This window comes from Gossypium raimondii, chromosome 6, assembly GCF_025698545.1.
Source record: "Gossypium raimondii isolate GPD5lz chromosome 6, ASM2569854v1, whole genome shotgun sequence".
In the NCBI taxonomy this organism is placed as follows: domain Eukaryota; kingdom Viridiplantae; phylum Streptophyta; class Magnoliopsida; order Malvales; family Malvaceae; genus Gossypium; species Gossypium raimondii.
The window spans coordinates 6,643,051-6,715,139 of record NC_068570.1 but is presented as its reverse complement, the minus strand read 5'-3'; the positions used below and the strand labels follow the sequence as shown (position 1 = coordinate 6,715,139).

Sequence of the window (72,089 nt, the reverse complement as noted above, 5' to 3'; positions counted from 1 at the left end):
ATCTGGTAAAAGTTGCTATTAATATGTCCATGTGAGGAAGCTAATCTAAGGTTAGGATGCCTCAATAATTTGCATATTCTAGTAGTGTTGGACAGTTTTCCTACCATCAATATGCATGCCAAATCTTTTTGAGTCCATGTAATTTAAATTTTCAAGTATTATCTATACTTTTTAAGATTTATGGTTTGCTTGAGATGTAATATTTCAAATCGGCAACTTTCAGTCTCTATTGGGTTGTAATGAAAAAAAAATGAGGAAAAAGAATCAATAGACTGTGTGCTGCGAGCTTACCATGTACTTTTTGCCTTGTTGGGTGTATGCGTATTTGTGTCGAATGAATAAGACAGAGTGGAAGAGAAAAGACATAATTTATGTCTCAACTGGACATGGCTCCATAATCACCCCATATATATTGACAACTTGCAAAATCATTAATTAACAATAATTAAGAACACTCAAGGATTGTAAAATGTAGAGAGCTTGGATATGTGTGTTGAGCTAAGAGACAGTCATCCAAACATGAACTGCACTTGCTATGGTTTGTGAACCACCTACTTAAAATAAAATACAATCTCAGTGATTTGAAAACTGGGCTCTTAGGTCGAATGATGCTTGCAAGTGCCCACAGCCCCACACCACAGAAATCAGCAAGAACCAAGAAAGTGGGCCTAAAGCATAAAGGATAGAAAATTCTACTTACTATATTTAAGAAACTTAATTGCATAATAACACCCGAACTACATAAAACAGTTTAATATAGTACGCAAACTTTTTATTAAAAAACATGTGCAATGAAAGTGCACTTTCACTATGTCACAATATTGCAGAGTACATAACAGTAAGCTTGCATCAACGTCAAATACAATATGTGCTTTAAAATTTTAATTTTATTATAACTACTGCCGATATATAGATAACCATCAATTTAATTCTAAAAACTTTAATTGTAACTACGTTTTATTTAATAACAAGTTCAATTTAGTGTTGTTGAGCTAGATTTTAAATGCAATAGAAAGCCCATTAAAGCATATATGATTGAAAATCTAACAGATATGAGAGTACCCCTAAAAATTTACTTAAAACAACACATGAAACAACCAACCAGTTTGTTCATAGCTTTTGGGATAAGCTAAAATGGGAAGGTCACCTAAAGCTTCCTTAAGGAAAAAGAAGTGTAGCATTGCAAGCTTTGAAATTTCCTTTGAGCCAAGCTTCCTGTGATGTTTAGCAGTTCAAACCTTTTGCAAATGCCCTTAATTTCCTTTGATTCTTATATGGTTTGGTCAAGAAGAGTCGTTGCCACTTGAATCCTTTCTTTTGGCTATCAAGTGGACATCAATTTAAGAAGAAGATTTTTGGGATTGCTTGAGCTTTCCATTTTTGCAATAGGAATGAAGGCATGAAGGGGGTCTACGTATCAAGGTGGTCTCTCTATTCTAATGATTGAACACCAAACGTATTTCGCCCTTGCTTTCTGTTTATCAACAATGATGACTTGATTCAAGCGGATAATACTCCCTTCTTAAAATGGGATTCCAAACCTTTGTATAGAAATAAATTATTTGTGAAATTCTTGATTGATTGTATTGCTGTGAAAAGGTTACAATTTATACAAGTGTTACAGCCCGTGTAAGCTGCTGAAAATCTGTTGCAGAGCAGTATATCAAGCCTAGACAAAAGGAGAATAAGCTGACTGAGTAACCATCTAACTAATTACAGAATTATTGACAAAATTAAAATAAGCAACGCTATTAGCCCCCCTCAAGCTGGAGCATGTAGCGAAGCCATTCCAAGCTTGGAACGATTAAGCTGAAATGGAACAGCAGCAAAGGCCTTGGTAAAAATATCAGCCAGCTGATCTTTGGAGGTGCAAGGGAGTAGCTTGACAACACCTAATTTGACCTTCTCACAAACAAGATGGCAATCAATTTCAATGTGCTTGGTGCGTTCATGGAAAATCGGATTGGCTGCAAGCTGAAGAGCAGATTTATTGTCACAAAAGAGAGCAGTTGGACCCGAGGGTGGTACATGCAAGCCGCGCGGTAGGAAATAGAGCCATTGAATCTCGTAAGAAGTTGAGGTAAGGGCACGATATTCAGCTTTAGAAGAAGAACGCGAGACTGTGCATTGCTTTTTGGCTTTCCAACTGATAAAGGAATCACCAAGAAAAACACAAAACCCCGTAACACATCACCGAGTATCCGGACAACCAGCCCAGTCAGAATCATTGAAAGCTTTTAACACGGGAGAAGTAGCAGAAGGAAAGAAAAGACCAAGGTCGGGAGTGCCCTTGATATAGCGAAGCACGCAATGAGCAGCCTGCAAATGCAAAATTGTCGGACAAGCAAGAAATTGACTCAGTTTCTGTACAGCAAAAGAAATGTCTGGAAGAGTCGATGTCAAATAGAGAAGACGACCAACAAGTCGATGATAGCTAGAACCACCCGATAAGAAAGCAGGAGAAGCATCACGAGAAACTTGGGTGACCAGTGGCGTTTGGACAGGTTTGCATTCGAAAAAACCAACATCGAAAAGAATATCCAAAAACATACTTCCGCTGACAAGGTGGATACCAGTAGAATTTCGCACAACCTCCAACCCTAAAAAATATCTCAAAACACTGAGATCCTTGATTGGAAAAGCATGATCCAAAAACTGCTTGACATGAGCAAATTCAGATAGATCATTGCCGGCAAGGATAACATCGTCAACATAGACAAGCAACACTGTAAAAGAACCAGTAGAAGCACGCACAAACAAGGAAAAATCACATGAAGATTGCATATAACCAAGCGATAGAAGTGCAGAAGTGAGCTTTGAAAACCATTGTCGACTTGCTTGTTTCAAGCCATAAATAGATTTGAGCAACTTGCAAACTTTACCATTTGCACCATCTTCAAAACCCGGAGGCATACGCATATAAACTTCTTCATGCAAGTCACCATGTAAAAACGCATTATTAACATCTAACTGATGCAAATGCCATTGGTGAGAAGAAGCCAAGGCAATCAATAAACGTAACGTAGTCACTTTAGCAACAGGCAAGAAGGTATTAAAATAATCCACGCCTTTAGTTTGAGTGTATCCTTTGGCAACTAAACGTGCCTTGTAACGTTCAACCGTGCCATCAGCTTTATATTTAATCCGATACACCCATTTGCAACCAATGACAGGCTTCCTAAGAGGTAAATCCACAAGAGTCCAAGTGTTGTTTTGCCTAAGTGCAGATATCTCAGCTTACATGGCTTCCCTCCAATAAAGGTGTTTATTGGCTTGGTGAAAATTCTTAGGCTCTTGAGAAGTGAGAAGAGATAAAGTAAAATGTGAATGAGAGGATGATAAATTTGATAAAGGAAGCATGGGTTTACCTAGATGTGGAGGCACAAGATGATTGGTAGCAGCTTTGGTGCAGAAACAGTGATAGTCACCAAGACGCGAAGGAGGTTTCCTAACTCTTGGAGGTCAAGCAAGAGGAGGATCAGGCGGAAGAGGAAGAGGAGGTGTAGGACCCGAAGCGGAAGCATCATATTGAATGGGGTTTTCACGAATTATGACAGGAGAGGAGTCATGTGCAGAAGAAGAAATATGAGAATAAGGAAAAGAATTCTCATGAAAAACGACATGTTGAGATACAAAAATGGCATGAGTGTGAAGATCAAACAAGACATACCCTTTGACGTTAGGTTTAAAACCAAGAAAAATACATTCATGGGCACAGGGAGCAAACTTTGTACGATGAGCTTGTAAGGTCGAACCAAAAGAAAGGCAACCAAAGACCTTTAACAAATCATACTCTGGTTTGTGTTGTGTAATTTTTCAAAAGAAGTGGAATTGGATAGAAGCAGTGTTGGAGTACGATTGATAAGGAAGACCGAGTGTAAAATAGCGAAGCTCTAAAAAATTTTCGACAAATGAGCATGAAATAACAAAGCACGAGAAACATTAAGAATATGCTGGTGTTTACGTTCGACGAGACCATTTTGTTGAGGGGTTTCGACACAAGAAGTCTGATGCAAAATTCCGTTGGAAGCATAGAACGAAGGAATTGTAAATTCAGGACCATTATCAGTTCGAATGACCTTAATTTTGAAGGAAAATTGGGTTTCAACAAGAGAACCAAAAGATGCAGGTGAGAGTGTGCTTCGAATTTCGATTTCAAAAGAACGATCCATGTAAAATGGCTAAAATCATCGATAATAGTCAAGAAATAACGATGGCCGGTAATTGAAACAATACCATTCGGTCCCCAAATATCAACATGAATCGAATCAAAAAGAGCTTTAGAAATAGATTGACTAAGAGGAAAAACAAGCTTCTTTTGTTTAGCTGAGTGACAAGTCTTACAAGGCAAATTATCAACAAAGGGAGAAGAGGAAAGATTCGAATATAACGATTTTAATCTGGAGTCGGACAAATGCCCAAGGCGATGATGCCAGAGGGACGCGGGAGAAACAGACGTGACTGCAAACACCTTGGTGGAAGGAGATGGAGTGGGAAGGACAGGCAACTCAAGGACATAGAGGCCATTGTACACCTTAGCTGTACCAATCATCTTCATAGAGGAAAGGGCCTATATACAACATGAATGATTAGAAAAGCGAAAAGAACATGGCAACCGGGAGGTAGCTTGGGTAACGGACAAGAGATTAAAAGAAAATTATGGCACATATAAAACATGAGTAAGATGAAAATCAGTTGAAAATATAACAGTGCCAGAGAAATTAGAAACAACATGTGTACCATTCGGTAAAGTAATAGAGATCGGTCTAATTTTGGTATAAAAGGCAAAGAGAGACAAGTTATGACAAATGTGGTCTGTGGCTCCAGTATTGACAATCCAGGAAGAAGAAAAAAGGGAAGAAATACCTTCAATCGATTCAGGAGTTTTAAGGAAAACCTAATTGGTAATATGGGAAGACTGGGACGAAGAGGGGAGCAAAACCAGAAGCTGTTGAATTTGCATAGAAGTCAAAGCAACATTGGAGTCGGTGGAAACACTCGAGGAAGATTCAAAAGCCGATGTAACCTTCTCATCAACTGCAAGGTTAACACGTGAGGTTGGACGCTTGCTCTTGTAGCCGAGAAGATAATCGTGCTTCTTGTAACAGGTGTCAATCGTGTGGCGAGAGCCACCATAATAAATACACTGGCGGCTATCAACAGATGATTTATTTTGTGGCTTGCGGGTGAAGAAGGGCTGACGAACAATGTTGCTGGTAAAAACCTGAGAAGAAACTGGCGTTAGCTGCCTCTCTTGTTGCATCACCACAGAGAAAGCCTTATTCAAATAAGGCAAGGGATCGATCAGCATAATTTGAGAGCGAACACCAGCAAAACAATCATTTAGACCCTTCAAGAACCGAATCACGCAGTCATTTTCGTGATAACGGAGAAGGATAGTGAGAGCGCCGCAAGAACAATGATGATGGCAAGAGTAGGAAGGAACAGGCCGGAATTGAAGTAATTCATCCCAAAGAATCTTTAAATCAGTGAAGTAATCGGTGACAGTACGATCACCTTGTTTTAAAATGAAGATTTCTTCCTGCAAATTTGAAATGCGAAACACATCGCCTTGAGAGAATCTTTCACGAAGATCTCGCCAAATCTCATAAGCGAAATCAATCCACAAGATGCTCGTAACAATTGCAGGGGAAATGGAATGATGCAGCCAAGAAATAACCATGGTATTGCAACGTTCCCAAGCAGGAAAAATGGGGTCAGTAGTAGCAGGAGCTTGAATCGTACCATCAACGAATTTAAGCTTATTCTTGGAAAGAAGCGCCATACGCATAGCACGAGCCCAAGAGTGATAGTTGAGACTCGTGGGCAAGGGAGAAACAAGAACGAGGGCAGGATTCTCATTGGGATGAAGAAAATATGGGCTGGAAATGTTAGCCGGATCGTCGAGACTCATAGCTTCAAAGAGGAAGAAGAAAAAAAAGAAAAAAAAAACAAAAAACATTTGATACCATGTAGAGAAATGAATTATTTGTGAAATTCTTGATTGATTGTATTGCTGTGAAAAGGTTACAATTTATACAAGTATTACAACCGTGTAAGTCGCTAAAAATCATTGCAGAGCAAAGATATCAAGCCTAGAAAAAAGGAGAATAAGCTGGATGAGTAATCATCTAACTAATTACAGAATTATTGACAAAATTAAAATAAGCAACGCTATTAACCTTGATTATATTTGGGTTTTTACAGTTTGGTGGGATCGGAACAAATCCAACCCATTCATTGGATTCAAATCGGTAGAAAGAAAGGAAAATAGACATTTTTTTAATTAATTCACAATATTAAATAATATATTTAAATGAGTATTTGCATTTTTCTTATAGTTATACGCGTTTAGTCCTATTTTTCATTAAAAATTTATAAATATGAAAAATAAAATTCTTTAGCAATATTAAGAAAATGTTTAAGATTGTAAAAAGCCCTCAATTTAAAAAAAAAATAATTAAGTTCTTATTTTTTTCTTTGCACTCAATTAAGTATTTAAACTTTCAAAATGCATCAAAAAAGCCCTTAAAAGTTTTCAAAAAAAGCAATTAAACCCTGTTTTTTTTTTTGCACTCAATTGGGTACTTGAATTGTCAAAATGCATTAAAAAAGCCCTTTGATTGTTAAATTTAATTGTCCCTAATTTTTTCAGTTAAAGTCACCCCGTTTCATAATCACGACGTGACATGTGACAAAAAATTATTAAAAATAAAAATAAATAAAATTTATAAAAAATATTGAATTTTAATAAAAAATATTAAAATTTTATTAGAAATTATAAAAATAGTAAAAAATAAAAAAAATTGTAAAATTTTATAAAATGCATCAAAAAGGTCTATTAACCATTAACTTTAACCGTTGGCCATTAAAGTTAATGATCCCTAGTTCTTTTTTCAGTTAAAGCCATCACGTGTAGCAACACAGCATAACATGTGGCAAAAAATTTATTAAAAATAAAAATAAATAAAATTTATAAAAATATTGAATTTTAATAAAAAATATTAAAATTTTATTAGAAATTATAAAAATTGTAAAAAAATAAAAAATTTGTAAAATTTTATAAAATGCATCAAAAAGGTCCTTTAACCGTTAACTTTAACGGCCAACCGTTAAAGTTAATGATCCCTAGTTCTTTTTTCAGTTAAAGCCATCACGTGTAGCAACACAGCATGACATGTGGTGAAAAATGACAAAACAAAAATCAATAAAAGTTATAGAAAAATTATAAAATGGTTCTTTTGGTATGATAATTTTTATAATTCTTTTACGAATTTTATATTTCTTTACATTTTTTAATTTTCTTACGACTTTATAAAATTTTATACATTTTTCTATTTTCTATATATTTTATAATTTTTTACAATTTTATATTTCTTTATATTTTTATAATTTTCTTACGACTTTATAAAATTTTATACATTTTATATTTCTATATATTTTATAAATTTTTTCTAATTTTTAATAAAATTTAAATATTTTTACTAAAATTTTATAATTTTATAACTTTTATTAATATTTATTTATTTTTATCATTTTTTACCATATGTCATGTCGTGGTTGTGACACCTGGTGGATTTAACTTAAAAAAATTAGAGGCAGTTAATTTTAACTGTCAACTGTTAAAGTTAACGACCAAAGAGCCTTTTTAATACATTTTAACAATTCAAATACCTAATTGAGTGCAAAAAAAAAAATAGTGGCTTAATTGCTTTCTTTTAAAAATGTTTGAAAATTTTTTATACATTTTAAAATTTTAAATACTCAATTGAGTGAAAGAAAAAACCGAAACTTAATTATTTTTTTAATTAAGAGTTTTAAACTCTTAAACTTATAGACTATTTAAATTATACATCATTAAAAAAAACTTTCTTAGAGTTAGAAAAATTAATACAAAATTTAAATAAAGTATTTATCCTATGTATCTTAATTTGAGAATCTAAATATATATTAATTTAAATTTAAATGTTTATTCTTAAGTTAAATTAGATATATAAATATTTCAATTTAGATATTTATTCTTATACATTTCAGGACTATTTTTATTATCTTATCATTTACATTTTTTAAGGAAATTATCTTACCATTTATTATCCTTTGTGTTTCAAAAATCATAAATATCATATAATATAAACTACTTTTAACATAATTATTATTATCTATTAAAATCACACTTTAATATTTTATCTAATAATTAATTTTAAATTTTTATTTTTAGTGAATTATAAGAAGAGGGCAAAGCCCTAATAGCAACACTCTAACCGTCATACCAACACACAGGGTTCAATTAGTTTTAATTTTTTAATTCCCAGCAATAATTCTTTATATATTATCTAGGCTAAATTAGCCATATATGCCAAAAGAAAAAAAAAGTTTATTGGCCAAATAGGTTGACTTTTTAAAAATTTAAAGAAATAAGTCGTTTTTGGAGAGAGTGTGTGAAAGCACATTCAGTTGGGCGCGTTTTCTACACAGTTGTAATTTTAGGCTTTTTTAATACAATTAGTTTCCTTAGTTAGATAGTGTAACACTCTAAACCCGACCTAGATGTTATTATCGTATGTGGCATACGGCCGTGTGACGTCAACAGTGTCCAATTTCAGCTTTCGCCGTTCATTGTTTTTCGAATTTCTCGTTACACATTTGAGTAGATTCTAATGCAAAAACATTCATGAGAATTCCAGAGCCTAAACACAACAATTAGAACCGAAAACAAACCCATTCCTAGAACACCATCCTCGATTCATCCAAAATCTACTAAACGCACCCACAAACGAAGCTACGCAGCCCCAAAACAGAACCAAACGCTTACCGAAGCACGCAACAACAACCCCCTTAAATCACTGAAGAAACGCCACTTCCCTCTTCATCCTCTCCTAAAAACTTAACAGACTAATAAGATTCTGCAAAAATACGAATTTTGCACTACACTACCATAATTCCAAAATTTCCAGTTACTCACATCAATTCCACAAAAGACCATAGTAACAGATGATGGAATCTTACCTCTACAATTTAAGCCCACAACCGAAACAAAGGAACTCAACCAGTATTGACAAGAATGCAAGAGAACAATACTTGCAACCAAGAAAAATAAAAGAGAACCAAAGAGTGGAGAAAGAAGAACAGACGTACAAATAGAGGAGGGAAAATAGAAAAAATATAAAAATAAAAAATAAAAACTACCCCACAATTGAACGTGGGAAAAATTGAGGGAGAGAGAAAAACAAAAGAAAAATAAAGGATAAAATAACTATTTTATTTCCAAAAAGATACAAATCCTATCCCCAACTAACAATATTTATTTCTTAGGCCTGGTTTGTTTCACTGAAAATGATTTTTGAAAAATAATTTACTTTTCTAGAAAAGTTAAGTTAATATTTCCTAGTGTTTAGATGATTCTATGTAAAATATTTTCTGTTATCTGGTATATTTCTTAAAAATATTTCATAAAAGTTGTCGAAACCGTTTTTTGAAAACAAAAATTTTGGTTGTCGACTTTAAAAACAAAACTGGAGTCGCCACCGATCCTTTATTAAGGTGTGATCGGCCCACCTTAAAAATGATTTTGGTCTGCGAAATTTGAGAAAACAGGTTCGGGAGTCAGTTACGCACGAGGAAGGATTAACACCCTCGTAACACCCAAAATTGGTACCAAATTGATTTTTTGAATGCCTTGGTGTCGAAAATTTGAAAAGATTTTAAAAGGAAACTTTTTATTTCATGAATGAATTAAAATGATAAGACATTTTTATTTCAAAGAAATAAAACACCACACCTAGTGAGTTAGGGCACAATGTTTTTAAATCTTCAAAATATCCGAATATTGCCTTTTGCTTTTGAAAATTCTTATTTCGAGAAGAAAATGTCATGACCAGTAAGTTAGGACCCAACATTTTTGAATTCCCGAGAATAAGCTTTTATTTAAAATTTGTGAATTTATTGCAAAACAAATACTTGGCTTTCTAAATTCATCGAAAAATAACCGCAATCCAGTAAGTTAGGACACGATCTTTCTCAAGAATCATGAATGCCAAATATCACGAAAATTTATGAAATATCATGATTTTAATACTTTAATGAAACCAAAATATATTTCCCAAAAGATAAGTTAAAAGTTAATGTATAATATGAAACAAAAACCTAAATTTAAAGCACATATGAATATACATTTACAAAATATACACATGAGTAAAATATACAAGTAAATTTGCAAACATGAGTATGTGTCATGGGTTGCGCGTCGGAGCTCGCAACCATGACAAACTGGTGCGATCCATCGTGTTCGAGGGAGGTCATTTAGCCCAACCAAACTGGCCCAACCAAACTGGCCCGGTAATTGGAAAGATTAAAAGCCCATCTCAAGAGCCTGATAGAAATGGGAAGTGTTCTAGAAGATATAATTATGGAATCTTAGAGTTCTAATTGTATATAGCTGGTTACGTAAGCTTAGAGTTCTAATTGTATTCAGCTTTTAATTATAGCTATTGATATACTGTGAGGCTCAACTATAAATAGAGACCTCTTTGCTCATTGTATATTCATTCAGTTATTAATAAGAATTTTGAGAAGTATTCACTCAAACTTTTCTCTCAAGTGTTCTTGCTTTTGTTCATCTTTCAAGGCTCGTTCTTACTTCGTTCTTCTGCTGTTCTTCGTGAAAATCTTAAGGGAATTCTATTGAATCCTTTATTGTTACGAGTTAAACTAACTTGGGTGTTTTTGCTGTTGAATCCTTTTTTTTTTTCAAGTTAGGCTGACTTAGGCGTTTTAAGCAGAAAAACTGCCTAAGGCCGCACAGATCGCGTGGGAAAACTCTAAGTCCGTGACAGTTGGTATCCGAGCTAAGGTTCGTAGCTACCATTGAAAGATGTCGAAAGAAGTTGAGGGAATGGAGACCCGTGGGAGGGCAAGGAAAGCTAGTCGCTCGAGGGACATATTGTCAGCTTTAGAGGATCGTGTCGTCACTCTCGAAAATTCCGCAGGGGATATCAAGGAGAGGATTGATGATGTCGACGATAGGCTCCATGATGGATTGCAGTCCATGCGGAGCAGCTCAAAGTGTATGTGACTGATAATGTGGAACAGTTGACTGGTAGAGATGATGCCATTGAGGCTATGGTGGCAGCCTTGAAGGGAGAGATTGCGGAGCTCAAGGGTGAACTCACAATCTACAAGGTTACTTTGGGCAATGGTGGGTTAGCGGCTGTCGCACCCAAGCCCAATATTGATGTTCCCAAGCCCAAGGAGTTCAAGGGAACAAGGTCCGCAAGAGATGTGGACAACTTTTTGTGGGGAATCGAGCAATACTTCTGTGCCAAAGGCATCATGGAGGATGTCACTAAGGTAACTACTGCTGCAATGTATTTATCTGACGTTGCTTTGTTGTGGTGGCGTCGTAGGTCCACCGATGTAAGACGTGGTGGGACCGAAATCGAAACATGGGAGGAGTTTCGATGTGAGTTCAAAGCACAGTTTTACCCAGAGTATGCCGAGGATGAGGCTCGAGCAAAGTTGCGTCGGCTTGCTCAACAAGGCACTGTGAGGGAGTATGTGCAGGAGTTTAGCGAGCTTATGCTCCAAATCTCAGATATGGGGGAGAAAGAGGCATTCTTTTCCTTCATGGATGGATTAAAACCGTGGGTGAAGCAAGAGTTGCAACGCCGAGGAGTTCAAGAACTCACCAAGGCTATGTCAGTAGCCGAATCACTTGCTGAATTTGGTGGAAAGAAAGATAGTCCCAATCCTTCTAAGTCCAGATTCAACCAAAAGAGTAATAGTGGGGGAGATAAAGAAAGGCCCACTAGGAACGACAATGGTAAGAAGCCCTGGGACAAGAGAAAGAGTGGGCCTATACGTTGCTTTCACTGTGATGGTCCACATATGATCAAGGACTGCCCAAAGAAGGCCGCTCTTACGGCTATGGAAGCAAAAGGGGAGTCCGACGTGGAGGATAACAATCTTGGTTCGATACTAGGGGGTGTCGAAGATAAAATGAGCCATGGTTTGATGTTTGTAGACATCATTGTGGCTAACAGAAAATTGAATGCTCTTGTTGACACAGGCGCTTCTGATTTGTTCATGTCCGAGGAGGCTGCTTCTAAACTGGGCCTCAAGATAGATAATGAAGTGGGTCGGATCAAAACAGTTAACTCAGAAAGTGTTCCAATCAAGGGGGTTGCAAAGGGAGTGAATCTTCAGCTCGGCAATTGGTCAGGGAAGGTATCCATTAAGGTAATACCACTGGATGACTATGACTTTGTGGTTGGACTAAGCTTCCTTGATCAGGTTAATGCTCTTATTGCCCCTTCGAGCAATTACATGGTGATTTCAGACGCGAAACATCAATGCATGGTGAAAGTGACAAGGAAGAGAAGCTTTGAGGGAAAATCACTGTCAGCAATTCAGTTTGCTAAAGTTGTACGAAGAAATGAAGTCTCATATTTAGCCACCTTGAAGATCGAAGAGACCGCTGAGTCTGTTAGTGAGACCCCGAAAGAAGTGGGACAATTGTTGCAATCATTTCGAGATGTAATGCCTGCTCAGTTGCCTAAAAGCTTGCCACCCAAGAGGGAGGTGGACCACAAAATCGAGTTAGCGTCCAATGTGGTGCCGCCAGCAAGGGCCCCCTATCGTATGTCTCCGCCAGAACTAGAAGAGCTGCGGAAACAATTGAAGGAACTTTTGGATGCGGGATTCATTAGACCATCTAAATCCCCATATGGTGCGCCAGTGTTGTTCCAAAAGAAACACGATGGGTCCTTAAGAATGTGCATCGATTATCGAGCTCTAAACAAGATCACTGTGAAGAATAGGTACCCTATTCCTCTTATTGCAGATTTGTTTGATCAGCTTGGTAGTGCAAGATGGTTTACCAAGTTAGATTTGAGATCAGGGTATCATCAAGTTCGGATAGCCGAGGGGGACGAACCAAAGACAGCTTGTGTGACACTGCACGTTCAGATGAGTTCCTTGTGATACCTTTCGGACTCACGAATGCTCCAGCTACATTCTGCACCCTAATGAATAAGGTACTTCAACCCTTTTTTGATCGTTTTGTGGTTGTTTACCTTGACGATATTGTGGTGTATAGCAAGTCGCTTGAAGAGCACATAAGACATTTGAGGGAGGTGTTCCAGACTTTGAGGGAAAATGAGCTGTTCGTCAATGAGGAAAAATGCTCATTTGCCCAACAAGAGGTGTCATTCTTAGGCCACATTGTGGGAGGCGGTAAGATCCGAATGGATAAGAATAAGATTCGAGCCATTTCAGAGTGGGAGCCTCCAACCAAGGTAACAGAGTTGAGATCTTTCCTTGGATTGGCAAATTACTATCGCCGCTTTGTCGAAGGCTACTCCAAAATTACCACTCCCTTGACGGACATGTTGAAGAAGGGGAAGATATGGGATTGGAATCCAGAATGTGAGAAGGCCTTCAACCAATTGAAGCAAGAAATGACGAGGGAGCCCGTACTTGTCTTGCCAGATTTTACGAAGCCTTACGAGGTACGTACAGATGCATCAGATTATGCTATTGGGGGAGTACTGATGCAAGTGGACACCCAATTGCTTTCGAGAGTCGAAAGCTTAACGGGACGGAACGTAGATATACGGTCCAAGAGAAAGAGATGACTGCGGTAGTACACTACTTGCGCACATGGAGACATTATTTATTGGGTTCCAGGTTCGTGGTCCTTACCGACAATGTTGCCAATAGTTACTTTCTAACCCAGAAAAAGTTGTCTCCCAAGCAGGCTCGTTGGCAGGTTTTACTAGCAGAGTTTGATTTCACAATGGAATATAAACCAGGAAGTGCCAACAATGTTGCTGATGCACTTAGTCGAAAGATGGAATTCGCAGCAATCAGTCAACCTGATGGCTCTTTGTTGGAACGCATTCGAGAGGGATTGTTCCATGATCCTACGGCCAAAAATTTGATTGAGCTTACCAAGGAGAGAAAAACAAGAAGATTTTGGCTTGATGGGGAGCTAGTATACACTCATGGACACCGCTTCTATGTGCCCCATTATGGGAAACTCCGTAAGGAAGTCATGAAGGAATGCCATGACTCGAAATGGGCAGGCCATCCAGGGATGCATCGCACTTTGGCCCTTTTGGAGGATCGCTATTATTGGCCTCACATGGGTGCTGATGTGGAAACCTATGTGAAAACTTGTCTAGTGTGCCAACAAGACAAGGTTAAGTTAAAGACTCCAGCCGGCTTGCTTCAACCCCTGCCAGTCCCAGAAAGGCCATGGGAGAGTTTATCCATGGATTTTATTATTGGTTTGCCTAAGTTTGACGGGTTTGCTAGTATTCTTGTTGTGGTGGACAGGTTTTCAAAGTATGCGACTTTTATTCCGGCAACCAAAGAGTGCCCTGCTGAGGAAGCAGCTCGGTTATTCCTTAGACACGTAGTGAAATATTGAGGAGTGCCACTGTCTATTATCAACGATCGGGATGGTCGATTTACTGGTCGGTTCTGGACGGAGTTGTTCAAGTCAATGGGCTCAGATTTGAACTTCTCCACGAGCATGCATCCACAAACCGATGGGCAAACTGAACGAGTAAATGCACTGTTAGAGACGTATCTTCGACACTATGTGAGTGCCACACAAAGGGATTGGCCAAAGTTGCTGGATGTGGCCCAATTTTCATACAACTTGCAGCGAAGTGGGGCCACGAATCAAAGTCCATTTGAAATAGTGACGGGTCAACAGCCACTCACACCCAACGCTGTTGTGACCCATTATACAGGACCAAATCCGACAGCCTATAGATTCGCAAAAGATTGGCAAGAGAAGAATGACTTGGCTAGAGCTTGTTTACACAAGGCAAGTAAGCGTAGCAAGAAGTGGGCCGATCAGAACCGAAGGGATGTACAATTTCAAGTGGGTGACTCAGTCCTTGCTAAACTACACTTGATTTTACGATATACTGGTTTGCACAAGGGTCTTGTGCGAAGGTATGAAGGGCCGCTTAAAGTTGTGAAGAGAGGGCAAGGTGGCCTACAAGTCGGAGTTGCCACCAAAACTTAAAGTACACCAGTCTTCCATGTAAGCATGCTTAAGCCGTTTCATGAGGATCAAGAAGATCCGAATCGAGGCAAGTCCGAACGAGCACCGATGGGGGTAAAAGTCTCGTATGATCATGAATTAGAAAACATTGAGGCAGATCGGGTAATTAGACAAAAGTACCACCGACCACAGCATGAGTACTTAGTTCGATGGAAGGGACTTCCTGATAGCGAAGCAAGTTGGGAACCTGCCGAGGCATTGTGGCAGTTCTAAGGGAAGATTGACCAGTTCCATAAGGAGGATGCGACGAGGGCGTCGCTAGAACAAGTGGGGGAAAATGTCATGGGTTGCGCGTCGGAGCTCGCAACCATGACAAACTGGTGCGATCCATCGTGTTCGAGGGAGGTCATTTAGCCCAACCAAACTGGCCCAACCAAACTGGCCCGGTAATTGGAAAGATTAAAAGCTCATCTCAAGAGCCTGATAGAAATGGGAAGTGTTCTAGAAGATATAATTATGGAATCTTAGAGTTCTAATTGTATATAGCTGGTTACGTAAGCTTAGAGTTCTAATTGTATTCAGCTTTTAATTATAGCTATTGATATACTATGAGGCTCAACTATAAATAGAGACCTCTTTGCTCATTGTATATTCATTCAGTTATTAATAAGAATTTTGAGAAGTATTCACTCAAACTTTTCTCTCAAGTGTTCTTGCTTTTGTTCATCTTTCAAGGCTCGTTCTTACTTTGTTCTTCTGCTGTTCTTCGTGAAAATCTTAAGGGAATTCTATTGAATCCTTTATTGTTGCGAGTTAAACTAACTTGGGCGTTTTTGCTGTTGAATCCTTTTTTTTTTTTCAAGTTAGGCTAACTTAGGCGTTTTAAGCAGAAAAACTGCTTAAGGCTGCACGAATCGCGTGGGAAAACTCTAAGTCCGTGACATATGCGTATGCTTAATACATAAATACAAGTGTATATATAAAAAGGAAAGCAAGGAAACATATAAAAACCAACTTGCAATAATTTCTAAAAATATGCATGGGAGTATATATAAAAATGTTTAAAAGGACTCAAAAATATGTATGTTTTAAAAAAAAATAATATAAAGATCTCATGTATATACATATTTATGAAATAAAAAAAATTGAATATATAAAATATATATATGTATTTAAAAAAGTTAAAAAAAATACAAAACTATGTACAATATACGTACAAGTATACATGTCTATATATAAAACAACATATATATACATATATAGACGATGCATGCATATATATAAAAATAATGACAATAATAATAAGAAAAATAATGATAAAAAAGACTAAATTGAATTAAAACGGAAAAAAGGGGGCGAATTCGCAATAAAACAAAAAAGGACCAAATTAAACGCGCGAGCAACAATGGGGAGCTAAAAGGGAAAATAATCTCACCCTCCAAAACGCTGTGTATTGAAGGACCAAATCAAAACACAAAAAGAATATGCGGCCGAATTTAAAAAAGGTAAAACGGGTCTAATTGGAGTGCGCTGCGAAAGCGAGGGACCTATTGCGCAAATTCCCCATTTGGTAAGAATGCGCGGATCCTCCCCTCTGGGTCGGGTCACCGCGCGGGTCAAGAGCCAGGGGGATCGAAACGTCGCCGTTTTAAGACCGCAGAGACCCCCCCCAAACGACGTCGTTTCATTTACTTATAAAACACCAAAATTTTCACCAAAATTCAGTTTTTCCCTTTTTTTTTTTAAGAGATAGTAGAGAAGCCCTCTGCTAGGGTTTCTTTTCCACGCCGCCGCCGCCGCCTCTCAAGCCACTCCACGACCTCCGACGACGCCCCGGCCTCCGATCGCGAAGGAGGGGGGACTGATTCGACGGTTTCGACTAAAAAGGTAGGCCCTTTCCTCCTTTCTTTTTATTTTAAATGAAAAATGAAATAAAAAAACTAAAAAAAGAAAAAATACAAAACAAAACTAAGAATAATGAAAAATGGAAAAACACCTTTTTTATTTGGAAAATTTCTGTATCTATTTTCTTTTTTCTCTTTCCCCTATTTTCGTATGCTTTTTTACACTGTAAAATTCTTTTTACAGATTCCCCCCTTTATCTTTTTTACAATCGGTTTATATAACCGAAATAAAACATCAAAATATCAAAAAAAAAATCAAAAGAATCCTTATTTTCTCGTTATTGTTGCAATGAATACTTGATGTTGGATCCGCTTTTCTCACAGTGCACGACGATCGTGGAGGCGCGATTTGTCTTGAGAGGGTGAGTCATGACTCTTGGCAAATCTTGCTAGGGTTCTCTTTTTGGGGGTTAAGGCTAGGGTTTAATTTGGGCTTTGTAAAAATTGGGCCGTGTCCCATTATTTATTCCACACGGGCCTGGGCCAATTTGGGCCTACTACAAAAGTTATTTTCAATAAAACAAACATACATTGGAGATTTTCTTATTTTTTCATTGTTTAATTGAATTTATTTTATCTATAATTTTATATTTTACATTGTTTTTGCATATATTAAAAATATTATGTTAAATTCAGGTTCATTGCAATGTCATTTTTAATTACATGACTACCAAGTGAATATTTTTATTTTAAAATGTGACATCAATAAAATTGACAAAAAATTTAGCGATATCAACAATTGGACTTAATTTTCAAAATTGAAAAGTAAAAGAATTAAATTCTTGAAAATAAAAATACAAAGACTAAATTACAAATCATGAAGTGTACATAGACTTATGACATATTTTAATATTTATACTAAAAATATTTATTATTAATATATTTATAATTGTAATAAATATTTATTATTAAAATAAAATTGAAATATTAATAATTTATTAAAATAATAAATTATATTTATTATTTTAACAATTTATTATATGACTAAATATAAATAATTAAATGTGTATGTTTAATAATATTGAAAAACATAATATTTTAATATTTTTAAAAATAAAATTAATATTTATTATCAATATAAAATATTAAGTTTGATTTAAGTTAATTTTATATAAAATAAAATTATCTATAGATGAGCTCTTTTCCAAAAATGACTTACACTTGTCAAAAGGGTAAGTCATTTTATAAGAAAAATGACTTATTTTACGTTGACTTGTAACAGGAAAAAGAAAAATACAGAAATTATTTTTCGTAAAATCTTTTACACGTAAACAAATGAGCCATTAGAATTTAAACTTAATCTAAACTCCTCCGCTAGCTTGTTAGAGATTGAAAAAGAAATAAAGTAAAATATTTCTTACATATATAAAGACTTAAACACCAAACCTTAAGTAGATACACTAAGCACTTAACCACTCAACCAAACCAAATCACACAACAACAACTTGAGAATCAAAAACTCATATTTTTGGGGAGTTTCAGATAGTTAAATGCTAATAGTTTTATCCTTGAGTACCAAGTTCGATTTCTGTCTCACTCACGTTAGTATTTTTTATTTCATGTTGTTTAAAGTTTTATTATTTTAAATTAGTATTTTTAATATATCAACTTCCTTAGTTAAATGGTTAAATATAATAATTTCATTCTTGAGACCTAAGTTCAATTCCCTTTTCTAAATATATTTGTAACTTTATTTTATGTTGTTTCAAGCTTTTTATTTTTAATTAATAAATACATTGTTTACAAAGAAATATATATTTTAATTTTTATATGTGTCATATTTATTTCTCAATCCATATTATGAGTGTAGTAAATTTTAGTATTATATATTTTTGTATGTGTATTTAAAATATTTCACATATAAACATAATGATATTTGAAATAACTAATTTAAATATTTCACTTATAAAAATATTTGAAATATCATACCCATAATGTGATAAAAACAATGGCATTTTAAATATTTTACATATAAAAATAATAATTATATTTAAAATAATTGTTTCATTTTATAATATTAGAAATCACCATACCCACAATATACATGCAGAAAATAAATATTTGATATATAAATATTATATAAAAAATTAGTTAATGTTCATATTATATATAAAGGAGTTATTAATTTCAAATATTTTTAACATAATGATATATGTAATATATATTTTATTATATATTTATTATTTGATTTTATGAATAAAAGAGTTATAATTAAAAGATGAATTAAAATAAAAAATTAAAAAATATATTTATTAATTAAAAAATCTTGAAACAACATGAAATAAAAATTACAAATATATTTAGAAAAGAGAATTGAACTTGGATCTCAAGAATGAAATTATTATATTTAACCATTTAACTAAGGAAATTGATATGTTAAAAGTATTAATTAATTTTTTTTAAAACAACATGAAATAAAAAAAATATTAATATGAGTGGAAGAGGAATTGAACCTGAGATTCAAGGACAAAACTATTAATATTTAACAATTTGACCAGAGAAACTAATTATGTTAAAAAAAATCAAAAATTACAACTTAAAGAGAAAACGTCAATTGGGCTTGTTTTCCTATCAACTGTGCAAAAAGCGTGCTCAACTAGACGCGCTTTCACACACACTCTTCAAAAACGACCTATTTCTCTAAATTTTCAAAAAGTCAGCGTATTTGTTTGGGCATATATGGAATGTTTGGCCTATTATCTATCATAATTTTTTTTTCAACTTACAACTTTCATTTCGAAAAAAGTCTTTTTTTTTTTTTTACGTATAGCTTTTATCTTGAAAAGTACGATTCTTTTTTATAATATTTTTATTAGTAATGTGTTTGTTTCTTTAAGAATTTTGCTTGTATGTTGTAACTACCATGATTTTTTGAAAAATCTTGTACTTAAAAAGATTGTTTGTTTGACGGAAAATAATTTCTGAAAAGTGATTTATTTTTTTAAGAAAATTAATATTTTTTGATGTTTGATATCGAAACCATTTTTTTGAAAAAAATAAAAATTTTAGGTTGTCGACTTTAAAAAATGAAAATTGGGAGTTGCCACCAATCTTTTATTAAGGTGTGATTGGGTCACCTAAAAATGACTTTGGTCTACAAATTTTAGAAAAACGGGTCCGGGAGTCGGTTACGTATGAGGAAGGATTAGCACCCTCATTACGCCCAAAAATTGGTACCTAGTTAATTAATTAATGTCTTAATGTCGAAAATTTGAAAATCGTAATCCTTAGCAAAAACTTAAAACGTTACGTATTAAGACCCTTATCATTTCAAAGAAAGAAAATACCACACCCAATACGTTAGGGCACGACATTCTAATTTTCCCCAAAAATGAATTAGGGCAAAATACTAGTGCAATAAAAATTTAAAAGAATATCCATTTATTCAAGATTTAAGAAATCGCGGCCCAATACGTTAGGGCACAATTCCTTTAGAATCCCAAACTCGGAATATTTCCTTTATTATTTTTTTAAAAATATTCATTTCGAGAAATCAATGCGTCACATCCAATACGTTAGGACACAATGTGTTGAATTCCCAATAATGAGTTCTTATTTTTTGATTAAAGAGAAATGCTCGATTGTTAGATTTAACGAAGAAAATCGGAACCCAATACGTTAGGGCTCAATTTCCTTGAAAATCCTAAATACAAACACTATCTCAATTTTGAAAAGTTTGAAATCGAGTAAAAAAATGATGTGATGCTACATTAAATATACCATGTAATAATAAATATTACAGCGTCGTAGAAATAATATAAATAAATGAATAAATAGAATCAATATACATAATAAAAAATAATCACATACAAAATATCAAATGAATGATCAAAATAAAAAAAATGAATTTTAACATATAAACGAAAACATGAATTAATAATCGAATGAAGAAAATAAACAAAATATAAAGAATAAAAGGCACATAGTATATATGCATTGAAATTAAAAGTCATTCACATAATTTACATATGAAATCTTGGGCTATGAAACTTATACATACATGATGCATTTATGAAAATAAAGGAAAAAAATTATAAAGTATATAAAAAATATATTTGCATTTTTAAAAATAAATATGTTCATATATATAAAATTAGTTAAAAATATTAATATGTGTACATACATATGTATACTAAAATAAATATATACATATGATATAGATAAAAAATAAATGCATATAAAAAATAATTATATTATACTACAAAAATATATATACATATATTTTTAAAAAATAATTAAATATATAAAAAAAGAATAAAAAACTAATTGATAAAAAATAAAGAAAATGAAAAAGACTAATTTGAACTGTAAATAAAAACTCTAAGGCAAATCTATACATAAATGGAAATCAAGGACCAAATTGAACGCAAGATATTATATAGAGGGACCGAAGGAAATTTTCCCTATTTCCCTAAACGGCGTCGTCCAATCAGGATCGAATTGAAATTGAAAATAAATAAAGGGGTAAATTTAAAAAAAAACTTAATTACAAAAACATTAAAAGGCGGAGGGGCTAAATAAAAAAATAAAATAAAATTCGCAGTGGTATCACCTTCTCCCTTTTTTAAAATCGTAAATAAGTAAAAAATAATCGAAAGAAAAAAAATAGTAAGTCACATTTAAAAAACTGTCAATCGTTCTTTTTTTTTATTCCTCCTTCTTTCTCTCCTTTTTCTTCTTCTTTTTTTTTACAATGAAGGGAGAGGCCTCTATTTATAGTTGAGTCTCCCCAAATCCAACGGTACAGATCAATTACATCAACGACTGAGATTAAAGGGTATCTACAAATTAAATCTCTAAGATTACAAAATCATATCATCTAAGATTGCATATCATATCTAAGATTATATATCATATCTAAGATTACATATCATATCTAAGATTGCATATCATATCTAAGATTATATAACATATCTAAGATTGCATATCCCTGAAGATTATGTTTCCATAAGCTTGTAGATGGACCTTCAACCTTTTCAAGTAATGGGCAATTCCGATCGGGACAAATGATATTACTTTGGGTTTCTTTTTGTGAGCCCGGGCTAAAATTGAGTATTACAGCTGCCCCTCTTTGCTCGTTGTCGTGTAACAGGAATGGAGCAAAGACTTTAGAAATGACCAATTTTTGCCCAGTCACGCTGGATCTTAGTGCTCTTCTTCTTCAAGCAGCCACATTCCATCCTACTGCATCTTCAAATGTATAAGAATTGGTGCTTCAATCTACTCCACTACAATATCAAGGAGATAGGACTTACAATCTTCAACCTATTCTACTGCTGACCAGGGAGATATGATTATTGGCTTCAATGTACTCCACTGTAACCACAGGGAGGTAAAATCCGCCATCTTCGATTTGCTCCACTACTGCTTAGGGAGATAAGACCTGAAATCTTCAATCTATTCCATTGTTGTCCGTGGAAGTAGAATTATCGGCTTCAATGTACTCCATCAGTAACCACGGGAGGTAAAATCCGCCATCTTCGATCCGCTCCACTATCGCTTAGGAGATAAGACACGAAATCTTCAATCTATTCCATCGTTGTCCGTGGAAGTAGAATTACTGGCTTCAATGTACTCCACTGTAACCACAGGGAGGTAAAATCTGCCATCTTCGATCTGCTCCACTACTACTTAGGGAGATAAGACCAGAAATCTTCAATCTATTCCACTGTTGTCCAGGGAAGTAGAATTACTGGCTTCAATGTACTCCACTACAACCACAAGGAGGTAAAATCCGCCATCTTTGATCTGCTCCACTACTGCTTAGGGAGATAAGATCTGAAATCTTCAATCTATTCCACTGTTGTTCAAGGAAGTAGAATTACTGGCTTCAATGTACTCCACTGTAACCACAGGGAGGTAAAATCTGCCATCTTCGATCTGCTCCACTACTGCTTAGGGAGATAAGATCTGAAATCTTCAATCTATTCCATCGCTGCCCGCAGAAGTAGAATTATCGCTTCAATGTACTCCACTATAACCACGTGGAGGTAAAATCTTCCATCTTCGATCCGCTCAAATCTCGCTTAGGAGATAAGATCTGAAATCTTCAATCTATTCCATCGTTGTCCGTGGAAGTAGAATTATCGGCTTCAATGTACTCCACTATAACCACAGTGAGGTAAAATCCGCCATCTTCGATCTGCTTCGCTGTCAATGCAGGAAGGCAAGATCTGCTATCCTTAACCTCCTCCACTACAACCGAGGAAGGCAAGACTTTGTTTTCGATCTGCTTTGCTGTCGATGCAGGAAGGCAAGATCTACTATTTTCACTGATCTATTCTCTGGGGAACATGACATGTATAATGAACCTAATTATGCCTAATGATTAGGATGGCATGATCAAAATGCATCAAATGCTCCTAACTAGACATGTGTGAATGGTGTTTGCATGAATGCAAAATTTTATTTTTCCGAGAATGATCTCGCTTAGGTTGTCATTACTCGAAGTTTATTAAGGCTTTGTGACTGGCGTGCTACAACGCCTTCTTGCTTGACTGGCTTTTCTGAAGAAACATTTAGCCAGGTTGCCCCTCACTGTGAACCTCCAAGTTTAATCCATTGAGGCGCAAAAATTCATACCATCGTTCTCCCACTGTAACCCAAGAGTATATGGCTTTTCTTCAATCCTCTCCTATCACAATTCAAGGATACATGATCTAAATCTTTCTAGTCTCTTACACCATTCCCAGGGTGTCGTACCAAAGGCTCATGTGCAAATGAAGGCTCTCTTCCCGAGGCAACCTCTTTCGATTGCCTGGTGATCGTTACTTGCTTGTTGATTTAGGCTGTCATCAAAATGACATCTTATTATTTTGTTCAACCAATGTTTTTGACAACAAAATCCAAAGTGAAAGTCCTAGTTTAGACTCTTCCTTTTCAGATTTCCAACCTTTAAACCTGGTGCGTTCTAAATAATAGTCCTGTTTCAGGCTCTTGTATTATTTAGAAACTTCTAGAGTAATATGCAAAACTTTCCTTGTGAAAGTTTTATTAGTCCATTGGTCATTATTCCAATGCAACATGCTTACAAAAAGGTCATAACAAGGGATAAGAATAAATTATAGTAAAAAAAGATAACAAAGAAATTGATTAGGAATGTGTATCTTTGAAAAGAATGAAGTATTCCAAGAATAACAAATTCAATAGTATGAAAATTGGGTGCCCCAGATATCGCAGCTTGAACTTCTCTGTACAAACTTTTTGAAGATCCTTCTGAGTTTGACATGTGTTTAGGAGATCCACAGTACTCTGCCAATGCTCCAAGATTTTGCCTACTCTTTCCTGTTGATTCAGATATAACTAGATCACCACATACCCCAATCTGATCAAGATTCGAGTTGCTCTGATCACCTCATGCCCTATTTTGATCAATATTTGAGCCGCCCTTTTCAGGTTTTCAACTCAAATCCCCTTTGGTCTCAATGCGTCCTTTGCGGATTTTCACATTAGCCTCTCTCTTTTTTTTTGAAATATTTTTTATTGAATCTGAACTCGTAAGATTAGGCATGTCCTTGTTATCCCTTCTGATCAAAGTCGATGCTTTTCCGGATAAGGCCTTCCACATAAGGTCCTTCTTAGCTTGGGATGAAGTTTTTTTTGTATGGGAAGGATCTTCTTCAATACCAGGTCCCTCTCAAGGAATTCTTTAAGGCGGACCTTTTTTGTGAGCTCGTATCATTTACTTTTGGTGCATTTGACCATGACGGATAACTTTGAACATTATTTCTCAATCGGTATTGGATCCAAAAACTCAAAGAGAAAGAATCTTGTCTTCAATAGGCAAAACCGCAATGGACCCAAGTTTTGTTTTTTTTTTGTCATCCCCTTTTTGGCGATATGGCATTAATCATGAACAGACTGCAAACTTTTGATATTGTGTTGTTGTTTAGTACATTGTCAGATATGATCCTTTTGGCGTTCCATACTGATTCTTCACGAATTTGCTAACTGTCGACTTTGTGACATTGACATATGAAGTAGCCTCCACCCATTTAGTAAAGTAATTGACGACCACAAAGATGAATCAATGATCCTCAGACTCTTTTGGCTAGATTGACCAAATGACCTTTATGCCCCACATATGGAGAAGTCAAGTATCCCACTGATTCTTTGTAGGGTAAGATCCGTTTCTCAACTTGTTCTACCATCCTTAACAGGTTCGGAAATAGGCTACAATCTATGTCATCTTCAAAGTCATGAGATCCCTCTAAACACATGTCTCACTCAAAAGGAGATTCTGAGTCTGTAGCAGCGTCACTCATGTCGTTGATATCCAGGGACCTATAGTAAGTACAAAAGAATATACAAAGAATGTACGAATTTAAGAATGATTATTTGTACAATATAATTATGAATGTGGAAGAAAATCCAAAAGAATGGTTATAAAATATATTGGCACAAAAATGAATGCAAAGATGTATTTTATTAGAATAATAACGTTCAGACATGAGCCTATTTCGCAAAGGAATTTTTATCATTTTTAGGCTAAAAATAACAAAATTGTTCTGAACATTACTCTAAATAAGCTCTAAAAAACTACAGAGATTTCTTCCGCAGTTCAATTACTTAGAACACTTCTAAGTTGATAAGAGCGAATATCTTCAAGGACCCTTGCAAATTGTGTCTTCAAAAATGGCATTGATGTGAACACCTCTCAACATTTCTTCATACATCCCATTCACCCTCATTATCAAATGTGATTGGGTAACGGATTTTCTGCACTGGATGAATCGCCAAATTTGACAACGCCCATACCGATAAGCCTTTCAACCACTTTTTTAAAGGTAATGCAATTTTCTATAGAATGCCCTGTAATTCCTGCATGATAATCACATTGTGCACTTGCATCATACCATTTGGGATACGGGGGCTGTGGAGGCTTCACATGTAAAGGAGAAACAACATGTGCATTGAATAAGCTTTGATACAGCTCTTTGTACGACATTGGAATTGGCGTGAACTGGAGCTTTTCAGTACCTGACTTCACACCTAATTCTTGTCTTGATGAACTCTATTGATTAGCAATCGATTTGACGTACGTATTCACGCTGTTCACCTCATTTTCCTTTTCTTTTTAGGCTTGCCTTCTGTTATTTCCTCCAACATCAATCTTTCCGCTCCTTATGGTGCTTTCAATTATTTCACCATTCATGATTATGTCAGAAAAGCTTTTTGTTGCACTCCCTAACATATGTGTGATGAATGAGGCCTTTAATGTACTAACAAAAAGCATCGTCATCTCTCTTTCTAGAAGAGATGGCTGAACTTGGACGGCAACCTCCCTCCATCTCTGTGCGTATTGCCTGAAACTTTCACCAGGCTTCTTCTCCATGTTCTGAAGAGTAATTTTATCAGGTACCATGACAGTCACATGGCTGTACTGTTTTAAGAACGCCTGTGCTAGATCTCTCCATGAATTAATCTGGGTACGGCTCAATTGATTGTACCACTTGGATGCTGCCCCTGCGAGGCTATCCTGGAAATAATGTATCAGCAGTTGGTCATTATTAACATACCCAGTCATTCGCCTACAAAACATGGTAACATGAGCTTCGGGGCTACTAGTTCCATTGTACTTCTCAAACTCAGGCATTTTGAATTTATAAGGGAGTATTAAATCCGAAACCAAGCTCAATTCTTTAGCTTCAATTCCATGGTAGCCCTTAGTACTTTCCATCGCTCTAAGTTTTTCCTCCAGCCATTTGTACTTTTCTTCGAGCTGTTTCGGCAATTCACCATTCATTTTCTCAACTGTCTCATCGAAGTCAAGGATAGCGGGATTAGCAAGGTTGTCTCCAGGGTTAGAGCCTGATCTAGCTTGAAAGTTCATTGGTGTTACAGCACTGCCTTGAGGGTTGATGGTAATGGAGGATTTGCGCGGATATACCTCCGCTTGTTGAGAGGTAAGTTCTGGGGAATAAACAGGTCCCTCATTGTCTCCTTCTTCAATATTAAGCACAGAGCCTTTTCCTTTATCAGTTCCATTGTTGACCATTGAGTTAACTGAGCCATCATACTCCATTAAGATTCCATCATTTTGTCTATCATTTTTTGCTGCTCATTCATTTGCTTTTGAAGCTACTCCTGCATTTCCTTTTGGGATTGTTCTAGTCTTTCCATCCTTTGATCCTTATCCTTAGTTTTCGATCGAGGACCGTAGCGGTGTTTAGTATATTGGTTGGTTTCCAAATTAACTGAACAGTGATTTAAATTAATTAAAATTTTTGAAGAATTTTAATGCTATGATATCATGTAATACGAATGCATGAAATGAATGCATAAAGAGACGTTGATACTGATTCAATTCTATTTAGAAAACTTTACTAGAAAACAAATCTCTTTACATAAAATAGATATTTATATGACCTTGCCCTCATAGGTGGAGATATTCGACCCTCTTCTTCATTCGAGCATTAAGATAAATCTCACGAACTCTTTAAAAAACGTCTCTTCTATCTCCTTTTTTGCTCGATCCAAGTCGTAACTTGTTGCTCACTCATCCTCGTGATGCTCGTTGGCTTCTCTTTAAGAACGTTCAGCAGCTCTCAAATAATCTTTGTCATCTTGAATCCTTGGGAAACGGAGCCATAGTCGTGTAGTCTTCTATTATCATCCTTCTCTTATCACGTGTTCTTGGACCATATTCGGACAACCATATTGTCATCCACTTTATCAAGAAACCCATTTCTTTATGACAAGCTCTCTATTTAGCAACTGAACGTGAATCAACACCTCCTTTTTTCTGATGAAATGAAATGTCATGTCATGCAACCAAAATAAAACACAAAAAGTCAGTATCGAATATAAACATAGAATATAATCAAGAAAGAGTAAAACACCTACTAGGATATCTACTAGGGTTTAGTATAGTTCTACCTAAGGTGGATTCCTAAAGTTCGCTATATGAAGTTCGGCTTCTAGGGCAAAGGTACCCGAACCAGCAGATTCCCCATTATAGGCTCATATGGACCGAGTTCAATTCAGGGGAATATATTTCCCTATAGCTGCACGGAGATGAAAATCTCACGAAGACATAGGTACGGATGTATCCCGGAAGCAATCCACTACCCTACACAGAGGTGAAAACCTCACGAAGGCATAGCTTATCACTCCCACTTAAAAAGGTAAAATTATTCAGCTCATGGAATGTATAATGCAAACAATATTTAAACAAGAAGATAATGAAGGATGTCATGAGTTTTTTTATAAAAAATATTTTCTCGACTATAAGACAAGAATTAATCAACTTTGTGCCACGACTCTCTTAAGTCCCCAGCGCAGTACGCGACGGGGTATTGTAAGTGGCAGAGTGGCCTTGCTGCCACGATCCACAGAGATTCAGCCCTTTGTCGCCTCGATTCGTCCCTCCCTATCGCCGATCCCATCCCCCTAGTTACATTGCGACGACCTACCTCAGGGTCCCTGTGGGGGACTTGGTGTAAGGAGTTGGTTAAACACTGGCAGTCCGCCCTTCGAAACATGGTAGAACGGGGCCTTTCTTTGGTCTTGGTGCCGGCTCCCCTTCATTGGTGACTCCGGGCACTTGTTCAATTTTCTGCCCTACCGTGCCATCGTGCCATGTTTCATGGACCAAACATTCGGCTTCTTGTATTTGTTTTGGGCCAACAGCAAAATTTTCAGTTAAAAACACTAAGTCACTAAGTGGAATAAAGCGGCACACAAAAAACTATCCCTGTTTGGACATGTGGGAGCTCCCACTTTTCAAGCACCTTGGTGCCTCGGATGTACGGGAGCTACGAGCACCATCGACAACTTCGGCCCCTGTTGGTGCGGAAGCATTGGGCTAAAAAAAGTGTCCCTATTTCGGGCATATGGAAACTAAATAAAACATGTCCCTATTTCAGACACATGTATGTTGCATGGTAGTGCATTGACCAAGTTTTTTTAGCTCTTTAGGGGGGAAGAGACATTAGCGAGCAGGGGTTATCTAGGGCAATGCCCACGCCCATCGCATGCCCAGGCGTCGGTGCCCCCTCACCACCGGTTAGGTTCCCGGCGGTGCTCCGACAATCCATCCAGGTGAGGTATCCCAGAATATACGAAAACGATGAACCGAGTCCCTCCCCAATACCAAAGGTAGAATTCGAATATCATTATATGTTCGGTACCCAACAATGAATGAGTTGTCCCGGTCCCTCCCTAATCTAAGGGTAGAATTCGGATAGCCAACAATGGATGAATCCTCCCGGTCCCTCCCCTTTCGCAACAAGAGCCTCCAGCACCTTGGTGGCTCGGATGTGTGGGAGCCTCAGACACCATCGGTAACCTTGATGCTTGGATGTGCGGGAGCCTCGAGCACCATCGGCACCTTGGTGCATGGATGTGCGGGAGCCTCGGACACTGTCGGTAACCTAGGCCCTTGATTGTGCGGGAGCCTCGAGCACCATCGGCACCTTGGTGCTTGGATGTGCGGGAGCCTCGAGCACCATCGGCACCTTGGTGCATGGATGAGCGGGAGCCTTGAGCACCAAAGCTAAAGTTGGGCCCCTGTTGGTGCGGGAGCGTCGGGTAAAAAAAGTGTCCCCATTTCAGACACATGAATGTCACCTGGTAGCGGATTAACCAAGTTTTTTTAGCTCTTTAGGGGGGAGGTGATATTGAACGAGTAGGGGTTGTCCAGGGCACGGCCCACGCCCACAGTATGCCCGGACGTCAGTGCCCTCCCACCGCTGGTTAGGTTCCCGACGGTGCTTCGGCGATCCGTCCCGACGGTGCTCTGGCGAACCGTCCCGTCGGTGCTCCGGCGAACCGTTCCGGAAGCATAGGCCCTTGGTCGTGCGGGAGCCTCGGGCACCATCGGCACCTTGGTGCTAGTATGTGCAGGAGCCCCGGACACCATCGGCAAACCAAGCCCTTGGTCATGCAGGAGCCTCGGGCGCCATCGGCACCTCGGTGCTTCGATGTGCGGGAGCCTTAAGCACCATCGGCAACCTAGGCCCTTGGTCGTGCGGGAGCCTCGGGCACCATCGGTACCTCGGTGCTATGATGTACGGGAGCCTCGGACACTATCGGCAACCTAGGCCCTTGGTCGTGCGGGAGCCTCGAGCACCATCGGCACCTTGGTGCTTGGACGTGCGAGAACCTCGGGCACCATCGGCAACCTAGGCCTTTGGTCGTGCGAGAGGCTCGGGCACCATCAGCAAACTAAGCCCTTGGTCGTGCGGGAGCCTCGGGCACCATCGGTAAAATAGGCCCTTGGTCGTGCAAGAGCCTCGGCCACCATCGGCCCCTAGGTGCTGGGATGTGTGGGAGCCTCGGACACCATCAAAATGCCATGTTCTTCATCTTTTGGCCGAATTGGAGAGAAAATAAAAGGGGTTTAAAGCTTGTTTCATTCGGCACTTTCAAGCTTTGATTAAGGTAGGGATTTTGTTCAGTTTTTGATGATTTTTATGTTTTTGAGATCGTTGCTTCGATTACTATTTGACCCATGCTTGAATTTTTTATTTTGATGAATATTTTGAGCTATGCCATTGATGAATGGTTGAGTTTTATGATGTTAGTAGGTGAAATATGAAATATATTTGTTAGATTAATATATTTTGTATTGGAATTTTTAGTGAAATTGAGTAAATAGGGCTAAATTGTGAAATTAAATTTTTGGGGGACTAAAGTGTGAAATAAATGCAATGTGTGGACTTGTATGAGAACCATGAATATTCAGCCCTTGTGTGGTATGGGCAAATTTTGTGTAAATTGTGTTTTATGCAATAAGGAGTAAATTGTAAAAAAATGTAAATATTAGGGGCAAAATAGTAATTTGCCAAATTATGTGTTTTTGGATTAAATTGAATGTGTTAATAAATAAATTATCTTATTTTGAATATATTTAGATCGAGAACCAAAGAAATCGGAGTTAGATCGGGGAAAACCCAAATTAGTCGAGTAATCGTCCGACTTCGATTTTCCATCGTCCGAGGTAAGTCTATTAGCAATTTAATGTTATTAACTCAACATATATATATGTGTGTATATTTATTATATAATTGATGAGCTATAATTAAATGTATATAAATTGAATTTAGTTAATATAAGCATTTATATATGTAAATAAGAAGTTCGAATAAGTATGTATATATAATTATAAGTTTTTGGAGTTAAGTGAAAGTATGGAAGTTATATTTGTATTTATAATGTTCAATATATATATGTATATATATATAAATACGTTTTTGAATTTAGTTGAATTGTGAATGTTATAAAAATATTAATAGGGTTCGAATAAGCATGTATAAGTTATTGTATTGAAATTAGATATGAAGTTATTATATATATGAGCATGAGGTTCGATTGTGTATGAATATATATATATAAGTTCATGAGTTGAATTATAAGTATAAATTATATATAAATGTATATGAGGTGCAAATATGTATGTATACATATGTATAATTTTGTATTGAATCAAAGGTATGAAATTATTAGCTTAGATTATTTATAATATGTTTGAATGTATGATATGTTTTCTTTGAAGTGAATTTAATGCCATAAAATGTGTATGTATCTAAGTAATTGAATGTTAAATGTATATTACTTGGTATATTATAAATTTAATAGTATGATATTAGTAGTAGGATTCAAGTTATAAAGTTATATACATAAATTTGTTAGGTTGAATCATGAAGATATTGAGTGGATTTGGTGTTTGAATTTCATGTACCAATGTGGTTCAAAGATATAGGTTATAAATTTTGAGCTGAATTTTTATGTATGGATTTATATACATATATAGTTCGAATATGAATTACAGCTTCTTTGAACTGAAATTATTGTTGTGAATTATATAAGTATGTTTTAAGTGCATGATTGTTACGTAGAATTGAATATAATTCAATTCCAACGGAGAAACGACTATCGGATTTATTGCCAGTGAAATTATTCAGACTATACGTCTAGCAGGCTAAGTACCGGTGAACTGAATCAGGCTACAAGCCTAGCAGGCTAAGTGCCGGTGAACTGAATCAGGCTATAGGCCTAGCAGGCTAAGTGCCGGTGAACGGAATTAAACTATAAGCCTATTAGGTGAAGTGCCAGTGAATCTGTTTAAATTAAGTGATTCTATGCATTAGGTATAAATATATATGATTTTGTTTATATGAAATGGATAAATTTATGAACATTATTTCAAGGTGGTTGATGAGTATATAATCATTCGAATCCTTGTGAATAGTGAGTATGTATATATATATATCGGTTATCACGAAATTGTTGGATATAAATATATATGTGTATATATGTATGCATTCGGCATAGGTGGGTATAAGTGTATATGTGCATTCGGCACTTATAGTTGATAAGTATAAAATTTTGCTCTTGATATATGTAATTGAACAGTTATATATAAATGGATCCGATGAAGTGCGAACAATAAGTACTCTAGTAATCGGTATATGCGCTAATGATTATGTTAGTAACTTGATTATATGCATATAATGTATATACCCTTGTCCATTTATGTATATTAGTTAAATATACGTTCTTTTAGATTTAAACAAAATGACTTAATATAGCAATGATTGGTTAGTAAATATATTTGATATTTGTGATTTCAATAAATTTACTTAAAGAATTATGTGATTCTTTTATATGTATTTTTAGATATGCTATAGACTTACTAAGCTATAAAAGCTTACTTTGATTGTTTTTGTCCATTTGTTTTTATAGACTTTGGAGACGCGTTACGAGCTCGGGGATTATCAGCATAGTCTATCACACTATCGACTTCTTTTGGTATTTTGTTAAATATTTAAACTTGATCTTATGGCATGTATAGGTTTGAGTACAATGTTGGTTAAATTTTGATTGTAAATTATAAATAGCTATGCGAAAATGATTTAATTTTCATGTTTGTGATCAGTTTGGTTTTAAAAATGGTTGTGTTTGTTCGGTAATGCCTCGTAACCCTAATTCGACGATGGATACAGGTTAGGGGTGTTACATTGCCCGTCGGGTAGGGTGAGATGCCGGGATCAACCTCTTGAGGCAAAACGAACAAACCCCTGCGATCGCGCCAAGGAATCAAACGAAAAAGGGCACGTCTTACGTCACCGCACCGTTCGCGGTGTCGGTCTTGATGATGTTGTTCTCTTGTCGCAAAATATCTGAAACGACTCTCGACAGCGGATATTTCGGCTCTCGCGCCGATGAAGAACGTGGCGAAATGCAATTCTTGGTGTGAATTACGAAATCCGTGAACCATCGAGTCTTTGAACGCAAGTTGCGCCCCAAGCCATTAGGCGAAAACGCCCGCTGCTGGTGTCACGCATCGTCGCCCCATCCAACCATAAGCCCTCGAGCCTCGGTTGGACGCGGCGGAAATTGGCCTCCGTGCGCTCACAACCGGCGGTTGGCCTACATTCGAGTCCTCGGCGACATCATCGTCGCGACGATCGATGGTATCTTGTAAGCAACCTCGTTAGAGTCGTGCGCGTCCGTCGATCGAGACCCCGAACCCTTCGGCATCGCAAGGACGGTGCTCGCATCGCGACCCTGTGTCAAAGGGATTACCCACCGAGTTTAAGCATATCAATAAGCGGAGGAAAAGAAACTTACTAGATTTCCCTAGTAACGGCGAGGAACCGAAAAGCCCGGCTTGAGAATCGGTCGCCATCGGCGTCCGAATTATAATCTGGAGAAGCGTCCTCGGTGACGGACCGCTCAAGTCCCACGAAATGGGCGCCGGAGAGGTGAGAGCCCGTCGTGCGGACCTGTCGCCTACGAGGTACCGCTCTGAGTCGGGTTGTTTGGGAATGCACCCCTAATCGGTGCAGAAATTCGATCAAAGGCTAAATCTTGGGCGAGACCGATGGCGAACAAGTACCGCGAGGAAAGATGAAAAGGACTTTGAAAAGAGAGTCAAAGAGTGCTTGAAATTGTCGAGAGGAAGCGGATGGGGGCGGCGATCGCCTCAGTCGGATGTGGAACAGCGAGAGCCGGTCAAGCGATCGGCTTCAGGCGTGGATCGACGCGGAGTCGTGGCGGCCCAAGCCCGGCCTTTGATACACCGTGGAGACGTCGTCGCCTCGATCTCGATCCAAAGACGCGCCCTCGGCGTGCCCGGCACTGCGTGCTCGGGCGTCGACTGCGAGCTCCCCATGCGGCTGTCTTGAAACACGGACCAAGGAGTCGACATGTGTGCGAGTCAGCAAAGCTAGAAAACCCGTAAGGCGCAAGGAAGCCGATTGGTGAGATCCTCGCGGTGCACCGCCGACCGACCTTGATCTTCGAGAAGGGTTCGGTGAGAGCATGCACTGTCGGGACGAAAGATGGTGAACTATGCTGGAAGGGGCGAAACCAGAGGAAACTCGGTGGAGGCCCGCACCGACTTGACGATGCAAATCGTTAAATCGACTTGGGTATAGGGCGAAAGACTAATCGAACCGCCTAGTAGCCGGTTTCCTCAAAGTTTCCCTCGGGATAGCCGGAGCCCTTAGCGAGTTACGTCGGGTAAAGCCAATGATTAGAGGCATCGAGGCGAACGCCTCGACCTATTCTCAAACTTTAAATAGGTAGGACGCGCGATCGCTTGTTGAGCCGCTTCTGTAATCGAGAGCTCAAGTGGGCCATTTTGGTAAGCGGGCGGCGATCGGGATGAACCGAAGTCAGATTCTGATTGCCCAACTACGCGCTAACCTAGAAGCCACAGAGGGTGTTGGTCGATTAAGGCAAAGCAGGGCGGTGGTCATGGAAGTCGAAATCCGCTAAGGAGTGTGTAACAACTCACTGTCGAATAAACTAGCCCGAAAATAGATGGCGCTTAAGCGCGACCTATACCCTATTGTCGGGGCAAGGGCCAGCCCCGATGAGTAGAAAGGCGCGCGGTCGCCGCAAAATCGGCCGCAAGCCCGTGAACAACCGTCGGTGCGAGATCTTGGTGGTAGTAGCAAATATTCAAATGAGAACTTTGAAGGTCAAGAGGGGAAATGTTCCATGTGAGCGGCACTTGCACATGGGTTAGTCAATCCTAAGAGATGGGGAAGCCCATCGGCGGTAGCGCCCAGTAGCGAGCTTCAAAGGAATCGGGTTAAAATTCAACCGCGCGATAAATGACGGTGGCAAACATTAGGGAGTCAAGAGACGTCGGCGGGGCCTCGAAAAGAGTTATCTTTTCGTTTAACGCCCGCCCACCCCAGAAACGGCTCGGCGGAGGTAGGGTCCAGTAATGGAAGAGCACCGCCGTCGCGTGGTGTCCGGTGCGCCCGGCACCCTTGAAAATCTGGAGGACCGAGGGTCGTCCGCTACCGTCGTACTCATAACCGCATCAGTCTCCAAGGTGAACGACCTACGGTCAATGGAACAATGTAGGCAAGGGAAGTCGGTAAAATGGATCCGTAACCTCGGAAAAGGATTGGCTCGAGGGTGAGCACGGGGTCCCGATCCGAACCGTCTCTTCCGGCCAAGATCTTTGCGAGTTGCTCATGGCGAATGCGGTCGCCGCGTCTTGGCCGGGGATTTAATCGAACAGCTCCTGGGGGCCTTCCCGGCGACAAACGATCGACTTCGGTGAAATGCGGACAAGGAAATCATTGTTTAATTAAAACAAAGCATTGCGATGGTCCTGCGGATGCTCACGTAATGTGATTTACGCGCTCAAATGTCAAAGTGATGAAATTCAACCAAGCGCGGTAAACGGCGGGAGTAACTATGACTCTCTTAAGGTAGCCAAATGCCTCGTCATCTAATTAGTGACGCGCATGAATGGATTAACGAGATTCCCACTCGTCCTCGCTTACTATCCAACAAACCACGACCAAGGAACGGGCTTGGCGAGAATCGGCAAGGAAAGAAGACCTGTTGAGCTTGACTCTAGTCCGACTTTGTGAAATGACTTGAGAGGTGTAGGATAAGTGGGAGCTCTCGGTGAAATTGAAATACCACTACTTTTAACGTTATTTTACTTATTCCGTGAATCGGTGGCGGGCACGACCCTCTTTTTGGACCCAAGGTCGGCTTCATCCACCGATCCGGCGGAAGACATTGTCGGTAGGGAGTTTGGTGGGCGGCACATCCGTTAAAAGATAACGCAGTGTCCTAAGATGAGCTCAACGAGAAAAAATCTCGCAGCAACAAAAGGGTAAAAGCTCGTTTGATTACGATTTCCGATCTAATCTGAACCGTGAAAGCGTGGCCTATCGATCCTTTATACCTTGAAATTTGAAGCTAGAGATGTCGGAAAAGTTACCACGAGGATAAGCGGCTTGTGGCGATAGCGTTCATAGTGACGTTACTTTTGATCCTTCGATGTCGGCTCTTCCTATCATTGTGAAGCGAAATTCACCAAGTGTTGGATTGTTCACCCACCAATAGGGAACGTGAGTGGGTTTAGACCATCGTGAGACAAAGTTAGTTTTACCCTCACCGATGGCAGCGTCACAATAGTAATTCAACCTAGTACGAAAGGAACCGGTGATTCACACAATTGGTCATCGCGCTTGGTTGAAAAGCCGATGCTGGCTACCGTCTGTTGGATTATGACCGAACGCCTCTAAGTCGAATCTGCGCTAGAAGCGACGCCGCTGCCCGTCGCCCGATTGCCAACCCGCAGATGGGGCCTCGGCCCCAAGGGCACGTGTCGAGGTGTCATGCGGCCATGGAGGACAAGTCGCGGCGCCTCGAGCGTAATTCCCACCGAAGCGGGTAGAATCTTTGCAGATGACTTAAATACGCTGACGGGGTATTGTAAGTGGCGAGTGGCCTTCTTGCCACGATCCACCGAGATTCACCCTTTGTCGCCCGATTCATCCCTCCCTATCACCGATCCCATCCCCCTAGTTACATTGCGACCCTACCACAGGGTCCCGGTGGGGACTTGGTGTAAGGACTTAGTTAAACACCTAGCTGTGCCGTCCCCCTTCGGGAAACATGGTAGAACGAGGGCCTTTGCTGGTGCGGGTGCCAGCTCCCCACTATTGGTGACTCCAGGCACTTTTTCAATTTTTTGCCCTACCGTGCCATCGTGCATTGGTTCATGGACCAAACATTCGGCTTCTTGTATTTGTTTTGGGCCAACAGTAAAATTTTCAGTAAAAAACAATAAGTCACTAACTGGAATAAAGCGGCACAAAAAAATTTGTCCCCGTTTCAGACATGTGGGGGAGCTCCCCACTGTCGGCACCTTGGTGCCTCGGATGTACGGGAGCCACGAGCACCATCGACAACTTCGGCCCCTGTTGGTGCGGAAGCATTGGGCTAAAAAAAGTGTCCCTGTTTCGGATATATGGAAACTAAAAAAAAACGTGTCCCTATTTCAGACACATGCATGTCGCCTGGTAGCGCATTGACCAAGTTTTTTTAGCTCTTTAGGGGGAAAAGACATTGAGCGAGCAGGGGTTATCCAAGGCAATGCCCACGCCCATCGCATGCCCGGGCATCGGTGCCCCCCCACCACGGGTTAGGTTCCCGGTGGTGCTCCGACAATCCATCCCGATGAGATATCCCAGAATATACGAAAACGATGAATCAAGTCCCTCCCAAATACCAAAGGTAGAATTCGACTATCATTATATGTTCGGTACCCAACAATGAATGAGTTGTCCCGGTCCCTCCCCAATCCAAGGGTAGAATTTGGATAGCCAACAATGGATGAATCCTCCCGGTCCCTCCCCTTTTGTAACAAGAGCCTCCATCACCTTGGTGGCTCGGATGTGTGGGAGCTTCAGACACCATCGGTAACCTTGATGCTTGGATGTGCGGGAGCCTCGAGCACCATCGGCACCTTGGTGCATGGATGTACGGGAGCATCGGACACCATCGGTAAACTAGGCCCTTGGTTGTGGGGAGCCTCGGAGACCATCGGCACCTCGGTGCTATGATGTGCGGGAGCCTCAGACATTGTCGGCAACCTAGGCCCTCGGTCGTGCGGGAGCCTCGAGCACTATCGGTACCTTGGTGCTTGGATGTGCGGGAGCCTCGAGCACCATCGGTACCTTGGTGCATGGATGAGCGGGAGCCGTGAGCACCAAAGCTAAAGTTGGGCCCCGGTTGGTGCGGGAGCGTCGGGTAAAAAAGTGTCCCCATTTCAGACACATGAATGTCACCTGGTAGCGCATTGACCAAGTTTTTTTAGCACTTTAGGGGGGAGGTGATATTGAGCGAGCAGGGGTTGTCCAGGGCAAGGCCCACGCCCACCGTATGCCCAGACGTCGGTGCCGCCCCACCACCGGTTAGGTTCCCGGCGGTGCTCCGGCGATCCGTCCCGGTGGTGCTCCAGCGAACCGTCCCGTCGATGCTCCGGCGTACCGTCTCGTTGATCCTCGGGCACCATCGACACCTTGGTGCTAGGATGTGCAGGAGCCCCGGACACCATCGGCAAACTAAGCCCTTGGTCATGCAGGAGCCTCGGGCGCCATCGGTACCTCGGTGCTTTGATGTGCGGGAGCCTCGGGCACCATCGGCAACCTAGGCCCTTGGTCGTGCGGGAGCCTCGGGCACCATCGGCAGCTCGGTGCTATGATGTGCGGGAGCCTCAGACACTGTCGACAACCTAGGCCCTTGGTCGTGCGGGAGCCTCGAGTACCATCGGCACCTTGGTGCTTGGATGTGCGAGAACCTCGCGCACTATCGGCAACCTAGGCCCTTGGTCGTGCGAGAGGCTCGAGCACCATCGGCAAACTAAGCCCTTGGCCGTGTGGGAGCCTTGGGCACCATCGGCAAAATAGGCCCTTGGTCGTGCGGGAGCCTCGGCCACCATCGGCCCCTAGGTGCTGGGATGTGCGGGAGCCTCGGACACCATCGGCAAACTAGGCCCTTGGTCGTGTGGGAGCCTCGGGCACCATCGGCAGCTCGGTGCTCTGATGTGCAGGAGCCTCGGACACTGTCAGCAACCTAGGCCCTTGGTCGTGCGGGAGCCTCGAGCACCATCGGTAACCTAGGGCCTTGGTCGTGCGAGAGGCTCGGGTACCATCGGCAAACTAAGCCCTTGGTCGTGCGAGAGCCTCGGGCACCATCGGCAGCTCGATGCTATGATGTGCGGGAGCCTCAGACACTGTCGGTAACCTAGGCCCTTGGCCGTGCGGGAGCCTCGAGCACCATCGGCACCTTGGTGCTTGGATGTGCGAGAACCTCGCGCACCATCAGCAACCTAGGCCCTTGGTCGTGTGGGAGCCTCGGGCACCATCGGCAAAATAGGCCCTTGCTCGTGCGGGAGCGTCAGCCACCATCGGCCCCTAGGTGCTGGGATGTGCGGGAGCCTCGGACACTATCGGCAAACTAGGCCCTTGGTCGTGTGGGAGCCTCGGGCACCATCGTCAGCTCGGTGCTTTGATGTGCGGGAACCTTGGACACTGTCGGCAACCTAGGCCCTTGGTCGTGCGGGAGCCTCGCGCACTATCGGCAAACTAAGCCCTTGGTCGTGCGGGAGCCTCGGGCACCATCGGCAAAATAGGCCCTTGGTCGTGCGGGAGCCTCGGCCACCATCGGCCCCTAGGTGCTGGGATGTGCGGGAGCCTCGGACACCATCGGCACCTCGGCCCTTGGTCGTACGGGAGCCTCGGGCACTATCGGTACCTTGGTGGCTCGGATGTGTGGGAGCCTCGGGCAGCACCAGTACCTCGGTGGCTAGGAGGTGCGGGAGCCTCGGATACCATTGGTAACTTGGTGCTTGGATGTGCGGGAGCCTCGGGCACCCATCGGCACCTTGGTGCCTGGGATGTGCGGGTTAAAGAAGAGTGTCCCCATTTCAGACAATCGAATGTTTCCTGGTAGCATATTAACGAAGCTTTTTTAGCTCTTTAAGGGGTAGATCCGCCGCCCGGGTGCCCTCCGAGCCGAGGTAGGTCGTCTAGCCCCCATGGGGTCGGGTCATCATGCGACTCACCTCGGGGGTGAGTCGGTCGCCGGTGGTGGTGCCCGGGGTGACAATCGCCTTGTGCATCCCAAGTCAGCAACCACACGGTGCCTTGGCCTTGCCAAGCCCTTGCTCGCATTCGAAACTGCCCGCGACCCTAATACCAAGTCCCTTTGACGGCAACGGCCCACTGGGGGGTGTAAGTTGAGTTTGTAGGCTTGGTCTTGGCTCGACCAAGTGCCGGTGGGACCTTTCCCCTCGTAGTTCTCGTGCCAAGCAGTTGTGGTACGCCCTCGTTCGTTGTTCCTTCCGCTCCCTTACCATTCGGTTGGGTGGGCGCTACTACTAGTACGCAATAGGCATATGAGTGGTGTTTTGGTTGTGTGTATTGGCAGGCTCCATGCTACTCGCATCGAACTATCGAGCCGCACTCCTCTTCATTAACTCCCCTTGTTGTAATTGAACTCAAGGGGTGCGATTGGGATCTGTCTTTGCGTGCTTAAGCCGGATGGAATTATGGATGTGTTGCCATCCCTTCTCCATCCGTGCCGCTTCGGTGCGTGGTGGACCTCAATCGTGCCTTGTGTCCCGAAAGTCGCCCCTTAAATCGGCGTGGCCTTATCGGTTGCCACCGGTGCTCGATCGTGCTTTGGATCGGAAAATATTTTTGAGAGTAGGGTTGGGCCCTTATCTCTTGATGCCTATGCATTTTGTCTCTTGACACGGACGATGCTCGTGCTCTGTTATGACCTCTTCGTAGCTCACGGGGCATGTTGAGGGCCATGCGGTCTGACATCACGGAGAATGCTACTTGGTTGATCCCGCCAGAGTCATATGCTTGTCTCAAAGATTAAGCCATGCATGAGTAAGTATGAACAAATTGATTCGTGAAGCTGCGAATGGCTCATTAAATCGATTATAGTTTGTTTGATGATATTTGATACTCGGATAAGCGTAGTAATTCTAGAGCTAATCGTGCAACAAACCCCGACTTGGAAGGATGCATTTATTAGATAAAAGGTCGACGCGGGCTTTGCCGTTGCTCGATAATTCATGATAACTCGACGGATCGCACGGCCTTTGTGCTTGGCGACGCATCATTCAAATTTCGCCCTATCAACTTTCGATGGTAGGATAGTTGCCTACTATGGTGGTGACGGTGACGGAGAATTAGGGTTCGATTAGGAGGGAGCACGAGAAACGGCTACCACATCCAAGGAAGGCGGCGAAGCAAAAATTACCCAATCGACACGGGAGGTAGTGACAATAAATAACAATACAGGGCTCTATGAGTGCGGTAATTGGAATAAGTACAATCTAAATCCTTAACGAGGATCCATTGGAGGACAAGTCCGGTGCTGCGGTAGCGGTAATTCCAGCTCAATAGCGTATATTTAAGTTGTTGCGCTTAAAAAGCTCGTAGTTGGACTTAGGGGTGGGTCGGTAGGTCCGCCTTACGGTGAGCACCGATGCGCTCGTCCATCTTGCTAACGATGAGCTCCTGGCCTTAATTGGTAGGGTCATTCCTCCCAAGACCTTACTTTGAAAAATTAGAGTGCTCAAAGCGAGCCTCACGCTTGTATACATTAGCATGGGATAACATCATAGGATTTCGATCCTATTGTGTTGGCCTTTAGGATCGGAGTAATGATTAACGAGGGACGATCGGGGCATTCAGTATTTCATAGTCGGAGGTGAAATTCTTGGATTTATGAAAGGCGAACAAGCTGCGAAAGCATTTGCCAAGGATGTTTTCATTAATCAAGAACGAAAGTTGGGGGCTCGAAGGCGATCAAATACCGTCCTAGTCTCAACCATAAGCGATCTGACCGTGGATCGGCGGATGTTGCTTTTAGGACTCATGGCACCTTATGAAAATCAAAGTCTTTGGGTTAGGGGAGTATGGTCGCAAGGTTGAAACTTAAAGGAATTGGTGAAGGGCACCACGAGTGGAGCTGCGGCCTAATTTCACTCAACACGTGGAAACTTACCGGTCCGGACATAGTAAGGATTGATGACCGAGAGCTCCTTCTTGATTCTATGGGTGGCGGTGCATGGCCGTTCTTAGTTGGTGGAGCGATTTGTCCGGTTAATTAGTTAACGAGCGAGACCTCGACTGCTAACTAGCTACGGAGGTGATCCTCGTGGCTATCTTCTTAGAGGAACTATGGCCTTTAGGCCAAGGAAGTTTGAGGCAATAACAGTGCGTGATGCCCTTAGATGTTACGGGCAGCGCTGCTTCTGTCGATGTATTCAACGAGTCTATAGCCTTGGCCGAAGCGGGCCGGGTAATCTTTGAAATTTCATCGTGATGGGGATAGATCATTGCAATTGTTGGTCTTCAACGAGGAATTCCTAAAAGCGCGAGTCATCACTCGCGTTGACTACGTCCCCGCCCTTTGTACACACCGCCTCGTCGCTCCTACGGATTGAATGGTCGGTGAAGTGTTCGGATCGCGGCGGCGTGGGCGGTTCATTGCCATGACGTCGCGAGAAGTCCATCGAACCTTATCATTTAGAGGAAGGACAAGTCGTAACAAGGTTTACGTAGGTGAACTGCGGAAGGATCATTGTCGAAACACCCTAATGAGCGACCATAAGCGCGTTGCAAACAACACCGGAGGTGGTGCGGGTGTATCCTCGCCTCGCCACCCGTGTCTCGGGCGGCCGCCTAGTCGTCCCTTTGCCCGTCGAGTGGGTTGAGATGCGGGATCAACCTCTTGAGACAAAGCGAACAAACTCCGGCGCGAATCGCGCCAAGGAATCAAAGCGAAAAAGGGCACGTCTTACGTCGCGCACCATTCGCGGTGTCAATGCTTCGTTGAGCCGCCACGGAATCGAGAGCTCAAGTGGGCCATTTTGGTAGCGAATCGGCGATGCGGGATGAATCGGAAGCGGGTTACGGTGCCCAATCTGGCGCTAACCTAGAACCCACAAAGGATGTTGGTCGATTAAGGCAAGCGGGAGGTGGTCATGGAAGTCGAAATCCGCTAAGGAGTGTGTAACAACTCACTGTCGAATCAACTAGCCCGAAAATGGATGGCACTTAAGCGCGCGACCTATACCCCATTGTCGGGGCAAGGGCGAACCACGATGAGTAGGAGGCGGCGGTGCCAAGAAACCTGTAGCCTGAGCCCAAGCGAGCTATTGTCGGTCACGAGATCTTGGTGGTAGTAGCAAATATTCAAATGAGAACTTTGAAGGTCAAGAGGGGAAAGGTTCCATGTGAGCGGCACTTGCATATGGGTTAGTCGATCCTAAGAGACGGAAGCCCGTCCGACAAATAGCGATGTCGTGGGTGCGGCATGGCAACACAAATCGCAGGCGCCTCCTGAGTGTAATTCCCACCGGCGGCGGGTAGAATCCTTTGCAGACAACTTAAATCTGCTGACGGGGTATTGTAAGTGGCGAGTGGCCTTCTTGCCACGATCCACGAGATTCACCCTTTGTCGCCTCGATTAAATCCCTCCCTATCGCCGATCCCATCCCCCTAGTTACATGCACGACCCTACCACAGGGTCCCGGTGGGGACTTGGTGTAAGGACTTAGTTAAACACCTGGCCGTGCCATCCCCCTTCGGGAAACATGGTAGAACGGGGGCCTTTGCTGGTGCGGGTGCCAGCTCCCCACTGTTGGTTACTCCGGGCACTTGTTCAATTTTCTGCCCTACCGTGCCATCGTGCATTGGTTCATGGACCAAAAATTCGGCTTCTTGTATTTGTTTTGGGCCAACAGCAAAATTTTCAGTTAAAAACAATAAGTCACTAAGTGGAATAAAGCGGCACAAAAAAAATTGTCCCCGTTTCAGACATGTGGGGGAGCTCCCCACTGTCGGCACCATGGTGCCTCGGATGTACGGGAGCCACGAGCACCATCGACAACTTCGGCCCCTGTTGGTGCGGAAGCATTGGGCTAAAAAAAGTGTCCCTGTTTCGGACATATGGAAACTAAAAAAAAACGTGTCCCTATTTCAGACACATGTATGTCACCTGGTAGCGCATTGACCAAGTTTTTTTAGCTCTTTAGGAGGGAAGAGACATTGAGCGAGTAGGGGTTATCCAGGGCAATGCCCACGCCCATCGCATGCCCGGGCATCGGTGCCCCCCCACCACCGGTTAGGTTCCCGGCGGTGCTCCGACAATCTATCCCGGTGAGGTATCCCAGAATATACGAAAACGATAAATCAAGTCCCTCCCAAATACCAAAGGTAGAATTCGAATATCATTATATGTTTGGTACCCAATAATGAATGAGTTATCCCGGTCCCTCCCCAATCCAAGGGTAGAATTCGAATAGCCAACAATGGATGAATCCTCCCGGTCCCTCCCCTTTTGCAACAAGAGCCTCCATCACCCTGGTGGCTCGGATGTGTGGGAGCCTCAGACACCATCGGTAACCTTGATGCTTGGATGTGCAGGAGCCTCGAGTACCATCGGTACCTTGGTGCATGGATGTGCGGGAGCATCGGACACCATCGACAAACTAGGCCTTTGGTTGTGGGGAGCCTCGGAGACCATCGGCACCTCGGTGCTATGATGTGCGGGAGCCTCGGACACTATCGGCAACCTAGGCCCTTGGTCGTGCGGGAGCCTCGAGCACCATCGGCACCTTGGTGCTTGGATGTGCGGGAGCCTCGAGTACCATCGGCACCTTGGTGCATGGATGAGCGGGAGCCTTGAGCACCAAAGCCAAAGTTGGGCCCCTGTTGGTGCGGGAGCGTCGGGTAAAAAAAGTGTCCCCATTTCAGACACATGAATGTCACCTGGTAGCGCATTGACCAAGTTTTTTTAGCTCCTTAGGGGGGAGGTGATATTGAGCGAGCATGGGTTGTCCAGGGCACGGCCCACGCCCACCGTATGCCCGGATGTCGGTGCCCTCCCACCGCCAGTTAGGTTCCCGGTGGTGCTCCGGCGATCCGTCCCGGCGGTGCTCCAGCAAACCGTCCCGTCGGTGCTCCTGCGAACCGTCCCGGTAGCATAGGCCCTTGGTCGTGCGGGAGCCTCGGGCACCACCGACACCTTGGTGCTAGGATGTGTAGGAGCCCCGGACACCATCGGCAAACTAAGCCCTTGGTTATGCAGGAGCATCGGGCACCATCGGTAACCTAGGCCCTTGGTCGTGCGGGAGCCTCGGGCACCATCGGTAGCTCGGTGCTATGATGTGCGGGAGCCTCGGACACTATCGGCAACCTAGGCCCTTGGTCGTGCGGGAGCCTCGAGCACCATCGGCACCTTGGTGCTTGGATGTGCGAGAACCTCACGCACCATCGGCAACCTAGGCCCTTGGTCGTGCGAGAGGCTCGCGCACCATCGACAAACTAAGCCCTTGGTCGTGCGGGAGCCTCGGGCACCATCGGTAAAATAGGCCCTTGGTCGTACGGGAGCCTCGGCCACCATCGGCCCCTAGGTGCTGGGATGTACGGGAGCCTCGGACACCATCGGCAAACTAGGCCCTTTGTCGTGCGGGAGCCTCGGGCACCATCGGCAGCTCGGTGCTATGATGTGCGGGAGCCTCGGACACTGTCGGCAACCTAGGCCCTTGGTCGTGCGGGAGCCTCGAGCACCATCGGCAACCTAGGCCCTTGGTCGTGCGAGAGGCTCGGGCACCATCGGCAAACTAAGCCCTTGGTCGTGCGGGAGCCTCGGGCACTAACGGTAAAATAGGCCCTTGGTCGTGCGGGAGCCTCGGCCACCATCGGCTCCTAGGTGCTGGGATGTGCGAGAGCCTCGGACACCATCGGCACCTCGGCCCTTGGTCGTGCGGGAGCCTCGGGCACCATCGGCACCTTGGTGGCTCGGATGTGCGGGAGCCTCGGGCAGCATCGGCACCTCGGTGGCTAGGAGGTTCGGGAGCCTCGGACACCATCGGCAACTTGGTGCTTGGATGTGCGGGAGCCTCGGGCACCCATCGGTACCTTGGTGCCTGGGATGTGCGGGCTCAAGAAGAGTGTCCCCATTTCAGACAGTCGAATGTTTCCTTGGTGCCTGAGATCCACTGCCCCCCGGCGTGCCCCCCTCCGAGCCGAGGTGGGGTGCGTCTAGCCCCCCCATGGGGGTCGGGTCGTCCCGTAACGACTCACCACGGGTCGATCGATCCTGCCGGCGGTGGTGGCCGGTGACAATTCTCCGGCCGGTCAAGCCGTGCCCTTAGAAATGTAATAGCGACTCAGGGACCAAGTTCCTATTCGGGCAAAGATCTCTTGGGGTGGCTTATGCATTCTTTGTGGGCTCGAGCTTGGCTTGCCCTTCGCCCGTCACGTTTAGGGGCGCCTTGTGTATCTCAAGTCGGCGACCACACGGTGCCTTGGCCTTGCAAGCCCTTGCCCGCATTCAGAACGCCCGCGACCCTAGTAGCGAGTCCCTTTGACAACAACGGCCTTGGGGGTGTAAGTTGAGTTTGTAGGCTCGGTCTTGGCTCGACCAAATCACCGGTGAGACCTTTCCCTCGTAGTTCTCGTACCAGCGGTTGTAGTGCGCCTCGTTCGTTGTTCCTTCCGCTCCCCTACCATTCGGTTGGGTGGGTGAAACATTGGGAGGTGTGCGTGGGCGCTACTACTAATACGCAATAGGCATATGAGTGGTGTTTTGGTTGTGTGTATTGGCGGGCTCCATGCTACTCGCATCGAACTGTCGAGCCGCACTCCTCTTCATTAACTCCCTTGTTGTGTCGAACTCAAGGTGCGATTGGGATCCTCTGCTGCGTACCTAAGCCGGATGGAATTATGGATGTGTTGCCGTCCTTCTCCATCCCGTGCCCTTCGGGTGCGTGGTGGACCTCAATCGTGCCTTGTGTCCCGAGTCGCCCCTTAAATCAGCGTGGCCTCGTCGATTAATGCGGTGCTCGATCGTGCTTCGGATGCGGAAAATATTTTTGAGAGTAGGGTTCGGGGCCTTCATCTCTCGATGCCTATGCATTTGTCTCTTGACACGGACGATGCTCGTGCTCTGTTATGACCTCTTCATAGCTCACGGGGCATGTTGAGGCCATGCGATGTCGACATCGCGGAGAATGCTACCGGTTGATCCCGCCGGTAGTCATATGCTTGTCTCAAAGATTAAGCCATGCATGTGTAAGTATGAACAAATTGATCGTGAAGCTGCGAATGGCTCATTAAATCGATTATAGTTTGTTTGATGGTATTTGCTACTCGGATAACCATAGTAATTCTAGAGCTAATACGTGCAACAAACCCCGACTTCTGGAAGGGATGCATTTATTAGATAAAAGGTCGACGCGGGCTTTGCCCGTTGCTCTGATGATTCATGATAACTCGACGGATCGCACGACGGGTAGAATCTTTTGCAGACGACTTAAATACGCGACGGGGTATTGTAAGTGGCAAAGTGGCCTTGCTGCCACGATCCACTGAGATTCACATAAGTAAATATCAGCGGGGAAAGAAGACCCTGTTGAGCTTGACCTTGACTCTAGTCCGACTGTGTTATCCTAAGGGTATGGGAGGGCTTTGCTTTCGGGACTTATACCTTTTCAATTTGGCTTTATTTGGCAGACAGGTTTGGAGGCTTATGACTCATAAGGATACGCTGTGTTTCAAAGTGTTAAGCGCCAAGTATTTTTCGGAGGGGGATAAACCTCCATTCACCTAGTCGAGCATAGCAAAAGCGGTGGATGAGCTAAAGGACGGCTTCATTTGGCAAGTGGGCGATGGCGAAACCATACATTAGACGGGACCATTGGGGTATGGAAGGCATCATGGGTGAGTCGGTGTGCCAGATCCCTTTCAAGGAGAATGAAAGAAAAGTCAAGGATCTATGGGACAACAGAATTAGGCGGTGGAAAAGAGAGAGGGTTAAGGAGATTTATGGTGACTCTTTGGGGGACTGCATATGCAATTTGACCATTCCTCATAATGGGGTCAAAGACACCAGAACGTGGTTACAAAACCCGCATGGGACCTACACAACCAAGTCGGCATACTCATTGATGATTCTTAAGAAAGTCGGCTTTGGCCCCCATAGATTTTTGTGGCGCGCTATTTGGAAGCTCAAAATGATCCCAAAGATCAAAATCTTTAGCTGGAGAATTGGTCATAATATTTTGCCAACTTTTGACAATATAGCTTGCATTCGTCAGGGATTTAATAATTCTTGCCCGAGGTGTAAAAACAGTGAAGAAACTCTGATTCATGATATGAAAGACTGTCCTAAAGCGTGAAATCCTTGTTCTTTGGGGTTTAAATAACAGTCTACTCGACAGAATTACACAAATTGTATCGACCGGCTTGAGGGCGTTTTTGGGAGCTTGACAAAAAGGCTGGCGATTTTTAACCCCGCTCTGGAGCAGTTGGAGCAGCGAAATAATATGGTGTTTAAAGGGAAGATGGATCTTTGCGGAGATGATATGGCAAGCGTTAAGCAAAGATTTCAAATTTTCAATCTTCTTGAGCTGCGGTCATGTCAACTAATTTGGTGAAGAAGAATTGGAAAAACCCCTTGATGGTAGTATTAAAATTAACGTGGATGCTCTTGTTTTAAATGGTTGCAGAGGAGTGGGAGCGATCGCGAGATCACGATGGCTTTGTGATAGGGGCTGTTATACTTTCAAGGAAAAGGCTATGGATGTTATCTGGCGCGAGTTGGAGGCGTTTAAAGAAGGGTTAAAGTCGGGTGAACGGTTAAAGGTGGGCGATTAATTGTGGAGTCGGATAGTGCCATCTTTGGTCAACACGGTCAAAAAAAAAGGATGCATATTACCATTTTGGGCGGTCGTTAGAAGAGAATGTGACGCTTTCAACAAGTTTGAATCGGTCCAAGTAATTTGTTGTATTATGTGCATGTAGATTAATGTATTACTGTAATATTGTAGCTCAAATTGTCAATCTGTCTATACTATTGTACTAATAATATATATTAATGTAATATTGAAGAGTTAATTGATTAAAAAAATAAATGCAACAAGTACAAAAAAGATTCAAATTTATTGGCAAGAAGATTCGAACCAAGGACCTAAGGGAAAAGAGCAAGCATCTAAACCAACTAAACTAAACTAATTAATTGACATATTATAAAAATACTATTATTATCTTAATTATATTACTTATGTTCTAACGATTTATCGGACCTATTCCATACACGTGTCAAATCAAAAAAAATAATACAATAATTCTGTAAAAAAAATCGGTGTTTACTTCAAATAAATAAGGAAAATAATGATTTGAATGTTTTAAAATTCAATTTTAAACCGAAAAAATTAAAATTTAGAGGCAAAAAAGGATCTTTTTCGACGAAAACTTCGGCAAACCGCCTTCAGCCGTTTGCCAGCACGTAGATCTCGAAAAGTTATTCGAAATAAAAAAAAAATCGTCTCAATCGGACAACCGAGCTAAAAGTTATGACATTTCAAAGTTTTCCAAGTTAAAAAACATAAATTGATGATGAATTAATTATTCAAAACTCACCGTTTCAATTGATTTCACCACGCACCGTTTCAATTGATTTCACCACGCACCTTTCAAATCCCGCCTCTAATCCTCCCAAAATTTGACATCCCTCCAACTCTACACAACGATTCAAATCAAAATGTTTTCCTTTTTCTTTTATTTTTCATTCCTTTAAACTGTTTCTGTATGAAATTCTCTTAAGATTCATAAGTGTTTCATTCTCTACGATAGTTATAGGATCCGTCTGCCCAATTTGCACTGCAATTAGTCCTTTGGTCAGTACCTGTTATATTCGGAGGAGCCGCATGGTGATTGTGGCGGCCGATGAACGGTGGTTCGTTGAATTCCTGGTTTACCTACTTTTTCCGTGGTGCTGTGCTCTTTTCTCTCCATCACGTTTGCTGTAGGTTATGGTGTTTTACTGATGTTTCATGGCCCATGACGAAAAGGGTATGTCTTTCGTTTTCATATCCATTCTATGAGTGTTGTATACTTTACTGCCATTGTTATATTCACTGAGGTTTCAATGTCTGCAACTGCTTAGTACCAACACTGAAAGTTTCTTCTCGTTCTCATGTGTTATTAGTGTCGTTATGGCTAATTTTACTAATGTCTGTCAACTGTTAGATTACTGCCTACAACACGTGATAACGTTACCCCTGACAAACAATGTTCTAGATGCCATGTCTGACATTTTGTGCAGCTGCGCGTTTGCTTTACACGGATTGAATGAATGCTATCTGCACTGCCATTAAATACATGCATGTGTAAGTCTTTCACATCGTAATTGTCCTCATCGTGACAAAGGCTGGATTTAGTATCAATTTATGTTACTTAATTAGGATGTCCTGTTGTCAGATAGGTGTTGGCTATTCACAAACTTGTCAAAGTGAATAAGAAGCTTTTCAATACAAGTCAAAGGAAATATATCCTCTCAATCTTGTCCGTGCTCCATAGGTTTAGCTCCATAAATAGAGCCTAATAGTCAGGTTGATGAAAAGTGTGATTTAACCATCAGTAAGCTACCTATATATGTTTACAAAATATATTTAACCAAATATGTGCGGATTCTTCGATACTAGGATCTGCATCTGTATTAGGTGCTAAAGAATCAGGAAAATGTGTGGAAAGATGTGTTATATGCCCAATACACTATATCTAACTCAAAAACAGCAGCCTATGAATGAATTTGTTAACAGCATGTTTTGCGTATATTTAATTCCTCATTTTCTTATGATTTGACAATGTACTTCTCTATGCTATACATACTCACGAATTTGTACTCAAGTCGATAATCCTTCCTAATATTTGGTTATTCTACTTGCATCTCCTGGAATCTTTAATTTTTGCACATCAAAATGTTAAAGTTACTTGGGCAAAGTTCACTTCTTTACTATTAAACACTTATGTTGAATTCTTCTTAGGTCGCCATTTAAAATTAAGTTTCACACTCATGTAACTGCACATAATTTGTAATTCAACCTAATTTGACATTTGTCATTTCTATATTTCGCCAACCTAAGTTCCCATACTTTGGACCTAATTAACTTTGGATAAAAATTAAATATAAAATATATAAAATATTCATAATTTGGACCGTCCTTGGCTGGAAAAATATTAAGCCTTGATCTTGGTTCACTCAATGCAAAAATTTATCCAACAGTCCAAGATCCATTTAATCTACATTAATATAAATAATTATTAATTTATAGACATAATATTTAAAAATAAAAAGTTGGTAAGCATTATCAAATATCAAATAATAATAATTGAATATCTTTTGTGATGGAAATAAAACCTATCAAATGTTTTATTAATGTATGAATTTATAGTGCTATGTTTTAATTTCAATTGGTATTTAATAATAATAAGTCTAATTAAGTGATAATAACCATAACATTAATAATGAAAAATATTAACAAAACAAAACAAAATAATTAAATTTATTTTACATTTTAATTTAATAGTTTGTTATTGAAAACAATGCCAAACCTATCTATTGGTTTTATATTCAAGGTTGATAATAGAAATGATATTAATAAAAGTACCAAGTGAGGAGTGAATTACGATTTCCAAAACTTCTACAAACCTTTTTAAATTGAAAGGAGAATGAAGAAAACTTGAACACTTCGACTTATAGTGGTTTGGCCCAAATTATTTGCTTCTATTACCTTAGTATACCTCAACTAAAGATTTTCCATATTCATTATTTTTTTCAAAGGCTTGAATAGAACATTCCTTAACTTTTATGGCTCAATTAGTAATCTCTTAATCCCCTAAAGATTTTCTATCCTAAAACCTTAAATACAATCTTTAATATAAAGATAAAATTGAGCAAACCAATAATCAACCTCTGATTCGTGTGTGTTTGCAAGTTGAAGCTCTAAATTCAATAAAATGAAAATGATAAAAGATTTAACAACAAACTCTTAAAGAATATATACAAGAGAAAATAGTTGAATAAAATTTGAAGGTTTGAAGCCGGTGGAATAAAAAACAGTCGTTAAGTTAGGTATCGAAAATTTAGAGTAATGTATATAGTTGACACCATTTTTTGTTAAACGGGATCGACTTGGATTTTAAACTTGAAAACGAATATGGGAGTCGCCACCAATCCTTTTTGATAAGGTGTGATCGGGCCACCTTGAAAAGTGGTTGTTTTTAATAAACAATTTAATTTCATTAAAACAACGATTTTGGTCCACGAAAATAAAAAAACGGGTTTGGGAGTCGATTACGTACGAGGAAGGATTAGCAACCTCGTAACGCCCAAAATTGGTACCTAGTTGATTAATTAATGTTTTAGTGTCGAAGATTGAAAACTTTAAAGAGAGTAGGGTTACGATCCTTTATTGAAATGTTGAAAATTTTCGGGAAAATGGCATATTTCACGTTAAACGAGAAAGAGAATTATATCCAGTAAGTTAGGACACAAAGTCTTGAATTCCCGATGCACGAATGAATGCCAAAAATTTACTTATTTAAAAGATATTTAGCTATCCCGGATTTAAAAAAAGGATCATGCCGAGTAAGTTAGGACACGATCTCTTCTTAATTCCCGAGATCGTTTAAAACTTGAGTTTGAAAAGATTCGTGTATTTAGATTTATTATGAAAATCGAAACCCCGTAACTTAGGGTACGACCTTCTCGAATCTAAACACGAGATTTTTCTTATTCAAAAATCATAAATTATGCCTTGAAGAAAATCAATCTAATACGAAATAGTAGAAATAAAATACGATGTTAATATGCGTAACAAAACAATAATAAATATGATGATGTAAGCATAAGTAATACAAGCAACAACAACAAAAATAAGATAAATAAAAGGACACATCAATTATACATTAGTAAATAAACAAATAGGACTAAAACGTTTTCAAAATAATAACAAACACATAAATAAATAAATATCAAATAAAACAATAATAACAATAACGAAAATAAATAAAATAAAAATATCTATGTATGTTTATATATACATAACAAAGTTTGAAATAAAAAATATAAATAAGTAAATAATAATATTAATATATATTTAAAATTTAAATAAGTAAATAGAAATAGAAATATAATAATAATACTAATGATAATAATAATCATAATAACATCAAATTTATTAATATTACTAATAAAATAACCAAAATAACAAAAAAAGGCTAAATTGAATTTTAAAACGAAATTCGGGGTCAAATCTAAAAATAAATAAAAAAAGGGGACTACTTTGAAAGCGCAAATAACAAGGAGGGACTAAAAGAGTAATTTTCCCTTCTCCAAAACGCACAGCTTCAAGGGATCATATTGTAAAGAAAAATAAAATACTGGGCGAATTAAAAAAACAAAAGGCACTTGATTGTAAAATTATTTAAAAACGGAAAGGCTGAAAGCGCAATTAGCCCTTCCGCTTAAAAACACGCGGATCTTGGCCCGCAGCGGGTCGGGTCGGGTCGGATGGCACAAAACAACGTCATTTTGGTCGTTAGGGGGTTGGGCCAAAACAGCGCAGTTTCATGCACCTATATAAACCAAAAAAGTTTCTCTCTCCCTGCTCTCGCAAATAAATGAGCGGCCTCCTCAGCAGGGCATTCCTTGGTGGCTAGAATGAATGTCGCATACTTCGAAAACCCGTCCACCACAACAAGAATACTCGCAGACCCGTCAGACTTAGACAAACCAATAATAAAATCCATGGATAAACTCTCCCATGGTCTTTCTGGAATGGGCAAGGGTTGAAGCAAACTGGTACACCGTATGGGGATTTAGATGGTCTGATGAATTCCGCATCCAAACGCTCTTTCAATTGTTCTCGCAACTCTTATAACTCTGGTGGAGACATACGATAGCCAGCCGAGCAAGAAGGCATTGTAGCACTTCAGTGATAAAAATTTAATAAACTTTGAGTAATGGCAACCTAAGCGGGATCATTCTTGACAATAAATATATATATAAAATAAAATTATGCATTCATTTAAATGTCATTCATACACATCTAGTTAGCAGTGGAGTGGGTTGAAAATAGCATATCTTGTCTACCTGTATTAGCAGCGAAGTAGATTGAAGACCTCAGTCTTATCTCCCTAAAGTTGCAGTGGAACAGACCAAAGATAGCAAATTTTGTTCTTTTGAGAAGCTACCAGGTACAAGTCCTATCTCCCCGATGTCGCAGTGGAGTGGGTTGAAGCACCAGTTTCTATACCCCTAAAGATGTAGTGGATTAGAACGAGACTACATGAAGAAGGGCAGTGGAGTGGGTTGAAGCACCAGTTTCTATACCCCTAAAGATGTAGTGGATTAGAACGAGACTACATGAAGAAGGGCAGTGGAGTGGGTTGAAGCACCAGTTTCTATCTCCTCGATGTCGCAGTGGAGTGGGTTGAAGCACCGAAGAAATCGACGCTTGGTAAGACCGGGCACAATTGGGCTTTTTTGCTCCGTTCTCGTTACACAAAAATGAGCAAAGAGGGGCAGCAGTAAGGCCCAATTATTACTCGGGCCCATATAAATAAATAAATAAAACTAATATAAAAAAATAATTAAAAGTCCCTTTACATAAATAAGTCCATTAAACAGTTAACCAAAACCCCTTGCCCAAACCTAACCTAAGCCTAATGAGCTCGATCTCCAAACTCGGTTACAAACCCAAATACAACCCTTAGCCCAACTACCATACGACCTAACACCAAAATAAAACTAGAAACCCTAGCCGCATACTGCTCCAGCGCCATAGCAACCAGGACCGAGCCACTCCCCACGTGTGTAACGCCTTCAACTGGCCTCTGTACACGCCAATTCCACCACCTCGTACGTCGTACCTACAAATAGGATGAAAACAGCACAATAGAGAAAGAAACCATTGTATTTTTTATTTTATTTACATTTTTGAATATTTGGCTATAAAGAAACAGAAAGCCATTGTAATTTTTTTTACATACAGAGAATGAATACAAAAGAAAAAAACATTCAGAGAAATAAAAAAGAAAAAGAAAAAAGTTCGAAAGGTAATTTTTAATCTTTCTTCGCTTTTCTTTGTTTTTTATGCTCCTTTGTTCATTGAATAGTATTGAAATAAAAGAGAAAGAAGGGAGAAAGTGAGGGGTTTACCTGATCTTCGTTCGCTCCGTCACAATCGGAGTCGGGCGAGGATTGAAGGTCCCCTAAGCAGTCGGTTTACAGATGCGGTGCAAAGGGTCTACTCATTTTAGGGTTTTGTTTTTCTTTTTTTTTAAGTGCTGAAGAGTCTGCTTAGATTAGGGATTGTTTTAGTTTTTATATCTAGCTAGAAATGGCGTCGTTTGAGGCCGAGTTTGGTGGTCTCAAAATGGAGTCGTATGAAGCTGGTATTCACGCGGTGACCCGACCCGATGGTAGGCTCCGCGCGCTTTATCTTAATGGGGTATTTGTGCATTTGGCCCCTCCACATTTTTAATTATTTTAATTCATTTTTTATTTTATTCAATTAATACTTTAAATTTCATTTGGTTTCTAACTTGGTCCTGTTGAGACGGTGCGTTTCAGAAGACAAGGTTTATTTTTCCATCCGGTCCTTCCCTCTCGAACGCGCATTCAATTTGGTCCTGATTCGTTTTTACTTTAGAATTTATTACAATCTTTCCCTCAAATTCTGTTCTGTTTTCAATATAGTCCGATATTTAATTTAATTTATTTTTATTTTCTGTTTTATTACTCTTTAGGGTTTTAATGTTTAAGCTTAATATTATTTTAAATTCATCATTAATATTTTAAATTTATCACATATTACTATTTACATTTATCGTTTATTACTTTATATATTTTCTATGTAAATTCAATATAATTTATATTTTTATGGCTTTGTTTTATAATATAGTCTTTTAAATTTCACTTTTATATATTTTTATATTTTAAAGATTTATAGAATAATGCTCTTAGACATCAATCACATTACATTGTTTAAAAGATTACATTTTATTAAACAATTGAAATAGTTTTATTTATAAGATTCCAAAATACCTGGTATCCAAAGATTCTCAAGGAAATTATGCCCTAACTTACTGGGCTTCAATTTTCTTCGTTGAATTTAGGTGGCCGAGTATCTTTTTTTCAATAAAATCATACAAATTTCAAATAAAGCTTATTCTCGAGAACTCAAATTGTTGAATCCTAACTCACTGGATATGATATTTTGCTACATCGAATTAAGGATTTTAAAAATAAAGGCAATATTTGGTATTTAGGAATTTTGAGAAATTGAACCCTAACTTACTGGGTTTTGATTTTTCATTCGACCCAAATAACTGAATATCCTTTTGAATTTTAAATGCATGAGTTTTAAAAATCAAAAGACAAACTTAATTTTGAAGATTAAAAATGTTGCGCCCTAACTCACTGGGTGTGACCTTTTATTTCTTTGAAATAAGAGTGTTTTATTATTTTAATTCATTCAAGTTAAAAAGATTGTATTTTAAAATCTTTTCAAAATTTCGACACTAAGACATTAAGCAATCAACTAGGTACCAATTTTGGGCGTTATGAAGGTGCTAACCCGTCCTCGTGCGTAACTGACTCCTGAACCTATTTTTTCAAATTTCGCAGACCAAAATCATTTTCAAGGTGAGCCGATCACACTTCAATAAAGGATCGGTGGCGACTCCAATTTTTGTTTTTAAAGTCGATAACTAATTTTTATTTTCAAAAGGTGGTTTCGACAAATTTGATGTGAAAATAATAATTTTATTATTATTTTAATGTCTATAGCATGTAAGTATTATCGTATAAAAAATTTCGTTAAGAAATTTTATCGTTTGCATGCTTAATTTAGTAAAAAGGACTAAATTGAAAAAGGTGAAAACTTGAGTTCTATAAGCTAAAGAGATTTTATAGCTATAGAACTAAGTTGTAAGAGTCCTTATATGGTATTAAACCATTGTTATTATGAGTGGACTTTTATGGACATTATAAATGTGTTTTAAAGGATAATTACAAGGTTATTTAAATAATTTAATAATTAAAGTATAGTAAAATAAACAAAACAAAGGCCATCATCTTTGTTGTCATCCGTGACCGAAATTCACCTAAGAAAAACACCATTTTTATCACCTCAAGCTTTTGGCCATCTCTCTCCCTTGTATGTAAGTGTATTTTTTGTCTCGTTTTTAATGATTTCTATGTTTTTGAAGTCGTTGTAGCTTCATTTAGCTAGCCTAGGGACTAATTTGCAAAATTGTTAAAAGTTTAGGGTTTTTCCATGAGTGTGTTCATGTGATTTTTGGTGTTTGATGGTTGAAAATGAATCCTTGTTGATTTTTAAACAACTTTTGTAAAGTGATTTTTGTTAAAATTGTCAAATAAGGATTTATTTATAAAAATGAGTAAAATATGTGATGAAATTGAGAAATAATGAAATATATGAGCTTTTATGAGCATATATGAAATTCAGCTAGCTTGGGTTATAGATGAATTTGCATGAATTTCGCTTTACGAGCTTAAGAACTAAATTATAAAGAGATCAAAATAATAGGGGAAAATGTAATTTTGTAAAAAATATGAATTTTGGATTGAATTGTATAGAATAGATATTAAATAGATTGAATTTATTCGTTTAGATCAAGATAGACCTTGTACGGCTTTAGATCGGGGTAAAGATAAAGCTTCTGATTAATCGACTTCGTTTCTACGTTTTTATTATCGAGGTAAGTTCGTGTAAGTGCATAATGTTATATGCTTTCTATCGAACTATGTATATATATTGTGGATTGTTGTGTAAATAATTGTTGCATATCAAACAATAATACATCAACTACCGAGCCCCGTTTGAACCTTAGGAATCCGTAGGATACTAATGACATATCGTTAAGGTTTACATGTTTCAGGTGTTGGTCTTGAATGTCCTACCAGTTGCTGAGTTTTGACATTTGTTGTGGATACTCGATAGCTTGTGGAGCAACACCATGTAGCTACGTTCTGACCCATAGCTCGTGTGAGCAGACCCATTTCACAGCTCATGTGAGCATATATGTAAAGGAATGAACAGACTATGGTTATATGTTTAGCACACTTTGTGTGAGCTATCCCGCGTATCCAACGGTATTCAATTCGATTCGATGGGCATGAATTCACAAAGATATGGTAAGAGTTCTATATGAACCAAAACATGAATGTATGAAAGACTTTGAAATGGTGAGCTACATCGAAAATATGCTATGTTGAGATGGATGACAAATCCAAATGATTCATGTTTAAGTTTAATGGCCATCCATGTTTAATTACCTATGAATTGTGTTCAAATATGCTAACATGTTTGTGTTGATGGTTAGGCTTTGGCCAAGCTATTGGTTGGATTATGCCATGCTAAATTTTAATGTTATGTAATGAAATGGTAAGTTAATTTTTATGGCATACGAACTTACTAAGCATTATATGCTTACTTTGTGTTCTTTTTCTATGATTTATAGTTAATCGAAAGCTCGTTTGAGTTGGAAGCTTATCAGAGACCTATCACACTATCCATCAACTATATCAGTATATTTTTTATGTTTTTGGATCATGGTTATAATGACATGTATAGGTGTTTTGTGCTTGATGAAATGGCCATTATGTTTGGCTTGTAAATATGGTATTTTGGGGCTTAAATGGTTGATGTTGAAACGGGCAAGTAGATGCATGTTTTTACTGATCAATTTGGTATATTTTGGTGAGGTTTGACATGTGGTCAATTATGCTTTATCGTTGAATTATGGTTGTGTATAGTTGATTTATACCAAAACGTGTATGTGTTTCGTTGTTGAGATTGAGGTGCCTTTTGGACACATTGGTTGCATGAACAAATACCATTATGATCTAGCTTGATTATGCATGTTTCAGGTACATTTTGAATGCTTGAGTATAGGTGCAAATGACTTGTATGTGTGAGCTTGTTTTAGGTGAGAGAATTGGCTTGAAAATGGCCTATTTCTTGTCCACATAGGCATGGGACATGACAACGTGTCCCCTGTAGGTTTCAAAGGGTTGCAAGTCAAGCAGTTACACGACCTAGCACGCAGACGTGTGAGGTCATTTCGAGAGTTACACGGCCTGGCACATGAGCATGTGGCTTGGCCGTGTGACCTAAGTTAGAGAGTTACATGGGCACGAACACGGGCTGGGACACGACCATGTGCCCCTACTTCGAATGTCCACACGGCTGTGTGACCCCTACAGTGTGAAAAATTCTATCTCTTTCCATGAAATTCCATATGTTTTTTATTTAATCCCAAATATTTTCTAATGTGATTTACTTTGTAATTTAGCGATTAAGAATAAGTGTAATTTGTTTTTCACTATGGATTATCCTGTGGAAATCCATAATATTGTCATTAATGATGCAATAAAATGAGGTTGACCTTTGGGTCATTTCTTTTTATAAAAAAAAATGTATTATGATGTGTTTTATATAATGGTTGTACTTGAATGTTTTAAGTTAAAAGTTTTTGGTAATGCTCCGTAACCCTATTCTGAAGACGGATACGGGTTACGGGTGTTCCAGACGTTCATTTACCAGATTTCTAATCATGAAATGCAGCTATTGCAAGTAAGATACAGATAGATTTAAACATAGCAACAAGAGAAAACCTTTAGTGACTAATCGCCCTTTGTATGTTTGTACAATACCATCAATGTCAATTTTCTTTTTGAAAACCCACTTGCACCCTATGGGTTTAACCCCTTTAGGTGGGTCAACCAAGATTCATACTTGGTTTTCTGACATGGAATCCATCTCAAACCTCATGGCCTCAAGCCATTTCTCAAAATCTAGGCTCGCCACTGCTTCTTAATAAGTCTTAGGCTCATCTTGATCCATAAGTAGAATATCATCATGTGTTGTAATAAGAAATCCATATCTCTCAAGTACATGGCGTTCTCTTTAAGATCTTTGTGGTAGTTGTGTTTCCAAAATAGTCGATTGTTTCACAACAACTTATGGAACCTGTTTTTGTTCAATCTCTGGTTTAGTGATCTACTGTTGTTCTCGAATTTCTCTGAGTTCTATTCTTCTACCACTTCCTTTTATAAAGACAAACTCTCTTTCAAGGAAAACTCTTGTCAGAGCAACACACATTTTATTCTCAGTAGGATTGAAGAAATAATATCCCTTAGTTTCCTTAGGATATCCCACAAAGATGCACTTTTTAGATTTGGGTTCGAGCTTAGTAGACATCTAACTTGTAACATAAGCTTCACAACCCTAAATTTTCATGAAAAACATACTAGGATGCTTCCCAGTCAACATCTCATATGGTGTCTTTTGAATCGATTTAGATGGAATATGATTTAGTGTGAAACCAGTTGATGTGAGCTCGCCTATGAACCAAGTGGAGATCAAACAAGAGTCCATCAAGATGCCTAGTGGCCCGATAACGCGAGCTTGAGCCAAGCAATTTAAAGAGGCTATTTCAGCAATGGTGGAACGAACATAGAAAAATGACAGCAAGGAGTTCAAGGACGAGCTCAATATTTTCAATCTTTGGGAAGCCAAATTTCATTTTAGCTAATTAATTTGCTGCTGGAATTTTGAACCATTTAAATTAAGCATTTATTTAAGTATTACTACAACTCATTAGTTTGTCTTTAATTAATATAAGTATTTAAGCATTTATTCACACACACTCTTCAAAAACGACCTATTTCTCTAAATTTTCAAAAAGTCAGTGTATTTGTTTGGGCATATATGGAATGTTTGGCCTATTATCTATCATAATTTTTTTTTCAACTTACAACTTTCATTTCGAAAAAAGTCTTCTTTTTTTTACGTATAGCTTTTATCTTGAAAAGTACGATTCTTTTTTATAATATTTTTATTAGTAATGTGTTTGTTTCTTTAAGAATTTTGCTTGTATGTTGTAACTACCATGATTTTTGAAAATCTTGTACTTAAAAAGATTGTTTGTTTGACGGAAAATAATTTCTGAAAAGTGATTTATTTTTTTAAGAAAATTAATATTTTTTGATGTTTGATATCGAAACCATTTTTTTGAAAAAAACAAAAATTTTAGGTTGTCGACTTTAAAAAATGAAAATTGGGAGTCGCCACCAATCTTTTATTAAGGTGTGATTGGGTCACCTAAAAATGACTTTGGTCTACAAATTTTAGAAAAACGGGTCCGGAGTTGGTTACGTATGAGGAAGGATTAGCACCCTCATTACGCCCAAAAATTGGTACCTAGTTAATTAATTAATGTCTTAATGTCGAAAATTTGAAAATCGTAATCCTTAGCAAAAACTTAAAACGTTACGTATTAAGACCCTTATCATTTCAGAGAAAAAAATACCACACCCAATACGTTAGGGCACGACATTCTAATTTTCCCCAAAATGAATTAGGGCAAAATACTAGTGCAATAAAATTTAAAAGAATATGCATTTATTCAATATTTAAGAAATCGCGCCCAATACGTTAGGGCACAATTCCTTTAGAATCCCAAACTCGAATATTTCCTTTATTATTTTTTAAAATATTCATTTCGAGAAATCAATGCGTCACATCCAATACGTTAGGACACAACGTGTTGAATTCCCAATAATGAGTTCTTATTTTTGATTAAAGAGAAATGCTCGATTGTTAGATTTAACGAAGAAAATCGGAACCCAATATGTTAGGGCTCAATTTCCTTGAAAATCCTAAATACAAACACTATCTCAATTTTGAAAAGTTTGAAATCGAGTAAAAAAATGATGTGATGCTACATTAAATATACCATGTAATAATAAATATTACAATGTCAGAGAAATAATATAAATAAATGAATAAATAGAATCAATATACATAATAAAAATAATCACATACAAAATATCAAATGAATGATCAAAATAAAAAAATGAATTTTAACATATAAACGAAAACATGAATTAATAATCGAATGAAGAAAATAAACAAAATATAAAGAATAAAAGGCACATAGTATATATGCATTGAAATTAAAAGTCATTCACATAATTTACATATGAAATCTTGGGCTATGAAACTTATACATACATGATGCATTTATGAAAATAAAGGAAAAAATTATAAAGTATATAAAAAAAATATATTTGCATTTTTAAAAAATAAATATGTTCATATATATAAAAATTAGTTAAAAATATTAATATGTGTACATACATATGTATACTAAAATAAATATATACATATAGATAGGGGTGAGCAAAACTCGATTCGATTCGAAAAAATCGAAAAAAAATTCGAATTTCAAGTTAAACGAATCGAGTTATTCGAGTTAATCGAGTTATTCGAATCAACTTGAATTTTTTTTTCGAATTTCGAGTTCGAATCGAGTTGAGTTTTCAAATTCGAATAACTCGAATGATTCGAATAATTCGAATAATTCGAATATTAAACTATAATATTTTACATTTTTACCCCAAACTCCCAAACCTTTTTACTTTTCCCTCAAAATTTTTACTCCTTCCCACTTTTCCCCCAAAATTTTTACTCCCCTCCCCTACCAACCCCCCAATCTACCCAAAATCCATTTCCCACCAAAATTTTACTCTCCCATTTATTTTTTCTCAAAATTTTACTCCCAAAAACCCTCAAAACCTTTTATTTTCTCCCAAAATTTTTACTCCCTCCCACTTTTCCCCTAAAATTTTTATTCTCTTACCATCCCACCTCCCATTTACCCCAAACCCTCCCCCCTCCAATTTTTTTTAATATTTTCCCTCCAAAATTTTACTCCCCCTATTTATTTTCCCTCAAACTTTTATTCTCCAAAACTTTTTATTTTCCCCCTAAACTTTTACTTCTCACACTTTACCCTCAAATAAAAAATCAAAATTATCCAAAAAAATTCACTAAACATAAATAGTAATAATTTTATTTATATCTACTATTTATATTATTAAATTAAATTTCACATTTTATATTGTTTATATTATTTATATTATTGAATTGTTTAGTCATATTGAATATTTATATTAAAATTGAATTATTAATTATGCCATAAAATATTCGTGTTAAAATTTTATATTGGTATCAATTTCACATTTTATTTTAAAATAACTTCTATTAAAAAATCATATTTTTACATTTAATATATTTTTAATTCTAAAATACATAGTGACAAGAATCAAGATAATTGAAACAACTAAGCAAGCAAAAAAGCTAACCAATATATAAAAAATTAATAAATAAATTATGAGGTGACGAAAGTTAATAAAAAATTTGATTAAGGTGGACAAATTTTATTACGATGGGTGACAGTGGTTACAAGGACCCAAAATTATTTTTTAAAATTTAACTCGAACAAATATATTCAATTCGATTCGATTCGAATTCCATCTCACTCGACTCGATTCGAGAAAACTTCAAATAAAGTTAGGATGATAAAATGAGATTCGAAAACTCGATTAACTCGAAAATTTTCGATTCGATTCGATCGAATGCTCACCCCTACATATAGATAAAAAAATAATTACATATAAAAATAATAATTATATTATACTACAAAAAATATATATACATAGTTTTTTTAAAAATAATTAAATATATAAAAAAAGAATAAAAAAAACTAATTGATAAAAAATAAAGAAAATGAAAAAAAGACTAATTTGAACTGTAAATAAAAACTCTGAGGCAAATCTATACATAAATGGAAACTGAAGGACCAAATTGAACGCAGATATTACATGGAGGGACCGAAGGAAATTTTCCTATTTCCTAAACGGCGTCGTCCAATCAGGATCGAATTGAAATCGAAAATAAATAAAGGGGTAAATTTAAAAAAAACTTAATTACAAAAACATTAAAAGGCAGAGGGCTAAATAAAAAAATAAAATAAAATTCGCAGTGGTATCACCTTCTCCCTTTTTTAAAATCGTAAATAAGTAAAAAATAATCGAAAGAAAAAAAATAGTAAGCCACCTTTAAAACCTGCCAATCGTTCTCTTTTTTTATTCCTCCTTCTTTCTCTCCTTTTTCTTCTTTTTTTTTTTTTTTACAATGAAGGGAGAGGCCTCTATTTATAGTTGAGCCTCCCCAAATCCAACGGTACAGATCAATTACATCAACGGCTGAGATTAAAGGGTATCTACAAATTAAATCTCTAAGATTATAAAATCTTATCTTCTAAGATTGCATATCATATCTAAGATTGCATATCATATCTAATATTATATATTATATCTAAGATTGCATATCATATCTAAGATTGCATATCCCTGAAAATTATGTTTCCATAAGCTTGTAGATGGACCTTCAACCTTTTCAAGTAATGGGCAATTCCGATCGGGCCAAATGATATTACTTTGGGTTTTTTTTTTTGTGAGCCCGGGCTAAAATTGGGTATTGCATTTGACATATTTACTAACAATATTTCATAAAAATAGTTTTAAATTAAACAAACATAGATTTGAGAATCTCTTATCTTTTCATTGTTTAATTGAGTTTATTTTATATATATTAAATATATATTTTATATTAATTTTGCATATATTACAATGGTTTATTTATAAACAAATGCATCACATTAAATATATAATAGTACTCAATTATTAAACTAAAATATTAACCGTCATAAATTGAAATAACCCAACATCCAACATAGTATTGTTTGATGGTGGGCATTCTTGACATGCAATTGAGTGATAATCTAAGTTTGGCCAAACAATTGTTATCCGTCTTAATAGCTTAAGGTTTTAAAGTTCAAATTTCCTTTATAAATTAGGCTTATTATATATTGTTTGTGACAAAATAATGATAGTATTAGCAGTTAGTGGGAATTTTATTTTTGTACCTAAAGAAGATATGACCTAATTTATGAATTTGTATAAAATATTTTTATGGCTCTATACGTAAGAATCAACCCAACATTCAATTTTGTAAAGTTACCACTGATAGTGTCAAATGAGAAATTAGTCCCAACAGTGACACTATTATTTCTGTCGAAACCTTTTTTTTTTAAACAAAAATTCAGTTGTCGACTTAAAAAACAAAAACAAAAACTAGAGTCGCCACCGATCCTTTATTGAGGTGTGATCAGCTCACCTTAAAACGTGTTTTGGTCTACGAAATTTGAGAAAACGGGTTCGGGAGTCAGTTACGCACAAGGAAGGGTTAGCACCCTCGTAACGCCCAAAATCAATACCAAATTGATTATTTAATGTCTTAGTGTCGAGGGCTAAAAAACATTTTTTAAAAACAACTCAAATGATGGAATCTGAAAAGGATAATCAATTGTTCAAGTCATGTAAAGAAATCAAGTCCCAATACGTTAGGGTACAATTTCTCAAAAACCCCAAACTTTGAATATCACTTTATTTTTTGCGAAAATCTTCATTTTGAGAAAACAATATGTCATGCCCAATACATTAGGACACAACAAGTTAAGTTCCCGAAAATAATTTTTATACTCATGCATTTTGAATAAAGAATATTCTTGGTTAAAAAGATAAGGGAAAAAAATAAAAAAATATAAAACGTATGTAAAATATATGCATGCGTTTATAAAGGCTTAAAAAATATATATATTAAATATGCATATATATTATATATAAAATATGCGCATGTATATGTATAGAAAATATAATAATAATAATGATAGTAAATAATATAATAATAATACAATGTCAAATAATATAAAAGAACTAAAAAAACCGATTAAGGATCCAATTGAAAAATAAACAGTGTTTAAGGACCAAATTTAAAGATGGAAAACACCAGAAAGGGCCAAATCAAAATGTGCGCCACAAGAGGGGGACTAAAAAGGCAATATCCCCATTTAAAGTCGAGCAGCATGATCCTCCCTTCGGTCGGGTCACCGCACGGATCTGCCTGGGCAAAACGGCGTCGTTTCGTCTTGCTTTAAATGAAACAAATCTGGAAAAAAAAGAGAAAAAATAAAATCATTTTGTTTCATTTTTTAAGAAAAGGGCTCTGCTAGGGTTCCTTTTAACCCTTCCTTTTGCATCATTGTCATCATACGACTCTCCGATCCATGGCGGAGATGGCAACAATCTGGCGTCCTTGACGACAGAGGTAAGATCCCTTTCTTTTTTTATATTTTGAGCAGAAAATAAGAAACAAACAAAAGATTTTAACAAAACAATGAACATCAAATTGGGTACAACGAAAAAATATTCACCTCTATATTTTAAAAAACTTTGTATTTCTTTTGAATCTTTCTCCCCATTTTTCAGTATATCCTCAATACAATATTGGTCTCCCAATCTTACAAAATAAAACGGCTTTATATAGCCCGAAAAAGAAAAAGAAATCGAATATAACTGCTATATTTTGTTGTTTCTTCTCTTTCGGACTCTTTGAGTTCGTGCTTGCAGGTGTTTGTGGAGCGCACGTGGAGGAGTCGGCGCCAAGACATGCGGTGACTGGAGGCTTTGCTGGAAGCGGGAAGGCTGCTGCTAGGTTTCCAAACCCTTCATTTTCCATTAATTTCGGGTCTGGGTTAGGAATTAGCTATTGGGCTCGTTATTGGGTTTGTAACAAAATTGGACTGAAACATTAGCCTTTGTTTCTGTTTGGTTTTTATTTATTTAACGGGCCGGGTTTGTAACAAAATTGGACTGAAACATTAGCCTTTGTTTTTGAAACATTAGCCGTTGTTGTGTAACGGGAACAGAGCAAAGACTACAAGGCCCAATTGTGCCTGGTCTTACTGAGCCTCAACTTCTTCAATGCTTCTCTTCTTCAGGTAGCATCGTTCCTTCCTACTGCATCTTCAGAGGTACAGGAATTTGTGCTTCTATCTACTCCACTATAATGTCGAGGAGGTAAGACTTGTATCTTCGATCTACTTCACACTAGTATGGGAAGACACGATCTACTATCTCTGATCTACTTCATGTCAATACATGAAGACAAGATTCATTATCTTCGATCTACTTCACCACCAGTATGGGAAGACAAGATCCGCTATCTTCGATCTACTTCATGTCAATACATGAAGACAAGATCCATTATCTCTGATCTACTTCATGTCAATACATGAAGACAAGATCCATTATCTTCGATCTACTTCACCACCAGTATGGGAAGACAAGATCCGCTATCTTCGATCTACTTCATGTCAATACATGAAGACAAGATCAATTATCTTTGATCTACTTCATGTCAATACATGAAGACAAGATCCATTATCTTCGATCTACTTCACCACCAGTATGGGAAGACAAGATCCGCTATCTTCGATCTACTTTATGTCAATACATGAAGACAAGATCCATCATCTTCGATCTACTTCACCACCAGTATGGGAAGACAAGATCCGCTATCTTCGATCTACTTCATATCAATACATGAATACAAGATCTGCTTTCTTCGATCTACTTCACGCCAGTACATGAAGATAAGATCTGCTTTCTTCGATCTACTTCACGCCAGTACATGAAGACAAGATCCATTATCTTCGATCTACTTCATGTCAATACAGGAAGATAAGATTTAATATCTCTGATCTACTTCATGTCAATACAGGAAGATAAGATTTGATATCTCTGATCTACTTCATGTCAATACATGAAGACAAGATCTACTATCTCTGATCTACTCCATGTCAATACATGAAGACAAGATCCATTACCTTCGATCTACTTCACCACCAGTATGGGAAGACAAGATCTGCTATCTCTGATCTATTTCATGTCAATACATGAAGACAAGATCCATTACCTTCGATCTACTTCATGTCAATACATGAAGATAAGATCTGCTATCTCTGATCTACTTCATGTCAATACATGAAGACAAGATTTGCTATCTCTGATCTACTCCTTGTCAATACATGAAGACAAGATCCATTATCTTCGATCTACTTCACCACCAGTATGGAAAGACAAGATCTGCTATCTTTGATCTACTTCAAGCCAATACATGAAGACAAGATCTGCTGCTCTTTAGCCAGCTCCACTATTGCTCAAGGGGATAAGGCTTTATGATTTCACTGATCTGTTTTCTGTGAAACATGACCTGTATGATGAACCTAATTATGCCTAGAGATTAGGATGTCATGATTAGAATGAATCAAATGCTCCTAACTAGACGTGTATGAATGACATGCAAAATGTCATGAAAACGATATTTTAATGCTTGAGTTATTATTACTCAAAGTTTATTAAGGTTTCCTCACTAATGTGCTATAAAACCTTCTTGCTCAGCTAGCATCTCCAAAAAACACTTAATCAAATTGCCCCCACTATGAACTTCAAAGTTCAATCCACTGGAACGCAAAATCTGTATCATCTTTCTCTCGTGGTAACTCAAGGGTAAAAAGATCTACCCTTTTCTCAATCCTCCACTATCACAATTCAAGGATGCAGAATGTGAAGCTTTTTTCTCATTTTCACCATTTCTAGGGAGTCATACTAAATGCTCATGCATAAATGAAGAATATTCTTATCCAAGAAGAACTTCTTATTATTATTCGGTGATCATTGTTTGCTTGTTCATTGAAGCTTTGTCACCAACACGACATCTTGTCATTTTGTTTTAGACAACAAAATTCAAAGGGATAGTCTTAATTTAGACTCTTCCTTATTAGATTTCTAATCTTTAAACCTGGTGCGTTCTAAACAATAGTCCTGTTTCAGGTTCCTGTATTATTTAGAAACTTCTAGAGCAATATGCAAAACTTCCTTTGTGAAAGTTTTATTAGCCCATTAATCATTATTCTAATGCAACATGCTTGTAAAAAGAACAAAATGATGGATAAAATAGAATTGGTTCTTATAACTCAAAATGAATAAATTGTCAAAGATAATAAAGATGGATAATAAAGAAATTGATTTAGGAATGCGTGTCTTGGAAACGAATGAAGTGTTCCAAGAATAACAAAAATGGTATAAGGATTAGGTGCCCCAAATATCATAGCTTGAACTTCTCTGTACAAACTTTTCGAAGACCATTCTGAGTTTAACATGTGTTTAGGAGATCTATAGTACTTTGTCGATGCCCCAAGATGTCGCTTACCCTTTCCTATTGATTCAGGTATAGCATGACCACTGCATGCCCAATTTTGATTAGTATTTGAGCTGCTCCGATAATCTCATGCCCCATTCTAATCAATATTTGAGCCGCCCTTTTTGGGTTTTCAACTCAAATCCCCTTTGGTCTAAAGCGCCCTTTGCGGCTTTTCACTTTAGCCTCTCCATTTTACTTTTTCCATTTTTCATTTTTCCTTTTCACTTTTTCATTTTTTTCATTTCATCATTTTTAAATGACTCAAAGTGCCCTTTGCGGGTTTTTACATTGGTCATCTCCTTCTTTAAGCGGAGTATTTCCTGACTGAATCTGAGTTTACAGGACTTATCATCCATCTCGCTCACAATCAAAACTCCTTTAGAAAAAAAAAACCTTCTCTATAACATAAAGTTCTTCCCAATTTGGCATTCATTCCCCTCAAAAACATTTTTTATAGAGGGAAGATCTTCAACATTTGGTCACCCTCGTGGAATTCTCTGAGATGAACCTTTTGGTATAGGCTCGCATCATTCATTTCTGGTACATCTGACTGTGATGAATAGCTTTTAGTCTTTTTCCTTCTATCAAGTTCAATTGATCACATCACGATTGAATCCGTTCTGCTTCATCCAACTTGCTCAGCCAATATTCGGAGAAAAAGAACTTTGACTTCAATAGAAAAAATTGTGATAAACTAAAGAAGGAGGCACTGCTCCAATAGAGTTTTCATTGAATCATTCATGATATTAATCTTGAACATACTGTAAATTTTTGATATCATGCTGTTATTCAAATTGTAATGACAGTGCTTAACCCGGGCATATCTTGGTATGACCATGCGTAGTCATCTTTGAATTCTTGAAGTAACTCAACAATATCTTGCTTTGTTTCTTCGGTCATGCCTATTCCCTCAAGGTCACAATCTCCATTGTCTTCTCATGAGGTAAATTTGTTTCACTTTACTCTACCATCATCAACAAGTCAGGAGATAGGCTACAATCCATGTCAACTTCAAAGTCGTGAAATCTCTCTAACACATGTCTTGCTTAAAAGGAGATTCAAAGCCTGTAGTAGTGTTAATCATGTCATTGATATCTAGGGACCTATTGTAGGTGCTAAAGAATTTACAAAGAATGTATGAATGAATGAAAGAATGGTTTGGCAGAAAAAATCCAAAAGAATGAAAGATCATTTGCTGAAAGATGATTGCAATGATGTATTTTATTAAAATAATAATGTTCAGACATGAGCCTATTTCACAAAGAAATTCTTATTGCTTCTAGGCTAAAAGAAATAAGTGTGTTCTGAATATTACTCTAACAAACTCTAAATACTATAGGGTTTCTTCTGCAGTCCAATTATTTAGAACACCTCAAAGGCGAATATCTAACAATGACCCTTTTAATCGCGTCTTCTTATATGGCATCGATGTGAAAATCTCGCTACTTCTTCATACGTTGCATTCCCTCCACTATCAATCATGATTGGGTAACGGATTTTCTGCACTTGATGAGTCAGCAAACTTGACAACACCCATGTCGATGAGTCTTTCAACTAGTTTCTTGAAGGCAGTGCAATTCTCAATCGAGTGTCCCGTAATTCCCGCATGGTAGTCACATTGTGCATTCGCATCATACCATTTGGGATACGGAGGTTGTAGAGGCTTCACAGGAAAAGGAAAAACAACACGTACATCAAACAAATTTTGATACAGTTCCCTATACGGTATTGGGATTTGTGTAAACTGGGGCCTCTCAGTGTTTTGTCTTGTACCAGATTCCTGTCTTGACGAACCTTGTTGGTTAACAGCCACTTTTCCTGGCTGATTTACTGTAACTGATTTAGAGTAACCTATGTTTTTCACCTCATTTTCTCTTCTCCTTGAGACTGACCTCTTGTTACTCTCCTCCGTGTCGATTTTCCTGCTCCTTATAGCATTTTTGATCATTTCACCATTCATAATTATGTCAGAAAAGCTTTTTGTAGCACTTCCTAACATATGCGTAATAAATGGGGCTTTCAGCGTACTGACAAAGAGCATTGTTGTTTCTCTTTCTAATAGTGGCGGTTGAACTTGAACGGCCACCTCCTTCCACCTTTGTGCATATTGCCTAAAGCTCTCGTTCGGCTTCTTTTTCATATTCTGAAGGGTGATTTTGTCAGGAACCATGTCTGTTCCATGACTGTATTGCTTCATGAACGCTTGTGCTAAATCCCTCCATGAACTAATCACGCAATGGCTCAGTTGATTGTACCATTTAGATACTGCCCCTGTGAGGCTATCCTAGAAATAATGAATCAGTAGTTGGTCATTGTTAACATATCCAGCCATTCTCCTGCAGAACATGGTGATATGTGCTTCTGGGCAACTTGTCCCAGTGTACTTTTCAAACTCTGGCATCTTAAACTTATGAGGGAGTACCAAATCCAGAACTAAACTCAGCTTTTTAGCATCAATCCCACAATAGCTTTCAGTGACTTCCACCGCCTTGAATTTCTCCTCGAGCCATTTGCACCTTTCTTCTAACTGCTTTGGTAACTCTTCATTTATTCTTTCTTTTTCAGCCACTTCATCAAAGTCAGGAATGGCAAAATTAGCATGGTGTTTTTCGGGGTTAGAGCCCGATCCAGCCTGGAAGTTTGAAGCACCGGCCTGGAACTGCTGAGGCCTGATTGTGACAGTAGATTTGTACAGATATTCAGCTTGAGTTCGTACATGTGGAGGAGTAAAGCCTGGAGGATAGAGTGATTCATCCTCGTTACCCTCTTCGATATCAACCATGGGACCCTTTCACTTATCACCCCTCCAGTCAACAGTTGGGTCAACTTTTCCATCATATTGTTTTGGGATTCCTGCATCTTCTCTGACATATCTCGTTGCATCTTGTCTAACCACTCCTGCACTTGTAACTGGAGTTGGTCTTGCATTTCTTTCTGGTGCTGTTTGAGCTTTTCCAATCTCTGATCCATGTCTTTAATCTTTGCTCGAGTGTCGTAACGGTGTTTGGTTGGTTGGTTGGTTTTCAGGTTAACTGAGCAGTGATTTTAATTAATTAGGATCATTTAACGGTGTTTAATTCATATGATATAATGAAATGCAAATGCATAAAATGAATGCAAAAAGAGACGTTGATTCTGGTTCAATTATTTATTAGAAAACCTCGCTAGAAAATAATTTTTTTTACACAAAGCGGATATATATATACGGCTTTGCCCTCGTACTCTAAGCAAAGACATCGACCATTCAGATATTAAGATACATCTCGCGAATTTGAGCTCCTTTTGTTGATCTAGGTTGTAACTCCTTGCTTACTTATATTCATTAGCTTCTTTAGGAGGTTGGGACCTTTGATTGACTTTTAAATAATATTTGACAATTTGAATCCTCAGGTCACGCAACAAAGTCGTGTACTCCTCTTGTTAGGCTATTACCTTTCGTGTCACGTTTTCTTAGACTTTACTCGGACAACCGTATTATCTGCCACCTTATCAAGAAATCCGTTTTCCATGGCAAGTTCTCTATTAACAACCAAACATG

At 39.0% G+C, this 72,089-nt stretch overlaps 1 protein-coding gene, 1 long non-coding RNA gene and 1 pseudogene across 2 annotated transcripts in view; all 3 read left to right on the top strand.

The window, feature by feature from the left end:
• The window catches only part of LOC105774701 (uncharacterized), a 1,136-nt gene extending 839 nt beyond the window's left edge, over nucleotides 1–297 (top strand). Inside the window, exon 1 of the mRNA XM_012597263.2 lies at nucleotides 1–297. This exon is cut by the window's left edge and continues 839 nt beyond it. The gene's annotated coding sequence lies outside the window, so the exon portion shown is untranslated.
• Nucleotides 298–33,427: 33,130 nt separating this feature from the next.
• Nucleotides 33,428–36,684, top strand: LOC128042212 (28S ribosomal RNA; annotated as a pseudogene).
• Nucleotides 36,685–49,252: 12,568 nt separating this feature from the next.
• LOC128041937 (uncharacterized) lies at nucleotides 49,253–50,362 on the top strand. The gene is made up of 2 exons (XR_008197090.1): nucleotides 49,253–49,577; nucleotides 49,755–50,362. It is a non-coding gene; the product is annotated as an uncharacterized LOC128041937 (long non-coding RNA).
• The last annotated feature ends 21,727 nt before the right edge of the window (nucleotides 50,363–72,089 follow it).